Consider the following 65,517-nt stretch of genomic DNA (forward strand, 5'->3'; position numbering starts at 1 on the left):
AGGGTGGATACTGGTGCCCTGGGGCGGCATGTATAGATCAATGTATCATCTACAGGTGCAAACAGCCAGATCCAAAAAGGGGTGTTTTTCACTAAAGCAGCTGTGGCCCCTCCTCTCCCGGCTGCCAAATGAATACACTAAGGACTGGAAAGGGGAAGAGTGGGAGGAACCTGGGCAAAGATGGAAGGCAGGTTTCAGGACAGGGCTGAATGGACATAAGGAACCAGAGACCTCTGCAACCCCCCAAAACGGTGAAGGGGACTGTGGCTAGACTATACCTTAGCATCTCCTCTCCTTAGCCACCAAATGAAGTCTTACGTCACACTCCACAGGCTCACACCACCTGTGCCTGGCTGTGTGCTCCAGTAAAAGATAGCTGTGATAATCAAAAAAACTTCATTGCATTTAAAAGGGAGACCAGTGGAAGAAGGGCTAGGGAGGCACAGGGAACCAAAAGACAACTATGGTACCTAAGGAATACAGGATTCTGGTCCTGGAAGATCATTCCCAACTCCTACCTCGGAACCCTCCCAATGCAGCCACCAAAGGGCTCGATGATCTCCCCCAAGGTGGGGACAGCAACATTTCAAAAGGGTATCTAATGAAAGAAGGTAAGGAAGCAACTCAACACTCCCTGAACAAATGGCAAAGGGAGTAGGGACTGGGGGAAAGCTCTGTGATCCTGGAAAAGCCAAGGCTTAGGACCAAGTGGGGACCATATGACAGCACTGCCCCAGCAACCAAAAGTGCAGAAAACAGATCAGGATGGGTATTAATGGCTTCAGGTTTGAGTTGGCTCCAGAGCAGGAGGAGGCCTATAAAAATTCTTTTAATCCTTATACAAACTCTATAAAGAGTGGCAAACACACACCACAGAACGCTGTTTGTAGCTGAGTCCATCCTTGTGAAAACTGCCGCTGGCAGGCTTCAGGAAATCTCAGTCAGGTCTGGCCCCGGGTCAAGCAAGCCTCGGCATGGACCTGTCACCTCCTCACCACTGTGGAGTTTGCTATTCTTGTTTATCTTTTGTATCCAGAAGCCAAAGACAGTGACAACTACAGGATACTATGCAGTCAGGGGGCCCCTGGGTGCTGGCGGGGGTGGGGAGGAGGATCACAGGCTAAGTGTGGGCTCAACCTTGCTGAGGGAGAGGCAGGAGGCAGGGGATGACTAGGGCCAACCAAGCAAGGCACCCTGAGTTAACTCAGTTCTGATGGGCCTGCTAGCAGCTGGGTGAGAGGAAGCAGCTCCAATTCTGCAAGGTGTAGGGGTACCCCATCCACAAAGCCCTTCTCACAGGTCAGGCACTGTCCTCATTGTTTTGTCTTCCCTATACCATCTCCAATTACTCCTCAACCAAACACTATTCAGGGGCCCTTAAAAAGGCCCTTCAGAGAATGAGAAAGCAAGGCCCAAAACCAACAGCCAAGAAGCCATAGTATCTGTAAGAGGTGACATGGCAGGAGTCAGACTTGGGCTAAGAGGGTTGAGGGCTCTGCTGGTATCCACCCAGAGATATGTCTGCAGCCACACCCTGTCCAAGTGCCTGAGGCCTGGACCAGGATGGAGCCAGTGGGTCCCCAGTGGTCTGCATAGAAGGTCAGCTCTGCGAGAGTGGGTGGGGTCTAGGATCCCAGCCCTCGGGGAAGGAGCGGATGTGGTGTGGCCATACTCCACAGAGGATGTTGACAGGCCAGAGGAGTGCACAGAAGATTTCCGTGTGCAGAAACACAAAGGCAGGAGCCATGGCTACTCCTCACAGACAGGAGCCCAATGAAGGCAGTGAGGATGCCTTGCCCTGAGCCCACACTCCCCAGAAGGCCCCAGCTGAACCTCCCTGAAGCTGCCTGCTTGCTGGTGTGGCTAAGCTGAAACATTTGGAAACAGGAACTTCCCAAGAAACACAAGAAGGCAAGGGGCCACCATCTCCTGACCTGGAAGCCAGCCTAAAGGCCCTATGGGTAACAATGCCCAGCCCTAGCCTCTTGCCAGCTTGCTTCTCTATTTATCAGGTCTACACACAGAGCTTTCTCTGTGGCCCAAAGTCCAACAGCAAATAGGGTTGAGGAAGTGACCAGGTGACTCCCATCCCCATCATCTGGAAACAGGTCAAGGATAGACCAGGAAGTCATGTAGCTAGGACAGAGCCAGATAGGCCAGCCCTAAGGCCACCTGTGGATTCAGTCACGGCCTTCTGGCATCTCACCCTCCCACCAGCCTTAGGACCCTGACAAAGTCCTGAAGGTTTGCAAGCAGAATGGGGAAAGAGAAAACGGAGCAACTGAGGCAAGAGGCCGCCCCAAAGGGTGAGAAGTCAGAGTCCCCACACAACTATAGGACCTCAGCTGACCCCTCACCTCTCCTTTCCCTCATCGATTAACAAGACCAGAGCCACCCAGCTCAGTGCCTGGGTGGTCAAGAAATAAATGCTCCCTGGAGGGCTAGAGAGATGGCTTGGCAGTGAAGAGCACTGGCTGCTCTTCCAAAAGACCTGGGTTCAGTTCCCAGCACCCACATGGAGGTCCACAACTGTCCTTAACTCCAGTCCCAAGGGATCCAACATCCTCTTCTGGCCTCCACAGACACCAGGCACACACAAATCTTTTAAAAAAAAGTGTTCACAGGACAGAGCTGGGAGCTCTCGCTCACCAGCCTGCAGCCCATGCTGGCCAAAGCAGAAGAGCCTAGCCTCAAACACCATTTCCCCATTGTACGAGGACCCTGCCCAAGTTGGTCTCCCCTGTACCCATTCTCCCACTGGCCCTGGAACAGGCCACCAGTCCTGTGATGTCCCAAACTGTCCATCTCTCCAAGGCTCAGTTTATTGCCTGCAGCCATGGGAACATCACACCTGTCGGGCACTGAGGATAGACTCAACCAGTGGCCTCACTGGTCACAAGCATCCCACCCACTGTTGCCTCACCTGCTTCTGGGGTACAGATTCATAAAACATGGAATCCCACGATCTAGGATGAGGCACAGGGTGGAAGAGCCTCCAAGCTTCAGTCTACATATTGTCCCTCCCTAGAATAGCACCTATCTCTAGGGCTAGCTACAAAAAGCTTCCAGTTTTGAAGTACCATCCCTTCTAGAAAGTCCTCTCCCATCCCCCTGGCTACCTGCATCCCAACCTCTCTGTTCTAAAGGGCTGGTACAACTCTGAAACATAATAATGGCAAAGATGAGTTCATGCATCTCCCGCTTGTCCAGTCCAGAAGTTCCTGCCCAAGAAGCCGGAGACAGGGCAGAAGGCCCTTTCAGTCATCTCAGACTCCACTCAGGGACACAAGACCAGAGGAGCCTCCATCTCAGGCCAGTGGGATATTAACTAACAGCACCCCATCTGAGCAGAGCTGGGTTGCCTGTTGCAGCTGGGCACTGGTAGAAGGGGAAGGGGACAGGCAAGGAAGGTAGCTGTCCAACACAGCACAAATGTTGGTACCACAGGAGTAAGCAGCAATAAAGGGAGGGCATGCAGCATTCTGAGGCAGCCACACCTGCTCTGTGGCATACATCTCCCACAAAATCCTCCTAAGAGCTTTAGGGTTGGAGGACTGGCATCCTTTTTCAGGTAAGGAAACCAAGTTCAAAGGACCCCCAGAGCCAGCCTGGCTGCCACATCTAGGACACTTTACTGAGGGCATTAACTGACCTCGAGGACTAAGGTCATCAAGGAAGCATGAGAAAAACAGGTCAGCATTTTGTTCTTGTCCAGCACTTCCTGTTAGACAAGCTTGTCAAGGGCTTTTAGCACAAAATGAAGCATGTAGACCAGCAGCAAAGAGCAGAACAGAGATGAACCAGTGTAGGGTGAAGGGACCAAGAGCCCTTTGACCTGGCCTGGGGTGAGCAGGGGGGGGGGGATTGTTATGGGAGCAGGTCAAAAAGAAAGGGTAAGGCTGGGGAGGGGCTGCAAGGTACATACATGACCAGCAAGTGGGAAGCAACAGGAGGCAGCCAAGAGGCTTAGTTAGAGTACCAGGTACCAGAGAAAGAGGGACACCTGACACTAGGTGAGGAAAGTGCAAATGGGCTTGGAGCCCATTTCACTAGCTAAGTGAAGGAAACTGCTGGGAAGGTGTCTTAGCCAGGTTTCTACTACTGAAACAAAATGACCAAAACCAATCTGGGTAGAAAGGGTTTATTTGGCTTACAGCTTATATAACCATAGTCAATGGAAGCCAAGGCAGGAACCTGGAGGTAGGAACTGAAGCAAAGCTTACTGAGTTGATCCCCTTGGATTGCTCACCCTGCTTTCTTAAACACCCCAGGACCACCTGCCCAGGGATGGCATTGCCCACAGAGGGCTGCCTGGACCCATCCAACATCACATCAACCATTAATCAAGAAAAAAAATTCCCTAGAGACTTCCCTACAGGCCATCTGATGAAGGCATTTTCTCAATCGAGGTTCCTCTTCTCAGATGACTCCAGCTTGTGTCAAGTTGACAGAAAAACCAACCAGGACAGAGGGAATGACCTGAGGCTGACCCTAACACTCCCAGTTCCAGTTGCTTTTTTTTTCCCCTTGTTTTTTGTTTTTTTTGTTTTGTTTGTTTTGTTTTGTTGTTTTTTTGTTTTTTGGTTTTTTTTGGTTTTTCAAGACAGAATTTTTCTGTGTAGCCCTGGCTGTCCTGTATCCACCTGCCTCTGCCTCCCAAGTGCTGGGACTAAAGTCATACACCACTAACTGCCTGGTGGATGCTGGTCTTATAGGTCCCAGGCCTTGTCTTATACAACCACCCACAGCTGATATTTTCCCCCTAGGGATTGACCCTAGGACTCTGTGTATGTTACGAAAGTCCTCTACCACTGAGCTACATTCTTAGTCCCTATACTCTATAAGACAGAGTCTCAATGAGTTGCCAGGTGGGCCTTGAAATTGGTATCCTCCTGCCTCAGCAATTCAAGCAAGTGCCACCACCTACCCTGCTTTATACAACCTACAAGCTAAGGAAGGCAGGAGAGAGAGGGAGGGGCAGGAAAAAGAGGGAAGGACAGGAGAGAGAAGGAGGGAGAGACAGACAGAGACAGAGACAGAGAGACAGAGAATATACTGTGGTGTTGGGTCTGGCAAATGCCACCAAGTAACATCCTCAGCTCCTAAGAAAGGTTCTATTTTAATGGTTGAAAGGAACACCTTATGAAATTCAGAATCCTATCTCCATAAATGCATGGCACTGGAGCACAGCCTCACTCTCAGGTTAGAGAACAGGTACAGCTATAGCTTCCTGCTCCAAGAGCAGAGTTGGGGATGTGTTACATACAACAAAGGCCATCTGACCCACAATGCCTAAAATATTCCAATTTAACTTGACAGAAAAAAAAAAAAAACACTATTATCCTGCTCCAGGAGAAAGATGAGTGGCTTGCATGTGGGAGAAAAAGATATTTTCAAGGAATGTGGGGAGAGAAGGGGGAGCTCTACTGGGGAGACTATGACCTGCATCTGCCTAACACAAGGTCCTACCATGTCAGCCACCAGTCCCACCCAGCCTGTCACTCCACAGCCTTTGTTCTGAATTTGTGCTCCTGAACCCACATACATCCCAGACACAGAGACAAAAGGAATAGGTCAGGTGACAAATGCTTTATCATGAATGTCCTCAAAAGAGGGATTGGAAAGGACAGAGGGATGGCTCAGTGGTTAAGAGCAGTTGCTCTCACTCAGGCCAGGTGTAACTCCTGTTCTAGAAGATCAGACACCCTCTCTGGCCTCCATAGGCACCTGCACCCATGTGCATACACACACAGACACACAAACACACACATAAGTAAAAAATAAACTGAACAATTTTTCTGTTTGGTTTTGTTTTTGTTTTTCGAGACAGGGCTTCTCTGTGGCTTTGGAGGCTGTCCTGGAACTTGCTCTTGTAGATCAGGCTGGCCTCAAACTCACAGAGATCCACCTGCCTCTGCCTCCCGAGTGCTGGGATTAAAGGCGTATGTCACCCACCACTGCCCGATTCTGAACAATTTTTCAAAAGACATTATATTGCCAACTGCCCTCTGGAGACACCACAGCTTCTGAGAGAGTAAGAAGAGCTTTCAGGGTAGGGACATCTTGGGTCACGTAACCCTCAAAGCAAGAAAGAACTCCCTCCAGGGCTGGAGGGAACACTTTCCTTGTCAGGTCCCCAACAAGTAAGAGCACAGCCTAACAGCTCCCCTTTCCTAGCTTACTGAGTTTATGTCCTCAGGGACCAAAGCAGGGGCAGGCAGTTTTTCACAAAGGCCTCCTACCTGGCCCTCAGCTTCCTCTCAGCAGCACCCTGGCTACCAAGCAAACTAGGCTATTTTTATTAATGAATACACACTGCACAAACAATGCAGACCAGTGCTGAGTGTATCTGCCCTTCAGCAGATGCTGCTCAATGCTCAAGTGGTCCATTCTGTGGACATCAGACCCAGGCTTAGGGGCAATGTTGCCTGCAGTCCTGCACCTGCATATTCTCAACAAGTCCCCAACACTGCAGCTGCCCTGAGAATCACAATGCCATGCAGAAACACCAGCACCCAGAATCACATTCTCCCACTTTGTTCCCACTACCTGTGCCCCAAGGAGTCCTTCAGACACTCCACACACCTCACCCTCCCTGCGTGAAGCTGGTACTATACATACACATCTTTACCCATGACAAGATAGGGGTTCTACACCCCCCTAAGATCTGACTTTCACCCTCTCAGGGGTGTTCTGCTAAAACTGCATAACCTAAGTAAAATATAGTGTTACAGAATAGGCAAGATGGCTCAGGGAGCAAAGGTGCTTGCTATGCAAGTCTGGTAACCTGAGTCCAATCCTGGAATGCAACAGGTAAAGGTGGAGGGAAAGAACCTCTTACACCAATTGTCTCCATTCACATACTGTGGTATGCCTACCCACATACACATAAACACACATAATAATCATAAGCTTTTTCCCAGAAGTGATGACGCAAGCCTTTAATCCCAGCACTCAAGAGGCAGAGGCAGGTAGATCTCTATGACTTTGAGGCCAGTCTGGTCCACAGAGTGAGTTCCAAGACAGCTAGGACTATATATCAAGACTCTGCCTGCAAAAGAAAAGGGCAGAGTTGGAGAAAAAAAATTTTAATTAAACCTGGCGATGGTGGCACATGCTTTAAATCCCAGCACTCAGGAAGCAGAGGCAGGTGGATCTTTGTGAGTTCAAGGTCAGTCTGGTCTACAGAGTGAGTTCTAGGACAGCCAGGGATACACAGAGAAACCCTGTCTCAAAAAGAAAAAAAAACAAAATTTTAATTGTTAAATAATTTTTTATGACCACCAAGAATGTGTGTGTGAGTGAGTGTGTGTGTGTGTGTGTGTGTGTGTGTGTGTGTATTTTCATAAATCCAACTACCTGCAGAGGCCAGTAAAGGGTGTTGGATCCCCAGGAACTGGAATAAAAGTCCTTATGAGCCTTAGGTGCTGAAATTCAAACTCAGGTCCTCCACAAGAGCAGCAAGAGCTCTTCACCACAGAATCATCTCTCCAGTCCTGTGTAAATCTAGATATAACATTATTGGCAGCATTAACATACACAGAACACAAATACACATATAATGGGTACATATGGGGCTAGAGAGATGGCTCAGGGGTTAAGAGCACTGGCTGCTCTACCATAGCAGTTCGTTTCCCAGCACCCACACGGGCTCACAACTGTCTGCAATTCTAATGTCTGATACCCTCACATAGAAATACATGCAGGCAAAACACCAATGCTCATAAAATAAAAATAATTTAAAAAGAATTTGTGCATACACAGACGTGTACAGACCACACAGATGCTTTCACATGCATCTAACCAGGTAAGCACCCAGGAGTCCCGGGCACACCCTTCCTTATCTTGGCCTCTATATACCCCTCTCCTACCAAGGAACTACATCCACTAAAGCAGAGGCCAACTCCTGAGCTAGGACAAAGGAATACACAGATGAGCCTAGAACATCTTGTGCCAGCAAGTCAGCGATGCTCCCAGAATGACTGGGAATGTGCCAGAGATATACAGATGCCAACCTGGACCAGTTCCCACTGTCGCCTCAGACAATGTGAGCACCGAGGTAAATAATGGTTGTAGCAGATTAGAATAAAACAGGAAACATAACCCACTCTGGGTGGGAAGAGAAAAAGAAGTGGGGAGGAGAAAGGAAAAATGGAGAAGGGGAAGAGAGAGGAGAAATCAATATTTACCTTATCTCTTAACTCCTTAAGACCTAGATGCCCCCATAATCAAACAGTTAAACTCAACATCCCCAGTTAACAGGCAAGGCTCTGATCCAAGGGAAAGGGTGGCAGGTACATGGCCTGAGTCTAATTCTGAGGCATCAGCCAAACACAAATCCAAGAAGCCTGCACCCTGGCCATAAAGACCAATGAGCGAACGTCTGGGCTTGGGGCAGAGAGGTGCAGCTGAAGATCCCAGGTCACCTTTGCTGGAAAGGATACTTAACTGGAAAGGATACTTACACCTGAGTGGCTTGCCCATAGCCACTGCTTCGGATGCAGACAGTCGTGCTGTGGTGACAGAGTGCACACACACTTGTTGGAATACACTGGCCATTAGGGGCATAAAGTACCAAGTTCCTACTAACCCTCAGAGGTCCACAAGAAAGTGGCCTAAAGTATACAACCTGGCGGTGAGTCAAAGCCATTCTCAGACAGTAAAACTCCCTGGCTTTAAGCTGGAAAGATGGCACCTGCTGTTCTTCCAGAGGACCCAAGTTTGGTTCCCAGCACCCACATCAGGAACCTGTAACTCCAGCTCCAAGGGATTGAATACTCTCTTTTGACCTCCAGGAAATCTATACTCTTGTACACACACACACACACACACACACACACACACACACACACACACACACACACACAGGACCACAGATAAATCTGTTAAAACTCCTGGCTTCCTTGAGAATCAGCTTTCCTTTCTCTTCTTCCCCAAACCACTGTGTCTTCAATTTCAGCCTCTCCAACAGATTCTCCACACATACACTCAAGGAACTGGGTACCCACCCAATGGCTCATTTCTCAATCAGAAAACATTTTATCCATACCCACTGGCTGCCCTTGCTTGCCGAGACTTCATGAGAACACTGGCCAGCCTGGTCTCTTGTTTCTCCTATGACATGGAGCCAGGCAAAGGAATGATTCCTTGAATGAAAGTAAAATAAAAGAACTTTGTTCTAGTGCATGGGAAGCTAGGATGAAGGGGATGAGAAAGGGCGCAGCCCTGCCTGGAGAGGCTCACATCCTTGAGGACCCACAATCCCACTCAGATGGCAGCATCCTTCAAGATCTAAATCCCCCAGGATCTGAGTCCAGGTGAGCAGGCAGCAAGGGGTGTTTGAGGGAAAACAGGGTATGGAAAGTGCAACACTAGAGATATATACCTGAGCAGTGTTAGCCCAGAACAAGGCTCAGGACAGGAGAGAGCAATCAAAGGAAGTTTCCTGGAGGAGGAAGAGGCCCCTAAACTAGCTGGCATATAGAACCACGCTGGAGCTGGACGCTAGTGGCTCAAGCCTTTAATCCCACTTGGGAAGCAGAGACAGTCAGATCTCTGAGTTCACGGCCAGCCTGGTCTACAGAGCAAATTCCAGGACAGGCTCCAAAACTATAGAGAAACCTTGTCTCAAAAAAAAAAAAATAAAATAAAATAAAATAAAACAAAACAAAAAAGAACCAGAACCAGAACCAGAACCAGAACCAGACTGGTGGGCACAAAAGGAAAAATCATGGGGAAGAGGTGGGAGGGTCGGGGAGAGGTGGAGCTTAGAGGTCCCATGGAGACAAACCCTGGTAGTCCAGGTATTCAGAGTTCTATGCTAGGCCCCTGCAGCAGACAGACCATCGATGTCCTAATGGGTGAAGACCACCAGAATGCAATAAGTATGACAGAGGTAAATAAAAAGAGGCCTGTCTTTAAGAGGCCTCCCCAGAGCAAATATGTAGATTGTCAGCTGGCACAGGCACCCTTCTGAACTCATACTGTGGCCACTTCAACTCCACCAGATCCCTTCTTATGATCAATAACTAGTGACCATACCTAATTAGCTTATTTAACCCAAAGTGGCTTCCAGGCATTGGAGTAAAACAAAGTACATCTTTCCCATCCAAGAGGGCACAACAAAGTAGACAGCCAGTATCTCTCCATTGCCATCGGTACACAAGAGATACTTAATAAATGCCTATTGCTAGGCCTGGCATGGTGGTACATTCCTTTCATCTCAACTCTTAGGAGGTAGAAGCAGACCAGTCTCTGGGAGTTCCAGGTCAGTCTAATCTATCAGTCCAGATTGTAACAGACCCACTCTCAAAAACAAAACAAATGCCATTTGCTCCCCTAGATCCAACAGCCCCACTGAGATAAACTCAAAGTGAGAGGGGAACCCTGAGTCTTGAAGATTCACCAGGAAGCCATCTGACCTTCAAGGAATGGGGGACATCATAGGTCAATGAGCTGAACATGTTCTGGCACAGAACAAGCAGGGAGAAAGGAAATTCTCTCTGTCTTGCCAAATGGTCCTGCTGACACCCCCACAAAGGATGCAGATGTTCAGGGAAACCAGGCATGATCCTACTATCACCCTAGAAAGCCCAAAGGTCCTAGGGAAAGCCCAAAGAAATCAGGGAGGTTGCAGGTCAGCTGAAGGAAGTCTTGAAATCACCATTTCTTTAGGAAAACGTGCATACACAGCTAGTTAAGCCACTTAACTGTCTGGGTGACCTGGGGCATATCTGTGGACCTCTCTAAATTTTAACCATTGTCTACAGATCAGAGTGGGACACCACTCTACAGACTGTGCCTAGCCCAAGGCAGCCCAGGAAAGGTCAGCTGTGATTCCTTCTGTGCTTCAGCAACCACAAACCAAGATAACAGCTTCTCCCCACATTTTAGAAATGTGAGCTTCCCTTTAGCAAAGGGCAAGTACCCAGAGAGAAGTCTCTCCCTAGACCCTGTGCAACCAGCCCTAGCAACGACTCTTGTCTCTTTCCTTATGAATATACACATAGGACCATTAAGCTAAACTTGACCCAATACTGTGAAAGTTTAGAGAGCATCTGCAATGTAGAGACCATGGGCAGACCAGTCTACACAAGATGACAAGTGAGAAGAGAACATCAACCCTGAGTTGGTGTCAGTAAAGCCCAACAGTTGATGGCACCTAGAAATTTCCAACATAGGGGCTGAATGAACCCTGAGGCCTGCCCCAGCCAGCACCCTTCATCCCATCCAAGTCAAATCACAGGAACCAGCCACTCCCCTGTCAGGCACAGCCCCTCCCAATCTCCCTGCCAATCAGCCTCACTCTCTTTAACACTACCAGGCCCATCAGCAGAACCTGTCATATGCAAGCCAGCCTTAGTCTCCAGCAGTTCAGGGACAGCCCAGGGGGGAGAGGGGAGTCAAGACCCAGCTGTGTGCAGAAGTTGCCCCCCCTCCCTTTTCTTCCTCTAGGCATGAAAGAAGCTAAGAACTCCGCAGCCTCCCCGCGCCAACGTGGGGGAGGGGGACTCTCAAGTCTCTAGAGCAACCCTTGAAGCATGCCATTTGGGCACAGTCACTCAGACCTTTCAGGGCTCTAGCTGCAAGTGAGGCCCTAAGGGCTCCCTCTCTGACTCTCCAGGCTGTTAACAAGTAGGAGGACAATCCATCTCTTTCCATTCTGGGGCTCTCCTTTGTCAAACTGGAAATAGCTGGCCCCATCTCTTTGGAAAGACAGACACAACCAAAGGGCAGAGGCTTGGGAGGGTGGGGACGTGGAACCTGCCAGAATATTAGGTTCAGTGACTCTCACAGACTCCCACCCCGTTTCCCGAACTCCGGGTAGTGAATACCCAGCGTCCACTTGGAGTTGCGAAGTGGGCGGGTCGCACCTGGACAGTACTGGCTGAACCAGGCTGCCTGGCTCTTCCCTCTGCCTGCCAGGATCCCTTTAAAGAGCGATCGGGCGCGGAATCCGAGACCCCCGGTAGGCGGGCCAGATGCCTCGAATCTGCTTAACTCTCGGCCAAGTTCCCTTCAAGGGGCCAAGAAAAGCAGCTTCGGTCAGAGGAGCGGACATGTTCCTGCCCTGCCCTGCCCTGCGGCCACACGCGTGCCTCGGCCTCCACAAAGGCCACATTAGAGCGACGGCCGAAGTAGGGGCGGTGAGGAGGCGAAGGGGACTCCCTCCCAGAGGCCCTCCAGGAAGGCCCCAGGCAGTTCGCCCCGGGCTGGGGTCCCGGAGGAGGCTCAGGCCGGAGAGGGGGCGGCGCCCGGCTCTCCCGCTCCCTTTGGCCCGCACACCCCGCCCAGCCCAGCCCCTCCGCCTCGCCCTGGGCCAGCGCAGCCACCGCTCCAGCTCATCCTCCACCGGCTCCGGCTCCGGCTCCGGCCGCCAGGCGCGCACCTCGAGGATGCGGCCTCAGCGTGGCACGCACCAGGTTGGAAGGGACACTCGGGGACCCGGGCCTGGGCGAGAGACTGCAGTGCTGGGCGCCACGCCGAGGCTGGAGTCGCCCTCCACGAGGCAGCGCAGACCGGGGAGCCGGCGCACACAAACGGGACCCCGTGGCAGTGGTGGAGCGCCCTGGGCTTGGGAGACTTTGGCCAACTTCGCGCCTTCAGGGACCATCGCTCGCCAGAGCGAGAAACGGAGACAGGGACGTGTCCCCGTCTGTACTGGCCCTTGAGCCAGCCGCTCGGACTTGGGCGCCAGGGCCTCCTGTGGCAGCCCCCTCGGCGCTCCAGCCAGCTTGCCCCGCAGCTCACACTCCCGGACCCTCACCTGGGACATCTGCGGCCGGAAGTTGATGTCCTTCAGGTCTATGGAGCCGGGAGAGAGGTTGTGCAGCAGCTGGCATAGCAGGACTCCGTCGCGCAGCGCCTGCGCCAGGTCGAAGACCACCGCCGAGGGCCACACGACACGATGGTTGGGCGGCAAGACCTTGCAGTCGATGAGCCAGCGGCCGCATTGCCGCCACTGCTCCATGGCGCCCGCGGCGCCCGTGCGCTCGCCGCCGCAGCCGCTGGACCAGCTCTTTCAGGGCAGCGCTCTGGCCAAAGTGCGGTGACCACGGGGCATCCCGCCCGCCCGCGCGGGGCTAGGCGGCCGGGGCGGGGCTTCGCGCAGGCCGCCCCGGGTCCCCGCTGCGCGGCCGCGCGGCCCTCCTCTTCCTCCTCCTCCTCCTCCTCCTCCTCCTCGGGCTACTAGCGGGCAGCCGCTCCCGCCCACGTGCGGCCACCAGGCGCTCGCGGGGCAGCGCGCCGGGTAAACCCTTCACACACACAAGTCCGCTTGGGCTCCGGCCCGAGCTCCACGCCTCCTGCTGCCGCAGCGCTCCTCAATCCGCCCCTCCGGGCGCCGCATTCTGCGCTCGGGGCGCCCCGCGCCGGCCGCCGCTCCTGCCCCGCCCGAGACAAAGGCGCAGCGGGTCGCTCGCTCCGTGCGTCCGGCGCCTGAGCTGCCCGCGTCGCCGTCGCTTTGTTCGCCCGACCCGCGGGCTCCGCGATCCTCGCGGGGCGCTGGGACTCTGAGGCTCCGCAGCTCCCGGGCGCTGGGGGTGCGGGGGGCGCGGCCACGGCCGGGCGGGGCCGGGGGCGGAGCTGGAACCCTCGCCCGGCACCTCCCCCGCGACCCAAGCACCGCCTTCAACCCGCCCTCCCACTTCCTGCCCCGGGGCTGCCAGCGAAAGTTGAGGAGGGTGGGGCTGTAGCTCAGGCTCTGGGCGGGCGACTTTCCCTTAGGTGCACGCGCTGACCCAGGCCAGCGGTCTTTTCAGCAGAGTGTGAGGCCGCTGCACCTCGGTGGAGACTAGAAGGTGACCCATGTAATGCGGGGCACCCTTGCATGGCCCTCTGCAAAGACAGAACCCAGGCACGCCTATCCGGCTGGGCTACTCACTCACGCCCCTATGGCTCCATCAATCTGGTTAGTGGGCTCAGGTGTTTCAGAATCTCCTTCCAATCCTCTGTCCTTGCCAGGATGCGCAGGACACCCCGCCTCCCGAAGAGGGAGAGAGAGAAAAATCCTTCACTTACGGTCACGGGCAGCCCCGTAGATTCCCTGGTGAAAGGGACTGGAGGGATCGGATCGACAGTGTAGTGTCCTGAGTGACTGCAATTGAAATTACTTTGCTCTGGACTCATCTATCAGGAGCTGTGGGTTCTTAGTAAAGGGAACCCCACAAAGACAAGCCTTCTCTGAGACTGGTGTTATGGAAGGGAGCTGGGAGAAAGGGGAGTGACCAGTCCACAAGAACCTCCTGACTCGATCTTTTGTAGGCTCGGCATCGTAGTGTCAGCCCCTGCATCTCCCTCAGTTTACCTGGCCTGGGGCAGGATGAGAGGACCACCACCCCCCATCTTGATGCCTATCCCTAGAGGTCAAGAGAGAAGCCAGATGGAGCCAGGCTGAACAACAGGTAATCTGCAGCTCCTACTGAGGTACTAATTCACCTCTGAATAGTCTCAGCCTGCAGGGACAGGGTTAAGTCATCCAAAGCACCAGGCCACAGGCAGCCCTCCCTAAGAGTCATTCAATACCCTACCACCACAGGAATAAAAAAAAAAAAAAAAAAAAGAATGAAGGAAATAAAGGGCATTGCAAAGCTGAAAACAGAGCACCCTGCTATTCCTGCTCCACTCATACCTGGGTGTCTGCACTCAGGAAGCTCTTTTACAAAAAAGAGACCGCTGCCCTCCATGCCCTCAGCCTTCCTGCCTCATCAGGAAACTAACCATGACCAGACTAGGTCTGGGATATAGACTAATCTGACATCAGTCAGGCGTTCATCTGCTGCCCCCTGGTGGTCTTGAGGGCAGTGGCAGCTGACAGCCCAGATGCTCCAGGAGAGGGAACCAGAGATTGGAGTTAGCCTTTCAGTCTTCCAAGTCAGAAGATCTAGGCCTCCTAGCACAGGGGTCCTGCACCAATCGTGTATGGCTCTCTGCTACCCAACTCCTTATCTGGATAGTAGGGACAATCAATTGTCCTATATACTTGGTGGGGACCTTGGGAAACTGCAGAGAAATAATAGGAGGGATGAATGAAAAAACTGGGCGGAAAGTATTCCAGATGGCTGTTGTGCGTGTGTAGGTTGGATTGCATAGGCCCGAGCAAACATGCAGAGTGCTGATAAAGGGGATACTTTTACTTCAACATTCTTCCCCACCCATTCTGTCAGCCCCAACACTGTTTGCCAGGACAAACAGTCTGGACATGTCCAGGAAACTAGAGTACCTCCCTACTTAGGAGATGAGCTCCACTGAAAGCCACTTACACTGGATGCCAGTGACCATCTCTGAGGTGAACTGAGCCAATGAAACCCTGAGGTAGGGGCTACTAACCCTAATCACACACCTAGGATGTAGAAGGGGAGCCATGGACTGAGCCTGTGAGGGGTTACAGAGAAGGATGCACCTGGAAAGGGGCAGCAAGGCTTCTGGGAGTTGACAGTCCATGAAAGGCATGCTTTTGGAGGACAGAGGCTGACAGGAAGGCACAGGTGCAGAGACCTAAGGCCTGGGGCAGCAGAGCCTGGCCCAGAGTCCGTTCTAAATCACTGAATTAGACATCTCTTGTGTTCCCTGTCATCAGCTGGTCCGCTACAGCAGCATCCCTGATGGACCCCAGTGTTAATTCCGGCATGTCTGATCTGCCAGTCCGAGAACCCCATTCAGATTCTGAGCACTCCTGGCTCCACCATCACCAAGGTTCTTCCCCCTTAGGCTCCTCAACAGCCTGCTTCTACCTTCCCCTTCAGTCTGCTCTTCACAGCCGGCAAAGACCTAGCCAAGCCTAGACACAGCCCTGTCACTCTACCACCCCAAAGCAAGCCATTTGTGGAACTCAGCTCATAGCAGGTAACTTAGGCCTTGGATTCTTTGAAAGAACACTATTTGGCATGCATAAGGCTCCAGGCTTCCTCCCTAGCCCTTAAAGCAGCAGTTCTCTACCTGTGGGTCATAACCCCTTGGGTAGTCAAAAGACCCTTTCACAAGAGTCTCCTAAGACCATCAAAGAATACAGATATTTACATTACTATTCATAACAGCAAAATTACAGTTATAAAGTAGCAACAAAAATAATTTTATTGTTGGGTCACCACAACATGAGGAACTGTATTAAAAGGTGGCAGCATTAGGAAGGTTGGGAACCACTGCCTTAAAGGAAATGAAAAAATAAAGAATGACAGATTCTCCCCAAGCAAATCCCCTTTGGCACAGCTTCCTTCCCTGGCTGCATATTCTATGTCTCTCCTAGTTCTTTGCACTTGCAGTTTATCTGCCTAGAATTCTTCCATCAAGAGGAATATGACCAAGGTTCTGAGTAGTAGAGGAGGATTTGAACCAGGATCTCAACATGGAGTCCGTTTACTCCAGTGCTCCAAGCAGAACTGTTTGCATTTACTCTAGGCTGACCTTCAACACAAGAGAAATCGTGGAACTCAATCTGTCTCTACCCTCCCAGGATTCTGCAGTAGGTGCCCCTCATACAGTCAGACACTGCTTACTGGATAGTCCCAGGGTCAGTGTTTATCTAGAACACAAGTGCCTCTAAGCACACATTGCTTTGGATGACATCTGCCTCAGTGGAAGGAAGCTTCTACAGATATTGGAACATCCAAGGAACTGAACCTCTACAGCCAGTCCAGCCATAATTATCAGCCCATGCTTCTCCAACAAACACCCAGACACACCGCATGGTCTTTTCATCAAAAAGACCACCATCAAAGGACTCTTCCCTACCACCAAGTTTCTCATTCAAAGGAATACCAACATTGGCCTCCCCTTTTTCTACCACCCAATCTTCCATTCGCTTCCCACCAGCTCTGGACCCTCTTTTTACATCTCTTTTCTGGTCCTTGAACTCATCCACCCAGCCCTCTATCCAGTCACCCTTTAATCTGCTTATCCCTTCATTCCTGCACCCAGCCCTCCCATGTTCCTCTGCCCATCACTCTTTTTCTTTTTACTTTTTCGAGACAGGGTTTCTCTGTCTTGTAGCTTTGTAGAGCAGGATGGCCTCAAACTCAGAGATCCGCCTGCCTCTGCCTCCCAAGTGCTGGGATTAAAGGTGTGTGCCACCACGGCCTGGCTTCTGCCCATCACTTACATGGCTCAAGCCAGCCTCTCAGCTGTCCATCATTGTCTGCCCCACTCCCTCCATCTATCCACCCGTCACACCCATATCCCTACAACTAGACAATACTGACTCAGTGCTGGCTTTGTTCCTGGAGAAGGGGAAGTGAATGTTTTGACCGGGTGAGGGATTTATTCTCACATCCAACCCACATGAACACACATTTTGCAAATTCCATTTGGAGCTCCGTCAGGCAAATTCAGCTGTCACAATTTCCCAGGAAATTATAGGTGTAGGAAAAGACCATCTGGCCAGCCATGGAGACGGAGCATGCCTTGCTGGATGGTGGGTGTGGGCCTTCTGTATTTCCTTTGAAAAGGCCAAAAATGTAGACTATTACTGCTAGTTGCTTCAACTTCAAAATTAAGCCAAATGCCACAGTCTAGAGACTGACCCCTACACTGAGGTCTCTGAAACCTTGCTGTGACACCGCCACAGCTTGGACACCAGCCAGTGACTATGCAAAACATAAAGATGTTTCCCCAGGCCTGTCTTGAAGCTGTAGTTGAAGTAGCTCCTGGGAAGACCCTATGTATCAGGGCAGGTGAGCACAGCCTTAAGAAAGTGCAGAGTCCAGGACACAGGTCAGCTGTCCACATGAGACTGAGAGGCAGCACTGGGGGAAAGAGCGCTGCTTTCCACAGGAGCCCTCACCACAGAGCCACAAGACACCTGGATGCTAGGTAAATGGAGAGGGTCCAGTCACAGAAGGCCAAGCTTCATTTGGCTGCATGTGAATAATGGACGTGGCTTGGTGGGTGTTAGGGGGTGATGCTAGAGTCCCCACAGGACTAAGCATGTTCTCAGTCTCAGATGACCACACACTGGCTTCTAGAAGTGTTGGGTCTTAGTGAAAACAAGTTGGTACCCATAGTGTGAGGCACACAGACAGAGAAACCCTGACTGTGCTCTCCCACCCACTCTCATCAGAGCCTGAAACCCTCCTTCAACCCCAGAGGAGGCATTCCTCCCCTGGGCCCTTTCACCTCTCCTCCAGACATACCACCTGGAAGTCAGCATAGCCAAGGGAATGTGCCATCCACACCTGCTCCAACACCTCCCTAATAGGACACAACACAATTGTCCCAACCCTGAAGCATTTGTCACCCAAAAAGTGACCTTGTACCCCTTAACTGTAACCTCCAACAGCTCTGGCAGCCACTTTTTAATCTGCTTTGGATGTACCTACCAAGGACGCTTTGTATCATTGGAATCACACTACTCATGGCCTTTCGTACCTGGCTTTTTTCACCTTGAATATGCCTGAGGTTTGTTCATGTGACTCATGTTCTTTGCTCAGTAAGGTCTGTGTCCCTTTCTATGGCTGACCAGTAAGTAATTCATTGTGAGCAGAATCAGCCTTAATGAGACACTGTTTAATCCAGCATGTCTGAGATGTTATTTTGATACCTAATCAACATTAAAACTTACTAAAGAGCCCTTTTACATCCATTTCTTTTCTTCAAAATAAGAGGATGCCTCACATATACAGCACGTTTCCATCTAAACCCTAAGTTCTTTTCAGAAGCATTTGATCTAAATATATTTAGGCTCCATAAATCTCACAGTTGAAAAGATTTTCATGCTCAAGCTGTTTCAAATACATTTAGAAGTGTGCCAAAAATAGAATTTAGTATCAATTTCTAAATTAATTAAAATGAACAGAGAGTTGACTAGAGTCTGGGAAATGTCTCCTCAAGCCCAAATAGCCAGCCATCAGGCCTGACAGAACCTTTTACTTTTTGCCTTAAATGGAGGCCCTGTGATGTCCACCTGGCTTCGGCGCCACCTCTGCCCTGTTCTCCCAGCACCCAGCACCATGCCTGGCATGAGTGCATGGCTCCACTCACCCACCTACCCAGTCACTCATCACTCACATCCACCTGTCTATCTACTCACCCACCCATCTCCCCCACACATACCGACCTCACTGCTGCGCATCTACACACCCACCCGTCATCCATCACTACCCACCCACCCACCACTACCTACCCACCACTCACACACTGACTGTCCAGGCTGGGTTTTGTTTTTTGGGTTTTTTGTTGTTTTGTTGCCTTGACATAAGCTAGAGTTATCTGACAAGATGGAGCCTCAGTTGAGAAAATTTATCCACCAGATTAGCCTGTGCACAAGCGTGTGGGGCCATTTTCTTGATTAATGATTGATGTCTGCAAGGCCAACCTACAAGCGGGATGTGCCTCCCCTGGGCAGGTAGTTCTGGATTGTGTAAGAAAGCAGGCTGAGCAAGTTATGAGGAGCAAGTAACTCTGCCTACTAGCTGAATTCCTCCATGGTCTCTGCTTCAGTTCCTGTCTCCAGGTTCCTGCCCTGACATCCCTCAAGGATGGAGAATAACCTCAAAGTTGTAAACTGAAATAATCGACCCACACACACACACACACACACACACACACACACACGTTGATTTTGGCCATGGTATTTTACCATAGCAAGAGAAATCCTGACTAAGACCTTTCCATCTATCTACCTGTCTACCCACTCATCTGTCCATCCATCTACCCACTCACCCACTCATTCCTCCATCCATCTGCCTACCCATCCAGAAAATACTTCACTGTACCACACACACACACAAGACTTGAAGAAACACAGGATGATTGTCAAAGTCAAAGAGGAAGTATCAGATGTTCAGGGACAGAAGAATCTGTCCCTCCTGGCCTCTTGCATCCTGGATGGTCTCAGCAGGGCTCAATCCTGCAGATATCTTACACCTCCTCTTGCCTGGCCTCACCATCTGATGCAACATGACAACTACCCCTGCTGAGTGAATCTCACAGGGCCACCAGCTCAATTGGTTCTACCAGAGGCAGCAGCCAGGGCTGGCATAAGTTCCTTGGCTCCTGCCTAGGAAAGCATAAAGGTCCGACGACAGCTTCTGCTGGGCCAAGGGGCAGCGCTCTGGCAAAAGTGCTATCCCAGATCTCTTTATAGTAAGAATAAGAACTGAAGCTGGGCATTCTGACTCATGGCTTCCTTTAATCCCAGCACTTGGGACTGAGAGGCAGGCAGATCTCTGTGAGTTTAAAGTCAGCCTGGTCTACATGGTGAGTTATAGGCCAGAGACCGACTCTGTAAAAAATAATAAGTAAATAAACAAATAAATGCCTGATTCAGAACAAAAGAGGCCCAAAGGGATAGCCTAAGGCATGAACCCCTTAAGGGGACCCCTGAGGTTTACCCTTCTTAGCTTAAACTTGGGGTCACTCATGTGTGGGTCAGACTATGACTAGGGTTCCCCTATCCCTCTAAGCAATGATGGCAAACCATCGTTCTCCACCATAAGTGTCCTATCAGGGGCCAGGGTCCTTCATCCAGATGGAGGCAAGAAGGTAGGTGGGGTACTGGGGGTCTAGGAAGGAGGCAGCTATTTTTTGTCACTTTCCCAGCAACAGAGGCATGAAATGCCTATGTGCCAGGATGGAACCCTGAATGGAAGGGTAACATTAGAACAGTGGAGATGAATGACTGAGAGGTAGGTGCCACAGGAGAAAGGCAGAAATCCATCAGTGATTTGAGAGACAGGAAATACTGAGGGCTCCATTGTTGGGACCACAAAGGTTCTTGCTCCCACAGATCTCCAGAGAAACCAGGAATGTTAAGCATTCAGAATTGCCTTTCCACTTGGAAAGATGTAAAACCTGTTCTTCTACCCAGAAAGCTGGGGAATTGGAAGTGATTATCTGTTGGACCAGGCCATATAAAGTTCCTATAACTAGGAACCAGAGATGGCCAGTAATCCAAATGACCCTCACAGCCAGGGGCTCCCCAAGCTCACACCACCAGGACCGGTGGTGTGACTACTACTACTAGATACCTAGTAGTCTAAATAACCCTTACATTTATGTGTATCGTCAGAGCCCCCCCCCAAGTTCTCATAACCAGGACCATAGATGGCTAATAACCCAAATGACCTCTACAGTATCCGTATGATTGACACCAGGCCAGACCCTTCCTTAGGTCCTTAAGTTAGTACTTGAAGGTAGCCTATCTCCAGAACCCATCTTCTTGGAAGAATGACATGTACCCTGAGTCAAGTTTCAATGTAATGACACTTCCTTGTGCACCATGGGTTGTATTACATCAGGAAACATCTTTCCAAGTTGTACTGTGTTTTAAATATGCTGACAGTGAACTGCCTGGCATCAGACTCCCCAAAGTCTTAATCCAGGTTGATGAAGTGAATCTGAGTTTTAATGCTCACCTCTTTTCAGCTTACTTCTCTGCTGTGACCATTTGCAGTATCCCACTCCCTCCATGATTGTGAGTTCTCCAGCACTGCTTGTCTTATGGGCTAAGGTTGGGCACCTAGGGGAACACAGACATCCTAACCCCTGAGCTAGTAAAGCCATGGGTTGGGGATAGAGGTGAAAAGAAGGTTCATCACGTAAGAGAACTGGCCTCTCTTCCAGAGGACCCCAGTTAGATTCCCAGCACCTACATGATGGCTCACAACCATCTGTAACTCAAGTCCCAGAGGATCCTACACCTTTTTCTGGCCTCTGAGGGCACTAGGCATGCATGTGGCACACTAATATACATGCAGGCAAAACACCCATACACATTAAAAAAATTTTTTTTGTTTTGTTTTTGTTTTTCGAGACAGGGTTTCTCTGTGTAGCTTTGGAGCCTATCCTGGCACTCGCTCTGGAGAATGCTGGCCTCAAACTCACAGAGATCGGCCTGCCTCTGCCTCCGGAGTGCTGCGATTAAAGGCGTGCACCACCAATGCCCGGCAAAATATTTTTTTTAAATGTTGGGGCTAACAGTGTCAGCTTCTCCTCCCTGATAAAGTCTGGCACAGTCAGGCAAGGAGGCCTCCCAGAGGTCACCTCAAGCTGGCAGACAGCACCCGTGGGTAGTAAGTTGTGCCTAGGACAAATATTTAGGAATGCTAGTCTTTAACCTCTCTGAATGACCATTTTTAAAAAATCCCACTGGGACTGTGAGTGCTCAGCCACAAATGAGTCATCAACCTCCCTCACTCAAGGCTCAGGCAACAGCACACAGGAAAGAGTGGGCAAACAGCACGTAAGAGCTGGAAGAGAACTGTGAAATGTCTTCTAGACATGACACACTGTTGTTACACACACATCAACTCACAGCAGCTGTTGTTGCCTGCACAAGACCTGCATGAGATCAAGCCAATCAAAATTCCAGCATGATGGTGGTGCACGCCTTTGATCGCAGCATCAAGAGACAGAGGCCGGTGGATCTCTGTGAGTTCGAGGTCAGCCTGGCCTACAAGTGAGTTCCAGAACAGCCAGGGCTACAGAGAAACCCTATCTCAAAAAATAAGCAAGCAAACGAACAACAAACAAACACATTCCAGCATGGATGATGAACAGACTCCTGAGCTCCCTCTCCTAACTAAAACTCTATTGGCAACTGACGGCTTCTGGGAGACAGTCACTTTCCTTTGAGGATGAGGGCACTGGTAGGTTGTCCATTCCCCAATGGATAATCCCACATCTATATGCCTATGGTTAGCATTAATTAGAATCAGTGGGCTAGGGGGCTGGAGAGATGGCTCAGAACAAAAAATAAATAACAACAACAACAATAACAACAATAATAAAAGTACTGGTTGGATGGTCCCAGGGAAGAGTTGGAGGGAGGTAGTAGAGGGTTTGATAAGATAAAAAAAAAATTGTATACATGCATCCAAGTTTTGAAAACTTAATACAAAATATTACTTTGGGCTGTTGTAGATCAGCACTTGCCCTGTATACACAAAACACTAGGTTTGCCAGGCCTGGTGGTACAGGCCTAAAATTCCATCTGCTCAAGAAGCTGAGGCAGGAGGATTATAAATCAGGGCCTGCTTGGACTACATAGTGAGCTTTAAGCTAGCTAGTGATATACACGGAGAACTTTTTTAATGAGTGAAGAAATAAATAAATTCCATACTGTAGCCAAAACCACTGAATACTTTTTTAAATCACTCTGGGTTCCAACTCCTGGGTGACCATAGGGAACAATCTGATTAGTCAGTGTTTAATGTTGCCCTTTGACCTGTCCCCTAAGACAAGCTATATCCAGAGCTTTCAGACACACTTGTTCAGATAACCAATCCTAAATTCCCCCATTATTTTTTCTATACCAATTTCCGTGTTAGGTTTTTTAGAAGGATAAATGGAATGCCCCCCCCCTAAAGACATGTGCATATGAAATTCCTGAAGCCCAAGAATGGAATCTGATTGGGGAGGGGTTTTGGTGATGAGATCATTTTAAATTATCTTCATGGCCTCTCAATCTAGTGTTGTATCCTTAGAGACTTTGTCACACAGGGCAGAGAACTTGTGTAGTGACACAAAGAAGGAAAAAGGCCATGTGGTCACTGAGGCAGAGACAGGAGTGACTCAGTCACAAGCTAAGAATGGACAAAGACAGAGGGCAGTCACAAGGAGCTAAGAGATGTTACAGACACCTTTCCCCCAGAGCTGTGGAAGTAAGAATGACCTTGTCCACAATTTTTTTGGGAGGGTGGGGGAAGTTGGTTTTTTTGAGACAGGGTTTCTCTGTGTAGCCCTGGCTGTCCTGGAACTCCATCTGCAGTCCAGGCTGGCTTCAAACTCACAGAGAGCTGTCTGCTCTGCCTCCTGAGTGCTGGGATTAGAGGTGTGTGCCACTACCACCTGGCTTCAATTTTTTTTTTTTTTTTTGAGACAGAGTCTCATGTAGCCCAGGCCAGCCTCAGCCTCACTATGTAGCCAAAATGAGCTTGAACATCTGATTCTTCTGTGTCCACCTCTAAAACATGGGGATTACAGGCTGCACCACCACACCCAGTTTTATTTTATGAAGTGCTAGGGATCTAACCTAGGTTGTGTGCATGCTAGACAAACACCTTATTGGCTGAATTACATCCCCAGCTCCCATCCACAACAGAAGTTCAGGCATCTCACTTTCAGAACTGAGAGCAAATACAATTCTGTCAGTTCAGATTCCTAGGCATGGGCGGGGGGGGGGGGGGGGGGGTGTTTACTGCCACTGCCACTGCCATCATGGAAAGTCACAGAGCAGCTACTGAAGTTCCTGCTTCCATGGTCAGGAAGGACCATCAGTGACTGATCTCATCAATAGGCAGCATGAGATCCCAGGCATGGAAACAGGCAGGGACTCGAAGCACCAATGGCCAAGGGGCATAGATCAAAGAAAATCATCTGTAAATGCCGCCTAAAACGTGAAGCCAGGGTGAGTCATCCCACTCCTTCAGGGGCCTGCCCTCAGAGATCAGGTACTGTCACTTGATGCCCACTTCTACTTGCAATTTCCACACCGGCACCGTAGAAGTGAAGGCAGGCAGGAGAATCATTAAGAACTCGAGGAGGAACCAGGCGATGGTGGCACACGCCTTTAATCCCAGCACATGGGAGACAGAGGCAGGAAGTCCTCTGAATTTGAGGCCAGCCTGGTCTATAAAGTGAGTTCCAGGATAGCCAGGACTTGTTATACAGAGAAACCCTGTCTCAAAAAACAAACAAAGAATTAGTATTCGGCAAGTTGGTTCTGCTTTGGGGATATCCATATTCTTTTTTCCTTTCTTTCTCTATTTTGAGACAAGATCTTGCTGTGTATCCTTGGTTGGCCTGAAACACTACCTAGGCCAAGCGGGCCTCAAACTCAAGAAATCTGCCTGCCTCTGCCTCGCAAGTGCTGGCCACCACCATCCCACCCTACACCCTTCCCACCACCCTCCGATGTCAATATTCTTAACTGGCATTCGAGTAAACTGTGAAAATAACTTTATGAAGGAAAATGGTGGGCACGGGGTCAAAGTATATTGCTGGGGTCTAATTGGAAGAGTGCAGAGGTGAGTGCAGCGTGCATGATGAATTTTCCTGGGATTGTTAGGGCAATTCAAATAAGCAGTTTTTGGAGTGATGGAGTTTCATAGCTGCTTTTGAAATGATACATCCCACACAACAATGAATAAATTGAAAACAAATGCGCCCATCATTTGAGTGGGATGCTGCTAGTAACAGCAACAGGTCTGACAAAGTAACTGCATACAAGGAAATAAAACCGGTTGAGGACAAAGCTTCACTTGCCTAGCATGCCCAAGGCCATGGGTTCAATCTCCAGTCCACAAACACCCCAACCCAAACATAAAGAAAAGCCGCGACGACATGATCCAGGACTCGGAAGGTGCCTTAATGCTAATTCCTACTCCCTTCCTCAGCCACCTCCTCCAGGCCTTCTCACTGATCCCAGCAGCTCCTTCCCCTCCAGGCTCCGCCTCAAACCCCGCCCCCAAGTTCTCCTCCCCAGCTCCTAGGCTCCCGTGCTCCCCAACCCAACCACCCACTCCGCATCCTGACTACTCTGTGTGTCTTCCCTAGGCTCTTTTTCTCTTTTGGCTTCTCCTTTTGTCTTTATCAACCCCCTCCACCAACTCCCGCAACTCCCCTTCCTCCTCCGCTTTTTCAGGCTCCTCTTCTCAATCGTCGTCCTCTCCTCCCCAGCTCTTCCTTCCTCCAGCTCCTTCCCTGCTCCTCCTTTCTCTCACCCTGCCCCCTTCAGTTTCTCCCCATCTCCTAGTCTCCCCCAACCCCCTTTTCTCAGGATCCTCCTCTCTCTCCACAACTCTTATTCTGGGTTTTGCTCTTCTTGACATCTCCCGCCACTTTCTCCAGCTCCTCCCCTCCCCACCCCCTCTAGATCTCTTTCTCAACCTCTTCTCTCCGCACCACCACCCTCCTCCCAACACCTCTTTCGTTCCTCCTCCCAGCTCCTCCTCCCCCTCCAACGTTTCCCCTTCCCTTTCCAATCCCTCTCGGCCGCTCCGCCTCTCCCTCAGGGTCGTTGGCCCGCCCCTCCGAGTGATCGATGGGTCCTCGGCGCTCGGCTCGCCATGTCTGCGACGCTGCCATGGAGACGTAACCGCGGCCCCCTGGCCCCGCCCCGAACCTGGAGCACCTGCGTCATCCGGCCCACGCGTGTCCGCAAGTGCTGGACACGAAGGCTGCTCCGCTGGAGCGTCTGGACAAGGCCGAGCTAGCGATACTTTTGCCAGAAGCAGGGGTGTGGGGCGTAGGACCTGCATCCTTCCCTCCGCCCTGATGTTCTACTCCGTAGTTGAGGGAGGCTTCTCTCACCAGCGGAGACCCTGGTACCACTAACCAACCGTGGGTTATGAAGGGATCTGCGATTGCCCACACGCCTCACCCTTCCACCCAGCTCAGCTGGCCGCATCCGTGAGTAGCTTCACTGAACTCTAGCCCACCGAGGCTATTCCTGATGGCAAGGCCCATGTTGGGCCTGCTCCCGAAACCTGACAGCTTCTTCCCTTTGCAGTGTCACCCGTGGTAAGAGCGGAAGACTGAACCAGATCCCAATTGTGTTTTGAGTGGTGTGGACAGGTCAGCCCCTGCTGCAAACTGTGTACAATGCCCGTTCTCTCGGGATCCTGGAAACATCTCTTTGAGCTCAGGAGTGTCGCAAAGGCAGTGGACACCTGACAGGCCGCCCAGAGTGGTGTGGAATCTCTATCAACTTTATTGTGCAGTTTGGACCACAGCGCCAATCTGACCCACTTTCTGTCTGGAATGGCTCTCACATGGCTTCTGAACCGGGTCAAAAGTGTCTTGGCTTCCCATGCCCTCCTGAGATCTTGCCCATGAAAAGGTCTGAGTTGTCTACTTCCACTATTAAGTTGAACAAGGGCTCCTTAACCCAACAGCCGTCAAAGTTCTTGGCCAACTAGTTAACAGAGCATAGGCTGTTCCTGACCTAGGAGGAAAGCCAAGTGTGCAGGAGCCTGGGGCCTGGGGATGAGTGGTCGGGTCCCACTGGCAGAGAAGGCCCTGTCAGAACACTATGCCCGCCTTCGGTACAGGGACACTTCCTTACTCATTTGGCAACAGCAGCAGCAGAAGTTGGAGTCTGTACCACCCAGTACATACCTGAGCAGGAGCCGCAGCATGTGGTATTCCCAGTATGGAAATGAGGCCATCTTAGTCAGAGACAAAAACCAGCTTGGGGTCTCTAGGGACACCGGCCAGTCTAAGTTTTGCTCCATCATGTAATTCCAGGGAGAAAATCCTTGATGGCTGTAAAGACCAAGCTTTGGTATAAAAACTCAACACCCAAGAATACCACCCAGTCCTTTATCAGTGGCACAGCTGGTACCTAGATGCACCCACACACACACACACACACACACACACACTGCCCAGGCCCAAAGGGGAACCTGGTGATGTCCCCATCTCCTAGCCTGATATAGAATGGGTCAGGTCCAGGGTGAAGAGGGGACTCTTTTCCTGGAGGGTCCCAGATCTCTCAGTTCACTGCATTGACAAGCAAAAAGGAGACAGACTGTAGTGGCCAAACGACCTATTGCTACATTGCAGTAGCATCCACACTGGTCTTGTATATAGGTGTGGTGTGTCTTAAATACCTTAAGTAAAACCCTCCAATTTAAAGCCCCATCTAAGTTGCCTGAATTGATTCCGACCCTAATCATGTGTGGGAAAGAGCATTCGCCTGGTGGTGGCACATTGGAATCTCCTATCAGGCTGCAATGGTATTCTTTTAGGGTCTATCACATATTCCGTCTCAGTACACATGGTGTGGACAGCTGGATGTACTTGCCCCTGTGCAGTTAAAGGTCTGTGAGGCTATGCAGATTCCAGGATGTGTTTTGTTAAAGCTAAGCCTTCTAAATAAATGTTTTAAGACTCTTCCCTTTCTCATTTGTCTTGGAGTGTAAAACCTTACCTGGCTTTTTGAAATAACATTAACGGCTAATGATCAATAAGAGCCCCAATACAGAAATGTATAAGCATGGTCCCTCCCTCAAGACAGCCACTGTCAGAAGACATGCATGTCTTCTCACTCTGCACTGCGTGCTCAGTCTCAAACTGCACTAGTGGCATCACCCCACTGTACACCTTGCTCTGCCTACTCCTCACCAGGCAACTTAGCTAGCACAGAGATGGCACCTAGCTTATAATCAATGCAAAGAGCACATCTCACGAATGGCTGTGTTCACTGTACTGCGTATCTCTTTGCAGTTGTGCTAATTTGTACTAGAACCATCAGGACATTGTACATTCCTCAAAGACTTCATCCAGCCACAGACCTGGCTAGCTAGAGCCAAGGAACTTTGGCTCAGTCCCTGCAGCAGATCAAGGGCATGGGTTGGACTTCCTGTACATTGAGAGGGGAAGCTCATTGTACAGTAAGGGTTGGTTGGCCTGACCAGGAGGCCTAGCACTTGGAAACTGTTCCAAGTTCATTAGTTTCTGTCAAGCCTTTCAGTTCAACTCAAGTCCTGCAAGTAAGCTTCAAACTTATCTGGAATTTCTGACACCTGCTCACACCTCACCCTAACCCAAGACCTCATCAGATACAGCACTGACTTGGAGACAGGATTTCAGGTCACAGACTTGTGTTGGGATGGGTAAGCACTTGTGGGTTAGTTGTCTTCAGGGAGTCAGCAGGAGTGGCACACAGGCATCAGATCCCATGTAGGATACTGGAAAGCCACTAAGCTGCTTAGACTACAGGAAGATGCTATCTGTGCTTAGGACACCAGGCCAGTGCTGGAAGAGACTAGTCTGATGAGAAGAAGCAACAATGACAAAATAGTCTGTCCCATTCTGGATGGGGTAGACATGCCATTGGACCCAACATGAACTTCCTGCCTAGGATTGATGACTTGGCCATTTGGAAAACAACTTTTGGGTCCTTAGACCCTAAAGCCCAACTCCTCATTCATTCTTCAGTGTCTAAACCACTCCACAGCCTGTTCTTAGTGACTAGTATAGGGTTCTTTATGTATTCTCATCTACATTTCTGGGCTCACTACACTTGAAGGCCTGTGCCACAAATAACCTGGCAATAGACTGCAGCAGGGAGGAGCTAGAATGGACATTAGGTGAGACCACCTGAGGAACCCTTGGTCCTTGGGGAGGCAGTCAGTCCAAGTGAGAACTGCAAAGGACTCCTTATCCCTCAGCACCTGTTCTGCAAAAGGACTCCCACTCTTACTGTGTAGTAGGCTGGCCTTAAATAATTCACAGCAGCCAGGTGGTGGTGGCACACACCTTTAATCCCAGCACTTAGGAGGCAGAGGCAGGTGGACCTCTGTGAGATGGAGGTCAGCCTGGTCTACAGAACAGTTCCAAGACTGCCAGAGCTGTTACACAAAGAAACCCTAAACAAAACAAAACATTGACAAAAAAAAAAAAAAATCACAGCAGTTCTGCTGCCTCAGCCTACCAACAGATTATAAGTATGTGCTACCACACTTAGCTCAGAGTGTTTTTTAAAGCCCTTTTTGGATGTTCTGTGTATTTCTACCAAGAGCTATAAGACGTAAAGTATGAGGAGCTCACCATGTGCCCTCAGGAAGAGGCATTGCAGCAAAGAGCACTACACAGACATCGCCTTTTTCCCCCTTCTTTTTATTATGAAAACAAAACAAACACCCCAGGAGAAAGGTTCATGATTACCAGAGACACCAGAGTACTTCCTACCGTTTTAACTCTGTGGTGTTGAGGCCGGCATTGCAAAAAACAAGCTAAAACTACTTACAATGGACTCATCTTCAGTAAACTGACATTTACAGGGATATACTAGAAACGGCACTGAAAAGTTTAAGAAAAGTTACGGTAAACTTGCATGCACATCATACAGAAAAGAAACATTTTAAATATATATATATAAAAAAAGAAAAGCTTCTGGAAGTGTTATGCCAGTAGCAGGGACAGTGATAAACAAGATGACAAAGCTTTAACAGTGGGCTTGCATTTCCCAAATGACTGTAAAAGGTATGACAGCTGCAAAAGGACAAATCAAGAAAACCACAGAAGAAAATGTCTCCAATCTGTAAGCGAGCTAAGTTACACAGCCTGAGGAGGTCTGAACCCCCAAAGCCCAATCCTCAGCCTCTAAGACTCTGCCAAGTGACCACCCCACCCCTGCATCTGACCCCCAAGGAAGCCATAGACATCTGTCCTCCACCTCTGTACAGGACAATCTAAGTCCCTGTAGCCTGTGTAACTAGAAGAAGGGAATGGCAGTCACCCTGCAGCCTGGCATTGTGGGAATCAACACCCTCCAAAACTCTGGAGACAAAACAGTTTTAAGTCTGGACAGAAAGTTTGAAGAAAAAAAAAAAAAAAGTTAAAAGCACCAATGACAGAAGCTGCTCAGTAGGGACCACAGTCATGGAAATGCCAGACTCCATCCCGTGCAACCAGCTCTATACCTCTGCCCCGCTGCTGGGATGCCACTCCAGGACTGGACTCTGCTTGCCTAATAGCTCACAGAGGCACTCTATGCATGCCCAGGCACTGTGCCTTGCCTAGGCATGATGGCTAGGCTGTCATGGTAGGCCACCACTGAGACCCCATGTGAAGGCCTGTCAGTTTCCTCCTGTTTATTTCTTACAGTCACAGCTTAAATATTCTATTAAAGATCTGTTTAAAAAATACCTTTGAAAAACAAGGGTAACTTTAAAAAAATGGAACCTTAAAATCCACTTATATTTTTATTATAAACAAAACTGGCTTACAAGTTTAACAAACTGGCTGATAATTCACCAGGCGTCTAGACATGGCAGCCAGCCAGCCACTTCCCGAGCTTGATACCCCACTGCCTAGCCACACCCACAAGGGCTGCTAGGATCGACTTTAGAAATTTTAAACGTCTCCCTTGTAGGGATGTTGAGGATGAGTCCTTGGCTCTGCCAGATGCAATGGAAGAAATCACAGGGTCCCCCCACCACAAGAAAAACCACTCAACACAAGGCTCTGCACTTGGCGCTCTGAAGTGGGGGTCAGGACAGTCAGTTTTCTAGGCTAACTGGAAATTCTTGAACAGGGACCCCTGAATCATCAGGTTCACCTTCAGCCCTGTCAGGTCAGGAAGAGCCTCTGCAGGCTGCAGAGGAGGTACATACAGGCCTGGGAGACTGGCCCGTGTCCTCCTGGCTGAGGCCACAATGCTCAGAGCTAATCCAGGCTGACCCTGAATTCCAAAACCATTTGGCAGCCTCAAAAACAACAAACTGATGAGAACTTTCTGTTAAACTCTGTATATTATTACTTTTTACAATAGAAAATTAAATGTCAAGACCTTGGACTGATATACATCACTTTTCTCTCAGCTTACAAAGCGTGTGTTGAAGAACCGAGTTCCCTCCGTTGATGTTAGTGACACAGAACTGAACAAACATAAAATGAGGATGTGCCGCAGCCGAAGGGTGTCTATACTTGTAAAGTCCCCAAATTTCATTAAAAAAAAAAAAAAAGAAAGAAAGAAAGCCAACGAGCCCAGAGAGCCCAGATGTGATGAGCACCAGAGGGGCACGCCGCCACAGGACCAATCTTCTCACCATGGGTCATCTCCTTGTCGCCAGAGACCTGCATCTCCACTACGTCTCTTAATGCACTTATTTATGCGTTTTTCTTTTCTTTTTTTCCTTTTTTTTTTAAAAAAATGACCAATGATGTTAATAAATAAAGTATTTATATATACATAAAACTGGGGAGGTGGTTCAGAGTGTGAGGCGGCGGCAGCCAGGCAGCACTAGCAAAGTGGGGCACGCTGGGCTGGACTTCTGTAGTTCTGTAGAAAATGGATGAACTTACAAAAGGTTTTGTTTTGTTTTTTTTTTTGCCTTTGTTTTTTTTTTTTTTAATTTTTTGTTTTTATTCCCTTAAGTTGAGGTAAAAGTTTCGGTGCCCCGAAACCTGCACGCTGCACACACAGCCATAGGGTCAGAGAACTCAGCACCCCTCTTCCTCCACACCCAACCCAGAGGTGGGAGGCTCTGGCCTGCAGCTATGAGGACCCTCTGCTGGGGCCCAGCCTGGTTTCCGTGGGCTGACACATCTGTCCTCAGCCCCCGCAGAGAGAAGTAACCTGCTGGTTAGTGTTCTAACAGCTCTCAAACACAGAACCCATTCCAGAGCAACTGAAAAGCTTCCTTCACGTTACTAAGGGCGAGGCTGGGCCTGAAGAGGTATTGGGCAGAACCAGCCACGCCTCCCACTGTGTCTATGGTTATCAGGTTAGCATCCCAGGCCGCAGTCTCCAAACAACTAAACTGAGCTGCAAAGGCATTTCCTGCAGAGCTCGGCCCTCTCTTGGGTCTGGTGCACAAGCCAGGCTCTCTGCCCTACCGGAGCACAGCTGGAAGAGATCATAACACTGAAGTAAAAGAAAACCTGCACACCATGGAACGAAAGTATATTAACCATAGGAGGGGACACTGCAGTCGGCGTGTGCCACGTCCATTTGTCCAGCTGTTACAGTCCAATTTCACTCTGAGTCACTGCTGTCGGAGCTGGACCCACTGGAGCTGCTGCTTGCGGACTCAGAGGAGCTGCTACTGCTGAGCCTTGATGGGCCTCCCGAGGGTGCTGAGCTGGACTTCTCTGCAGGGACACAAGGGAGGCCCTTGCTGAGAAGTGTATGTTCGCGCCACCACCCTGTCACAGGTTATCTGTGACTTGAACCAGAGATACAATAAATATTTAAAGGATGCCCATAAAATAGCATTCAGTGGCCACATGGCCACACTAGGACACATGCCATGGACCCTCGCTGTCCCTAACTGACACCAGGAAGATGGGAACCACAAAACTATAGCATTCAATTGGTATGTAAGCTTAGGTGGAATACCAGCTGACCAACAGTCTGACTGTCCACTGCCTATATCCTGCTATTCTAGAGCATCTCTGAAAACAAAGGAAAAAGATCTCAGACTCCAGAAATAGGAAGAGACATGGGCTAAAGACAGAGCTTGCCCACTGTACCAATTTAACATGTTGGGTTTTAGAAAGTCAGAAATTCACTGCTTCCTTTAAGTTACTGATTGATGCTTAGGGGTGAGGAAGCACAGGGGCTGATCCCAGACCCTCAGTATCAAGGTCAGCACACACGCTGAGGTGCTGCATACACGCACACGCGCAAACACATACACACAGGGGGTGGCCCTGTAACCACCCTAAGGGCCAACCAAGGATGTCCCCACTCCCAGTAGTTACTTAAGTCCTTTAAGAAATGCCAGGAGATTGACCACACTCCCTGGCCCTTGTGACTGCTGTCCCCTGACAGCAGTCGGCCTGGATGGTTACCTTTCTTAGTGGGTTTCTTGCTGTTCAGTTGTCCGCTGACATCCTGTAGCCGCTTCTCCAGCTCCTTTTTCTTCTCCTGAGCTAGCTCCTCTTTCGATTTGGCTGCTTGCTTCTTCCCGCTTGTTGCTGTAGAGTGGCAGGTGAGCAGTGAGACATTCCCTACAGCTGTGCCAGGAGCCGGTACCCAACAGGGTGGCCAAAAAGCCCCAGCCCCACGCACTAGTGCATGCACCACCCCCTTGCAGCATCAGTGCATCTCTGGTGCGGAGTTGTTATCGGATCCCTGTGTAGCAGGAAACACTGGGTTGACCTGGAACCACCACTGGCACATCTACTGAGTCCTCCTTCATCTCTACACCTCACCAGAGTCCGGAGCCTGGGCTATGACTTGTCCTCTGTTCTCACAGGAAGGGCACAGACCCTCTGTGTCAGTCCTCCTTCAGTACAGCTATTCTCTCCTGCCTGAGCCATAGAGACTGACGTTGTCTGGAAGAGTTCAGCCTTCACCATCAGACTCCTGTATCATTATCACCCATAAGTCAGTCTGTTCCAGAGTAAATGAGGACCAAACACAAGTGAGAAGCCACACATAGGTTGGCATGAGCCTAGACAGCAAGGGGCTGCCTTGGGACTTCCCTTCCCCCCAGCCCCTAGCACCTGCACACCCTGGCAGTGACTGGTTCCTGTCTGGTGAAACCATCAAATTCAGGGTGCACTTTACCTAGGGTCAGAGTCCATCCTGTGGAGAGTCTGGACACTTGATCAGTCAAGGAAGTGGTACTCTTCCCTGCAGCCAAAGCCCCAGATGGAGCTTTAGACAGGGGACCTGAATGAATAGGCTAGGCCAATCCCGGGTCCTAATTTTTCACTACAGGCCAGTTAAGGCCCTATAGGCATCTTCATCATCAGAGAATAGGGAAGAGGATATGGGGCAGGCATGCACTGGTTGAGTTCAGGTGTCCAGGGAGCCTATGAGCCTCTGGTGGGCAAGTAGGCTTAGACAGCAAGGCAGCTGTGAGCCACTGCCCACTCTCAGGGGCTACAGAGGCTATGAGCAGCATGCTCTACCGGCAAACTTACACAATGGTTTCCTCTGCTTTTTCTGTAAACAAGACTTGACATATCTCTCCAGTTCCCGTAGTGTGGTTGGCTTCAGAGTCTCAAAGTCAATTTCAATCTCATCTGGATTTGAGTCCCTGAGCGAGGGCTCCCGGGACTGGATGATGTGCACCACACGGCCTAGCTTCTCGCCAGGCAGCCGGTTGATGTCCAGGCTGAGTTGACGTTTTTCATCATAGCTCATGGGCAGGCCTTCCTCCTCTTCCTCTGAGTCATAGGATGCAGATGTCTGCTTGCCACCCTTCTTTAGCTGTCTGAGGCAGAAGACAGGGAGCCATGTGACACTGAGTCTCAGTTACCTGTCCCACCACCTAGGCCTCTTCTCCACTACAGAGTGCTCGCTTCCCTAAGGATGTACCCAAGGAACAAGACCTGGGCAAACTGTGTGTGAGGACGTCTAGACTGCCTGCCACGGACAGGTGAGACCATGCTTCAGGGTCACCACAGGTATTTCCTGGCCTAGGGTCCAGTCAGGAACTACCTCTCAAACCCAACAGATCAAAAACAGATCTCCATTCAGATAACATGGAATGTATCAGGAAGAGAAACAAACAAACAAACAACAAACAGGGACAGAGAGAGTGATGACATAGTAGATGAAATCCAAGTGTGTCAGTTATTACAATAAGTGCAAGTGGCTAATGTGCCAGCTAAAAGAAAGATGATCAGATGAGAAGCAAGACCCTTTAGTGTCAGTTAAAGGGAAAAAGATGGGAAGACACACCAAACAAACCTTAACAGGCAAAATGGTCGTAAATTCAAGGCCAGTGTGGACTACCCTGGGAGAGCCTGTCTCTGAAGGGGTGGGAAAGCCATATATGGCTATACTATGTTCTTACAAAGAGGGCTTCAGGGGTTGGTGGGATGGTTTAGTGGCTCAAGGCCTGATAACCCAAGTTCAACCCCCAGCATACAAACATAACGGGATGGGAGAAGGCCCTCGTGTAATTCTGTCCTCTGACCTCCACAGGTATACTGTGGGGCATGCACGCGCACACACACACACACACACACACGCACGCACGCACGCACGCACGCACGCACGCACGCACGCACGCACACTCACTTACTCACATACTCACAAATACATGTAGTTTTCAAATTACTTATTGAGACAGGTTCTCATTATGTAGCTCCGGCTGTCCTGGAACATACTCACGAGGCAAAAGCAGGCAGATCTCTGAGTTCAAGGCCAGCCTGGTCTACAGAATGAGTTCCAGGACAGCCAAGCCTACACACAGAAAAAAAAAGAAGAGAAAACAAAACAAAACAAAACAAAACAAAAGTCCCTAATTACTCTGTAATATTATAGCCCACCATTTCAGGGACCAGCATTAACATGGATACCGAATCCAGACAAAGACAGTATGAGTAAAACTGATTTCTGCATTCCCTTGAGGAGACAGAGAAGAAAAAGAGAGCCCAAGGCAGGTGGAACAGAGACTGCCCTGCATGGCCTCTGGGCTGCACACACTCTTTTCTCAAATCCAGGCACTAAAGCCTTCCCAACTCAGTCACAAGCAGATGTCAATGCTTCTCTGCTGCCGCCAGCCCTCCAAGGCAGTGTCCTTGCTTCCCTGACTACTATCCAAGGACTTGTCCTCCACAATGGCCAGAAACTTCAGCAGTCTCTGCCTCCCTCCCTCTGAGGATGCCTGAGGGTACCCTGACAACAGTCCACACCTACTGTCGCCCCAGTGGTCCCCGAGCCCCCCACTACAGCAGTATCAATTCCATCCTAATCCCCCAAAGGTACATGTCTGCTAGCTTTGCCTGAGGCTTTGTACCTAGCTTCTACTGCCTACCTGCCCACCTGCTCACAGCAGTCTCTGCTCCTACCTAGAAAGAATCCCTTCTCCTGTTCTTTCCTACCTCAACCCCTTGCCTAGCAGTTGCTCCAGAAATTAGAACACTTGGTTCCACAGTAAGGCCCCTTGGCCCATATCAAGAAAATGTCCCATAGGGTGTTGGTGGCGCACGCCTTTAATCCCAGCACTCGAGAGACAGAGGCAGGCGGATCTCTGTGATTTCGAGGCCAGCCTGGTCTCCAGAGCGAGTGCCAGGAAAGGCTCCAACGCTACACAGAGAAACCCTGTCTCGGAAAAAAAAAAAAAAAAAAAAGTCCCAAACACCAGAATAAAAGACACCTCCTCTGACAGTGCAAAGGCTCTAACGTCCAGCATCAGAGCCAGACAGACCAGACCAGTAAGGATGATCTCCACCATAGGCCCCAGATGCACCCAGTGCCACCAAAGTCCCCACCCAGTTCCTATGTAGCCAAAGTGCAATGTCCCAGATCTGGCAGTCCTTGAGACCTGAGGTGGTCTGAGGGCCTGGCAGGTGGCCACCCACCTGCTGGCTGTGGTTGTGCTATTGGCCTTCTTGGTGGGAGCTTTCTTCTGCTGGGCCTGCTTGACTGGTGGGGTGGCCTTGGCCTTCTTCTCCTCCTCAGACTTGGCCTTGTGCTTCTCCTTCTCTTTGTCCTTGTCCTTGTCTTTCTTCTTCTTCTCCTTTTCCTTCTTCTCCTTCTTCTTCTTTGGTTTGTTCACTGGGGCCTGAGACAAGGCGGCCAGCTGTTCATGCACGGCCTTCAGCTGGAAAAGAGCAGGCAGCTAAGAGAGAACTCTGGGTAGGCCTGTACCCCTGTGGCTGCCTCAGCTATGTGGGATAAGCCAGGGGCATCTGGGCCCCACTCTGCCTTTGGAAGCCAGAGAGATGTAGGGAAGCACTTCAGAGCCCACTCTGCCCCTCTCTCTGCCTGCCGGTGAGTCACTTCACCTCCTGAACCTGTTCCCTCACCCACCTCCCAGGGTGGCTGCCTATAGGCTGGGCTTGGGGCAGGAGGAACTTGATAACAGCAGCTAATACTTTCATTGTTAATGCTTATCTTTCAGATGACAGGACTAGAGTGTGAGCACCTGCACAGAGGAGACATTCAACAGCTGATCCTGGAAGGTTCCGCAGCCAGTCTGCGGGATCAAAGTGAGACAATGGCAGCAGCTCATCCTCCTGGCGCCCACCAGCAGCCAGCAAGACAGATGCTGCATTTATGTCTCAGGGAGGAAGACTGTGACCCACCTTGTATAGGTAAGCAGGTAGACTATGTGGCTCCTGGGTATCTTGGGAAAAGCTACATAGCCAACAGAGGAAGGGATCATGCACTGGGAAGGACTCATCGGTCCTAAAAGGCCACACCTCATGGCCAATTCCCTTTTCCATGTCCTCATCGTCTCAGAATCTGACATGTAGCTCCATCTGGTGATACTCTACTTTCCTGGCCCTGCCTCCCCCTGGAGCCACCTGATCATTCATACTACTTTGCCTTGGTGGCTGCATTCTGATTTAATGGGGCTGGCTGCCCCACCCTGGGAAAATAGTTCATATTGTTGGGCTGATCCTCAAAACAAGTCACGTTACTCTACAAATCAGGGAGACTGAGGCAGAAGAGGGCATGGGAGGCACAGATCTGAGCCAGGCTCCAAAGGGTTCTTGGAGCCTGTAGCATACCCACTGAAGCCACTGCTTAAAAGGCATTACTGTGGCCTGTGTATGACTTCCAGGTCTTTCTGCAGGGTTCCACCCCACCAGGTGTCCAACAATGTCTCAGACACATAAGTGCTTTCAACCACCTGTGGGCTCTTGGGTGTCAGGCTCCAGCCTCAGACCAGGAAGGTGCTGTGAGCAACCCCACCAGAGACCCCTCTAACAGCACTACAGACAAGGATAGCAGCAGCTGGAGGAAGAGACAAGTGATAGTAAGAGGACAGCTTAGGCAACCAGGCCTGGTGGTCTATACCCAGTAGGAAGCAGCATAGAGGTGGTTGTCCTCACCTGCTCTTGCAGCTCTGCCAGCCGAGTAGCTCGCTCCTCCTCTGAGTCTGAGCTGCCAGAGTCTGAAGAGCTCTCTTCACTACTACGACTGCTCTCAGCACCTTTGCTCACTATAGGGGCCGTGGGAGCAGGCAGTGCAGGTGCCTCCATAGGCTCATCAGGCATCTTGGCAAACCTCATCTCAAACACATCCTGGGGAAAAAGAGGGACAGATGAACACTTATCCACCCACAAGACAGCCCCCTCGAGGGTTTAAGATGCCTGTGAGCTACACCACACCATACAGGGCACACGCTCTATAAAGGGATAAGCTCGACATCTTCCTTTGTCCCCTTCTATCCCCAGGCAATTCCCAAGTGCAGGCCTAGAATGAGGGAATGAGGACAGCCAATCATAGACCTAGCTTTCTGGGGCCTGGTATGCAGCTCCCCTGGCTAAATCTGCAAGTCTGTGTAGAAGGCAAGGACAGCCCTGCAGCCCTGGGTACCAGGCTCCCCAGGAATGCCCCTCTGTTAACAAGAAACTTCTCTTCAGTTCTCAACTCCAACGGAGACCCTAGCCATAGGGAGCTGGCTCCTATATCACCTGACCTGATCCCCCCTTCTTCCTGGGGTTTTACTGCAGTGATACACCTAACACCAGTGAGTGTCAAAATGGGCAAAGCCAAATTTGGAAAACTCCTCACAGCTCCTACAGGACCAGGCACTTGGAAAACCCTCTTGATGAAGATCACTCTATTTTGGGGCAGAAAAGGATAAGGGAGCCATGTGGAAATAAGGGGCATTCCCTTTGTCTGCCTCATATACTGGGTCTACCCAGACACGCATGACAGTGTATGCTCGTGCACACCCATCATACTGGAGCCCAGCCTCTGAAAGTGCCTACTGTGAGTGTGCTCTTAGACTCCTCCCTTAGATCCTCAAACTAAGAAGTCAGAGGTCTGGGAGGCTACTGCTGACAAGTCATTATGGTGTGGGGCTCTAGCCCCCAGTGCTTAGTTCATAAAATTAGCAGTGGTGACTAGATAGCACTGATAACAAAGCTTCCCCAGCCTGTGGCTGGGTAGTCACACAATCACCTTCGACAGGACAGCTTAGCTTTCAGTAGTAGCACAGTGCTCTTTGACATTATATGACAATGCCTCTCAGCAGTAGACAGGTCCTAAGGCTGCCTCTGCATATAAAGAGACCTCTGAAACTCCTGTGCCCTGTTCCCCATCAGTGCCTGTTCAGAAGGAGCAGAGCACAGCCAGCACTGGAGAGACCTCATACCTCACAGGGGCTCATTTTCAAAGGAAAGTGAGAAACATTAGGAGGGCCTCCAAGCAGGGGTGGGAGGGAGGCTTTGCTCATCAATCCTCACAACTCAAGATGGCTGTCAGGGACGTCAGCACATGTCTGAGCAAGGAACTAAGAAATCCTCATTGAACATTCTGGGTCCTAAAGCCAGGTATCGTGGTACACCTGTAATACCACAACTCAGGAGACTGAAGCAGGAGGATGGCTATGTATTCAAAGCCAACCCTAAGCTACAGAACCAGACTCTGTTTTAAAGATTTTTAAAATTTTTATTTTATGTGTTTTTTGCCTGCATGTATGTATATGAACCACATGTATGCAGTGCTCACAGAGGCCAGAAGAGAGCTGTGGATCTCCTGCAACTGGAGTTATAGATGGTTGTAAGCCACCATGCAGGTGCTAGAAATCAAACTCAGGTCCTATGCAAGAGTAACACGCGCTCTCATTGGCTTAAGCCATTTCTCCAGCCCCTCAGACTCAGTTAAAAACAACAACAACAAAACAAACCAAGAACCAAAAGTAAAACAAAACCCCCAAACCAAAATCACAATGTTAAGGTACTAGAAAAATTATCCATAATTTTTATCTCCAAAAGGAAAGTGTTTTGGTAACTTCTTCCAAGCAAATAATCATCAACAGCAGAGAAATCTTGTTGTTCTATGCAGCACCTGGTCCTTTGGCAGTACGCCACATGTATATACAAGTGTTTCACATCCTGGTGAAACCCCATGGACTGCTCACACTTGCACGGAAGGCTATGCCAGAACACTCTGATATCCCCATAAGACAGTATGTAGTTTTTCTCCTACACACAGTCACTGTCATTCACTGTAATACCACCCAGCCCTGCTCTAACACCTTGGCAGAGTGGACACCCACCAGACCCACTAGGATACACTAGCCCCAGATGGACAGGTTCACCTGCAGTGATACCCTGCAGGGCAGCTAGCCATGGGCTCCCGAAGCCAGAAGCCACTGCCTGCTTCCCACCTTCCCATTCTAGCCTGAAGCATCCAAAATCAGAGGCTAGCCTATTCACCATGTGTCCTGGAATCTGCTCAAGGCCTAGCAGGATCTCACTACCACACAGGCAAAACAGGCTATGGAAATAAGGTTCCTCAGAGGCCTGTCTGCTGGAGATGCTTCACTCAGACTGTATCTAACGGCTTCAATACCCATAGCATAATTCAGCTGTTAACCACACTTACACCCAGCCCTGGGTTACCTGTAGCTTTCTGGCCATGGCCACCACTTCATGGTCTGGAGGGTTGTACTTATAACAATTCGAGAACATTAACCGGATATCAGCTGCGAAGCCCTGTGCATCTGGGTACTCACGGCTGTCCATTTTCCTCTGTAAGAAGCAACAAGTGTGAGCAGACAGCACTAGCTAGACCATGTAGGGGATAGATTTAGATCCTCAGAACATCCTCTGGCAACCAAGCCAATTGCCAGTCAGGACATGTGGCAATTAGCTTGGATTGGAGTCCTCAGAGGAGGGAGCCCTGGGGGAAGGGGTATGAAGTGTTTCCTTGAAGCACCTGAGCTCCAAGGAAAGAGCCACTGGATAGGAGAAGCACTGGGAGATAAACCAACCCCACAGCCAACCCCATCTTCATCTAGAGTTTTCAGTTCCATGTAGCAGATATCACAGAAGGTTCTGGGGTTGGGGACTTTTTTGGAGTTTCAGGTAAAGACTCAGTTTACAGAGGGAGACTTTGCTTTTCTTGTGAGATATCCAGGAGCTGTTACTAACTTGCCTCTTAGGAGATGCCTTACATCTTGGGCCAGAGGCAGTTCTGAGTTTGTGCAGGGGTGGAGGACTGCAGGGCTCTGTGGAGCTGATGCTGACCAATCACAGAGACCTGGCCACCCCATGACAAAGCCCCTCAGACTCCACTGAAGTCTAGCCCAAGGAGTTGTAGCAAATGCAGGCACACAAAGCTAGTGGGGCAAATTGGTGGGGAGTAGGTGTGCATACTTTAAGCTGCTTATGAGAGTGTGTGGTTCCTGTCTTGTGTGGAGATCAGAAATCAGTGACCTAGGGGCTAAGCACCCACTGCAACCTCTGATTGGACATGGATTCCTATACAGTAGAGGGATCTTAGTAACAGGCTTGGCCCTTGTGCCCAATAACAACCATGCTCTAAGGAGATGGCTGCCTGGAGAAAGCCTCCTGGAGCTGGTATGACACATGCCAGTACAATTTCCTCCTTAAGCTTTATTATTATTAAACTGTTAACACAGTGGATACTGGAGGGATGGTTCAGTGGGGTTAAGGGTACTTGTTACTCTTGCAGAGGAGCTGGGTTCAGTTCCCATCACCCACATAGTAATGCACAGTCATCTATAACTCTAATTCCAGGGAACTCAACACCAACTAATTTCTGTGGCACCTGACACGCACATGGTGCACATACACATATGCAGGCAAACACACACGCAAAATAAACCTGAACAAACAAAAATGAAATCTACAGCATAGTAAGGCATTTCTCCCTTTACCACATAGTATTTAGAAATTGAGGCCGGTCGGGCGATGGTGGCGCACGCCTTTAATCCCAGCACTCGGGAGGCAGAGGCAGACAGATTTCTGTGAGTTCGAGATCAGCCTGGTCTACAAGAGCTAGTTCCAGGACAGCCTCCAAAGCCACAGAGAAACCCTGTCTCAAAAAACAAACAAACAAAAAAACAAAAAAAAAAAAAAATAGAAAAAAAAAAGAAAGAAAAGAAAAGAAAAAAAAGAAATCGAGGCTGCCTTATACTCTTCTATTAAAGTCTTTTCACTGGGTATGTCAGATGGGCTCAGCCACTGATTCACCTGGGTAAGCACCTAGCCTCTCTGTAAGCCTGAGCAAAGCACATGGTGACTTCTCAGTGAATTGAACTCCCAAAGCTGCCTCATCTTGGATCCAAAAACAAGTAAGAAGCCGACCAAATGGAATTAGCCTGTCGCAGTGCATCCAAAACAGTGGAACCCCTCGTAAAATTCCAGAACCCCACACAGTGGCACAGTAGTGACCAGGCAGATTACAACAAGGCTTCCAGCAGCTTCAGGGACACATGGCTCCCAGGGCCTGCTTCCTCACCCCTGCCCAGCTGGAAGGCCAGTTGCTTGCTTCATTTTTACTCAAATGAGCACCAGGCATAATGTTGTTTAGGTGGCCAGGCCTGCCTGCCCCTGATATAACTATCGAGGACAAAAAAAGCTTCTATTGGGAGATTCTTCCTCGGGTATGATGAGGTACGACAGCTGACACCACTGCCTTGGCAAAGCTGTCTGGATGAAACAAGCAACTGTCCCACCATCTGGCTTAGAGAAGGGAGCTGCCTACCTCAAGCGGTGAAGGGAGTCCTGAGAGCTACCACAGAGATTCCCTCTAGGGAGGGCAGAGGAACCAAGCCCAGCTCTGGGTCTGTCATCATATCCCAGGCTCCTTCTCCTGCAAAAGCTCAAGTCCGCTTTCTTACCTGCCAGGCCCTGATCTGGCTGGACACAGCAAAAACCAGAATGAGACCCTGACTCTGGGGAACCCTTGCACAGCAATGGCACAGCTGAGCTTGTGTTCTCAGTTCTTTGTCCATCTCTACTTCCCTGCCTGGGTGGGGGCAGGGCTCAAAGGTAGCCAAGGTCCACCCATGCTGGCCACCAGACTCCCACCTTTGCTGCGAGGTGCCTACACATCAGGGGTTTTGAGACAGGGCTTTTCTATGTAGCCCTGGATGCCCTGGAACTTGCTATGTACACCAGGCTGGTTTCAAACTTACAGAGATCTACCTGCCTCTGCATCAGCCTCAGAAGCAGACACCATTAAGAGCTCCTTTATCTGGTGATACAGAATTGGAGGACAAAGGAAGAATGGAACCACTGATCTATGTTTCACCAGAATAAATGACAATGGAGGTGCAGACTCAGGGACCAACAGGCCTTCTTCCCTGAGCAGGCCAGGGTATGAGCAGGCCCAGTTCTCAAAAGGCAAGATATATCAGCAGAACAGGCTCTGGAGGAGGTCAGAGTGGGCTAAGCCAGGCAGAGCCACCAGGGCCACAGAGAGCCTACTGACTCTGGGTACCACCCTGTCCTCCACATCACCCCCACTTACTTTGACTGTGCTGAGGTCCATGGGGTGCTTGATGATGTCATGGTAGTCATGCAGCTCCAGTGCCTCAGCATCCACTGGCTTGTAGAAGGGCCATGCATAGGCTGCATGCTTCTTGGACAGCATCTCCCGGAGGATGCTGTCACAGTGCCGCAGGTGCTCTGACAGCTTCCCCTTTTTACCGGCATGCTGTGGGACCTCACCATCTTCCAGGTCCTTCTTGGGAGGTTTGATGGGGCGGCCCCCACTCTCCCGTCGGGCTACTACCTTGGCCTGCTTGGGTTCTGAAAGTGGCGGGGGAGACTCGCTCCGGCTGGCAGTGATGGCCGATGTCGTAGGTGTGGTCGTGTCTGCTTTCCGCTTCACGCCCTTTTTCTGTAACAACAAAGTAACAGTGAACTCCAGAAACAAGGAAGTGTACAGGGAGATGTGTCTCACAGCTGCCACACCTCTGGAGTGCAGACTGCCTGCCAGGCGCCAAGCTAGCGACCACATGCAGGGTCTCATTTCCTCCTCAGCTGTCCCCACAGTACAGAAGACACCGAGGCTCAGAGGGGCCAGGCCCACAGTCCAAGGTCACACAGCTGGCCATGGTGAGGCTGGGACTCTCTCCCTTAGCCCTGAGGACTCAGCCATCCAGGTGGGTGAGCGTGCCACTGACCTGAGCAGCATGAGGTACTGCAGGGAATTCATCCAACCTCTAATAAGCACCACAGACTGGTGCCAGAGACCAGGACTCCCTGCTTCAAAGACCAAGAGGAAAGTGCCAGACCAGGCCCTGAGCAGGTGCTTCAAGGACAGACACAAATCGAGCAGAAGGAAGGGAGGCAGGAGGAGCATTCCAGGCTGGATGGGTGGGGCAGCCTGACCAGGAGACATGAAGCAGCCACAGCAGTTAGAGGCCAAGAGACTCCGAAGGGCTGTAGGCACAGACAGACCAGAACTTTATCTGGAAGGCACAGGCAGTGCAGAGGGCTGCTAAGCCCAGAAGGTGCCACAGTCTCCCATGGGTGCACCTGGAGCTGGCTGCTAATAGCAGACACGCATGTAGCCTCTGCCAAGGGACCTGAGGGGGAAAGGGGTCTCTGCCACAGCCTGAAGAGCCCAACCAAGAGGTATCACCAACTGAGTTGGGATCAGGGTTTGGTATATATTGAGACCCGCTCAGTGGATTTCTCTCAGCTTGCTTAGGTGGGCAGAGAAGCCAACAGGAGCCACAAACTCACAGGCCAGGTGATGGCAACACAACCTGCCATTGACAGCCTCCTAGTTACTTTCCCAGCCAAGCTGCCACCCTCAGGCTGACAGGGACACAAACTGGCCATCCAAAAACATTGATGGGCACCTACAGGATGGCAAGCACCAAGCGCGAGCTGCAGAGGACCTGGGATGGGAGGGCAGACTCGCTGTGGCAAACAGCCTGGCCAGGCGCCACCGGGAAGTGCAGGCAGTGAAGGCCACAGGGAAGGGAAGGCAATGGAGGTGGCATTTTACCTTGGGAGAGCCATTTAACCCCTGAGCGCCCGTTTCCTCATCTGTAAGAGGGGGGGACTACTGCCTGCCCCAGAGGGTCACTGTGAGGATCAAATTGAAGAAGATAACACACATGAGTGCCTGTTATGGGCCCTACCTAAAGCAGGAGACTCAACAGGCCTTGCCAACCCCACACCTCACAGAAAGCCCCCACTCCATCTAGACCCAAGTAGGGCCCAGCCAGGGCAGGACAGTGTCACTGTGGAAAGGCCCAGCAAACAAGGGATAGCTGTGCAGGCCCTTACAAATCCAGGCTGCTGCCACTGGCCACCACTCCCCTAGGGATGACCAGAGATGACCTGACCCCTCTACCCTTACTACTCGCCCCACACCTTCCATACCTTCCCCAATAGCTTGTAAAGGCCAGGGCTACCAGGCTGGAGAAGTTGGGGTTCAAGTCCAGCCCGGCCAGCACCAGCCATGTGACCTCTACCCCTGAGCCTCGGTCTTCTTGTCTGTGCAGAAAACCTTTCCAAACAGCTGCACCTACAAAGGCAGCAGAGGTCCCACCTGCCCCAGTGCTGCTGCCCCTGTTTCAGGAACGCTATGGGGCTTGGACCCCCAGCCAACCTCACCAGATAGCCATGCAGGCCTCAGGGAAGCTCACCTTGACTACAGGCGGTGTGGGAGGGACCACAGGGACAATGGGTGTCGCAGGAGGAGGCGGTGCGGCAGCTGGGGGGACGGGAACCGATGTGACGTTTGCAGTGATGGTTGGTACAGGGGTGGCAGCAATGACGGGTGTCTGGGATACAGTGGGGGGTATGTTCTGGAAGGGGGTTGCTGGGGAGACCGAGGATACGGCTGCCACTTGTTGTGTACCTTCAAAGCAAGGATAGGGAGCTCAACTCAGTGGACTCTATTTTCAGAAAGCATCTAAGAAGACCATGTCGTCCAGCCACAGATAGCACTAGGGCCTTCTGGGACAGACCAAGATACCCTTGCTAGAAGAGTCTCTCGTCTGACCTTGGGGCAGGGGTTGGCCCTGCTGCCTGGACAGTGTTTACTCAATGACTGGAAGAAAAAACCAGAGTAAGCCTCATAGCCAGTTGAGGGTGGGGAAACCCACTCACTCAGAGCTCACAGCTAACCAACTGACAACCCAGGACTCGGCCTTTCTCACACCTAGCTTCATTTCAGCCACTCCATGCCCAGTCAGCCATTCTGTCTGACACATCTCTAGTCAATACCCATTCTCAGACCTGGTTGGACCCCAGGTTGGCCCTATGGTTCTGGATAATGATCACCTTGACTCTCTCCAGCCGAGAGACAAACTCCTCTGAACCAGACAGCAAGCAAGGCAAAGATAACGCTAAGATCAATACAAACAGGAGTAAAACGTGGGAGGTCAGCCAGACACGTGACAGCCGATACAGCAATACCTCCCTGCCCCAAACAGATCTGCCACCTGCCAAGCTCATCACACCTGTCCTACTGGCAGGCAAGGGACACAACTCAGAGGGTCCAAAGGACTCACACCCACCCCCTCCACTTATAGTTTCAGCAGAAAATGACTGCACTCCCTGCCTGTCTCCTTTTCCTTTTACCTGCATTCTGGGCTCCTGCAGCTGGCTTCCGGCCTTTGCCCTTTGGAGCAGGGGGCAATAGTTCAACTTCCTCCTGGGGCATCTGGGCCACTTTCTGCAGAAAGATTTTCTCTAGGGCCTGGGCCATTAGCACTATGTCATCTGTGGGCTGAAGACAGAGAACCCAGGTCACTTGCCATAAAGGGAGCTGTGTACTTGCAAAAGACACTGTAGGTTGTAGTTCAAGAAAGCATTAAATTTTGTTACGAGACTTGGTGTGGAGGAAGGGCAAGAGTAATATTTTTCAACATGGAATACCCCAGAAGAATAGTAACAAAGAAAAAGCATACAACAGCCTTCACCAAGCAGAGCAAAGGAGCTACCACAGCTCGGCTCCCACACCTTCCCTTTCTCACGTTGTTAAAGACCAAATCCCCAAGCAAGGTCCCCTGTGACTCTGGCCATCTGCTCCTACACTGGCCACTCTTCAGGGTTCCCAAGTCAAGTGCTCTGTATGACACTTTGGGTGGCTGCTCATTGGGTCATAGCCTACTTGACTACCTCCTCTTGATGGAAGGCTGGGCCCCCAGGTCTGCACCCTGAACTTTCTAAAGGTGGGGCTCCTAGGCCTCAGGATAAAGCCCATGAGCTGTATCAGTGAGTTTCCACTGACCCCCAGCATGGCACAGGGACTAACTGATCACAAAAGTGCCGGACTCACAGGGCACCTGTGAACCAACGACATGCCAGGGACCTGGGCCTCCCAGTACCAAGCTTGCTCCCTCAAGCAGCTTTAGGGCTCATGTTTTGTGTCTTACCTTGTTATAAATATAACAGTTTGTAAACATGGTGTTGAAGTCCTGCATACACTCACTGGCACTCCAATAATAATTATTTTCTAATCTCTTCTTGATAGTCCCCATGTCCATTGGGTTTTTTATTATTTTATGATAATCCTAGGAAAAAGATGTTCAGAGGTGTTAATCAAATAGTCAATGTTATTCTCATATTTCCCAAGCACAGCAAAGTCCTCCTAAGTCAACTGGTTCCCGGGGCCAGGGCCAGATGCCTAAGAGCAGGTGGGGCATGTGGTCTGAGGAAGACTCTTGGCCATCCCAAATTCTTGCCAAACTTGTCCTCATGGGTTTCTCCAGCCAGGGGCAGAGCCCAAGATTCCACATTCACACAGAGCCAAAATCCCTCTGACTTTAAAATTGCAGGTGTCCAGGGACTAAGCTGTGCAAAGAACCAAATGAATAAAGTGCCTGTCCAGGGCTTCTTGTTGCAACTCTTCAGGTATCTCTATTTGTATCCAGATAAAATCTGAGTGTGCACTGAAGGGACCATCACCTGGAAAATGGGCATACCTGGCATCTGACTGTGAGTAACCATGATGAGTGGGCAGAGGCACAACTCCTAGTGCATGGGATAAAGACTTGTGTGGCCCTCTGCCTGCCCCAGGCCCCATCATCCTCTAACCCAGTGGTTCCCAACCTTCCTAATGCTGTGACCCTTTAATACAGTTCCTCATGCTGTGGGGACCTCCAACCAGAAAACTATTTTTGCTGTTATTTCATAATTTTGCTACTTTTATGAACTGTAATGTAAAATCTGTTTTCCGATGGTCTTAGGCAACCCCTGTGAAAGGTTCACTAGACCCCCAAAGGGTTACAACCCACAAGTTGAGAAGCACTGCTCTAGCCTGTTCCTTTTATTTTTTTCACCATGGAGGCCATAGGTTCTCCCCATTTCTTGTACCCAGAGCAGTCACCCTGCTAGACCAATGGCCTCCTGAGGTACTGCTATATCTCAGACACCATCTTTGGGCAGGATTTCCACTCACAGGCAGGTTCAGCTTGATTGCATCCACAGGCTGGTAGAACGGCCAAGCGAATTGATGTTTCCAGAGTGTCTTCACCACCACGTTCTGCATGTACTGCAGTTGGTTAGTCTTTCGGCCAGGCTTGCTGGGGTTGGAGACTTCGGGTGGGGGAGGGTTCACAGGGCCCGGGGCTGCCGGGATCCCCGTGGGGGCAGCCGCTGTAGTAGTGGACATCCTCTGGCAGCTTGTTCACTTGCTGTCACAGTAGCAGCTCAGAGAGGCGCTCCTCGTGGAGGCTTGGCATCCCATTTCTGGGCCCAATCAGGCACCTGCAGAAACAAGCAGAGAAGTTATCACTCTGAGGGCCTCCACTTCGGCAAGGACACAACCTTCCCTACCACCTGGATGTGTGGCCGTGGCAGTCCTCAGAGCCACCCCGGCCGCTGCTCTTCTACCTGGGAAAAATACAAATGTGAGTCACTGGCTCCCAGAAAGGGGGTGTGGAAAGTACAAAGGGCCTAGCCCCTTTCAGCTCACAGCTCCACTGAGTGGTTGGGATGGCTCAATTCTACTGGACCCTCAACTACTTGGCTATGGCAATTATGTTAAACAATTCAGACTCAGAGAACTACAACATGGACCCAACAGCTTAGCTGAGAGATGAGCAACAACTGAAGTTTGCAGACCTAAACCTAGCACAGGGAACTGGGGCCCTGAACAGAGCATGGCATGAGATTCTAATGTAACCAGGAGAACCAGCTGGGGTTTGTGATGGTGGCCAGCTGTGACATGCCTGACCCTCATCCAATCAGAACAGTGAAAGAGGGTGATCACAACCTGAGGTCCAAGCTGGGCAGTGGTGGCGCACACCTTTAATCCCAGCACTTGGGAGGCAGAGGCAGGCGGATCTCTTTGAGTTCGAGATCAGCCTGGTCTCAAAGAGCTAGTTCCAGGGCAGCCTCCAAAGCCACAGAGAAACCCTGTCTGGAAACATCTCCCTGCCTCCCCCCCCCAAAAAAAGCCTGAGGTCCCACCTGTGTGCTCAGTTCCTGAACAAGACACATTCTGCGACTTCCAAGTCTCCTATTCTAGCTGTCAGGAATGCTGGCCACATTGAGGGCTCAGTTGTTCACAACAGTTCTTCAAATCCTGGAAAGGCCAGGGTGATGTGCAACACTGGTAGCATACAGGATGTCCCCACTCTACAGAACCCCTGCTATAACTCTCCTAGGGTACCTCCACCCTATGCTGTCCCCTGTGTTGCATGGCACAGCACCAATAAAGGAGCAGCACCATGCAGCAGAAACTCAACAGTAAGGATACTATAAAGCAGAAGTAGTGAATAGTAAGACTACTGTGTACTATGTGGCAAGAACACTCTAAGAGTATGGTGTGTGTGTGTGCCAAACAGGAGGAGCTGTGCAGGAATATACACAGATCCCTCAATATTCAAACCTCTCTGTTAGGAGTGGTGGAAATCCTGAGCAAACACATGCTGTTGACATGGGCACAACCACAGCCACGGAGGAATGGCAAAGCCCTACCTACTCCCTGGGGTAAGACCCAGAAAGGAAGAGCAAAGCCTTCTTCTGGTCCATGTGTGCAGAACATATCCACCATAACATCCCCTCCCAGATATGTAAGGTCTGAAGTCACTCTCTTACAGCAACAACTCCTACCAAGATTAGCTAAACTTGTCTCCTTGACCCACCTGCATACCACAAACCCTGCCTCCTCGTTTATCTGCATGTAATAACGCTGCCCCTTTGTTGAGCTGTGTGCAATAACCGGCCTCCCGTACCAACAGTATGTGTCAAAACGTGTTCAACTTCCAGAGTGCTGCAGTTTCTCCATCAAAAAGCCCAGTCCACCCGACTTTCAGCTATTTCTTCATATTTGCCTGTCTTTTCTTCATTCCTTTGATGCCCTATCAGGTCTGTCCCTAGGACACTTGATAGGACTCGGCAGCTTTCCCTGGAGGAAGCTGGGCAGCACCATGTGTGCACATGGACCCACATCCACTGGTAAAGGCCTAGCCAAGGCTCCATGCTGCATGTGGAGCCTGGTGCCTCATTTGTGAACCTGGTGTCTTTCGGCCTTCCCTCTGTTTATGCTTATCACATTGGAAGGGTTCAAGGCAATACCCAGAGGTGAGGTGTCCAGCCAATTCCAAGACTTACAGGTGGACCAGTGAGGCTCAGAGTGCTCTGGCTGGTCGACATCCTGCTGGTCCTTTCAAGTCTCACCACAGAGGTTGGTAAATGCTGCAATCTGGAAGCTCTTCTGGAGAAGCCTGGCTGCTAAGCATTTGGTAACATCTACTCTCAGCAAGTTCCTTCCACCCCAGCTCAAGGTGGAAAAGGTCTCAAACCTACATCAGACGTGTCACCTGCCAAGCAGCTCTTACTGCCCACTAACTGCACACAGAAGTACATCTGAGCATCTGGGGTGCTATCTGTGTTTGCACTGAGGCTCTCCGGGCATCATCCTGAGCACCCACAGCCTCAGGGAATAGACCAGTGGCCAAGCAGCCCCTCCAACCTGGGCCAACAGCCATGAACCTTGTCCTTTCCCTGTAGACCAAAGGCTACCTAGGCACAAGCCCAGGCTATCCACCCACCAGAAACTCAGTTCCTACCTCCACACCATTTCTCAATGGGATCCTCAGACAGTCCTGCCCTATACAAAGAAGGTGATCCTGCTAGCATATTGGATCAATCACTTATAGGTTCAAAACCCTGCTCCTGATTCCACACTAACCAGCAGAGCTGAGGTGACAGGGCCCTGGAATGTGTAGCTGCTGTAGTCACATTAGCCTTCATTATCCTTCAGGACCTGGGGCTCACATCCTCCCAAGGCCTTCTCGGAACTTACTGAAATCCAAACAGCATGGGGCTATAGAGCGGATGTTGAGGTAGCAACCCAGGGTTACAACTCATCCTTGCTACCTGCCAGCCTCATAGTGTTCCCTTTCATCTCCCATGTGGCTGTGAGCCTGAAGTTAAGCACTCAGGGCTCGGGGAGCACAAGCTGGCTAGTGGAAGAGTGGAAGCTGACTCTCATAGTGTACGGGATTCCCAGGAACTAAGGCTGGTCCTGCTACTGTGTGGGTCCAGAAAGCTAGGACAAGAGACTGAATCTGATCTGGGAGATCCAGGACACTGAAAGGGACCTGAGGCTGCAGACTAAAGTACAGGAAGGCCTCCTCTGAGGAAGGCAGATGATCATAACCCTTTCCATACCCCGGTACCGGGAACTACCTGCCGAAATGTACTAATGCCTGGGATGGAGAGAAGTAGGGTGACAGCAGGTTAAGTCGTGAGGAGGGTGAGAAATCTAAGCTGCCTAGTCCCCAGGACCACCAGAGAGAGGGGCTGAGAGGTAGGATCCCAACCAGTGGGCACCTAAGCAACCTAGTTGTGGTAGTTTAGAAGTAATTAGCCCCTAACAAGCTTATAGGGAGTGGCACTATTAAGAGGTATGGCTTTGTTGGAGTAGCTATGGCCTTGTTTGGAAGAAGTGTGTCACTGTGGTGGTGTGCTTTGAGGTCTCTTTTGCTCAAGCTTCCCTCAGTGTGACACAGACCACTCCCTGTTGCCTTCGAGCCAACATGGAGCAGCTCATTCACCAACACCATGTCTACCTGCACACTGCCATGCTCCCTGCCATGATGATAAATAGACTAAATCTCTGAAACTTTAAGTGAGCCACTCCAATTAAAAGTTTTCCTTTATAAGAGTTGCTGTGGCTATGGTGTCTCTTCACAGCAATAGAAACCCTAAGACAACGGAACAGTACCATCTCTCTAGACTTTCAGATGTCCACATATTTCCCTTCAAAGCACACTTAATATGGCAAGTCTGGACAGCAGGGGCCACTATAAGCCTAGCCTGACCTTCACTCATCAATGCCTAGCAACCTTCAATCAGAGAGCAGTGCTAAGTGAACCGGACACCGTCACACAGGAGATGCTATGTCAGTGCCAGAACCTGTGAAGGAAAGAGAGCCATGGGCTTCCTTGAAAGCCATCTCCCATTGGAGAAGCAGCTTTCTGACCCACAGTGAGCCCACGCTGCTTACTGGAGCAAAGGCTTAGGAGGGAAGTGAGGCTTCCAGAAAGTACAACTGAGACAAACCATTAGGTGGTGCTGCAGGCAGAGTCAGGGACACACCAGAGCACACAAATATGCAAACTCCTATTAATACAAGGAGCATGGGCTGCAGTGCAACCCTAAGCCCAGCCTCTAAGGTATCTCCAGGTGATATGGAGGAGAGTCATGGCAACCAGAAATGCCAGCAGACAGGCCATGTCTGGGGCCCTCTATCTCACTGATGGATATATCCCTGCAATGCTCACAAGCCTACCGATTGGAGGTGCCACACCTTTCCTTGTTTTTTATTCTGGCTCAAGACAAGAGTCTCATTCTGCAACTCACACTGGTCTGGAACTCACTATGTAGCTCAGATTGGTTGGCCCTACCTATGATGTTCCTCTCACTGGGTCACATGTTTAAACTGCCAACTTTTCAGATTTCAGAAGGCCAAACCAGTGGCCACAACAACCTATAGGGGTGGGGTGGGGGAGTCTCTCCTATGCAGATCCCTATCCTCAGGCCTAAGAGAACACTCCATCCAGCATCAGCATCACCTTCTTCAGAGATCAAATGGCCAAGAGCCAGCTGGTAAGTGTTTTTGAATAAAGACAGTGACCCTGCAGCAGGAAAGTTGGGGTACCCAGGGCTGACTTCTCTACGGAGTCCTGGATCCCCTCACTTGGGCCTCCAGGACAATACAAACTCCATTCTATAATTCAGGAGCCAGGCTTGGGGTACAGTATGGCACTCAGGACTGAAACACAGGAACTTACTCGCTGGAAACCCTTGCTGGAGAGGGAACAGAGGCCACTGACCTCAATCCTGACTTAGGATTTGATCATCTTTGGGAAGCAGTGCTAATTCTTTGGGGGTGATTGTGAATTTCAAAATCTCCTTATCTTTTAGGGGTTTGCACTGCATATTCCATGAATGAAAAATGTATGGAGCTTGATGGCATATTGGGAGAAGCATAAGACAAATGGCAGTCTGGACAAATCAGACAGCTTAGGACTGTCACGAGACAGGACACCCCATCTCCATTCTTGTCCTAATCTACAAATTTGTACCATAAGCAAAAGAAGATGCATCCTCCTCCTTGGTCCCTAGCCACATCCTTCAAGAAGCTGAGGCAGGGGCCAATGGCCTCAGGTAGAATGGCTAGAATGGAACTAAAGTGAAGTGCCAAAGATGCTTCAGGGCTTCACACATTTCTAACCCACAAAATATCCCTGAAAAACACCTGCCTCCAGCAGAGGCACAGGAGTGGCTCCAGCTGCTTTGGGATTGCTCTTTCTGGTACAGATGGTCCTGCACATTTGGTACCCACAGAGCTGGAATCCTACCTTCCAGGTGCCAGTTCTAAGGGATGCACACATAGGATGGCAAGACCTCACACAAGAAAGGAGCTGGTGGACCTTGGCATTGACTACACAGCTCCACTGACTGCCAATGAATGCCAGACAACTCTTCACTGCAGACTACCCCCAGGGGGGCACCCTTCTGTCTGCTTCCCATTCAGCTCAGCTGCTGATCATAAGCCAGGACACAGCAGCCCCAAACCCTCTAAGGACTGGTCACAGACGTTTCCACACACTATTGATATTACACATAGCAACCACTTCAAGTCAGGCATGACAGAGATGGAGCCAGTACCTCGTGAGGAAAAGGAGGTCCACCTCCCCAGGCCTGCCACTGAGCAAAGCCTGACTTCTCTACAGAGCCCTGGAGTCCCCCTCACTTGGGCCTCCAGGATAGCACAGGACTCCCACAATGGGCAATACCTCAGGCCAAGTGTGGGTGAAAGTCCATCTCAGGAGGCATCAGCCTCAAGAGGATGTGAAACCACCTAGTGTGGAAACTCAGACAAACCACAAAGGCCCACAAACACCAGAGAAAGCCTGGAGCAAGACTCTAGTGAGACCCTGACTGCTGCAGAGGGGCCACCCAGAGAGGGTGGGACCAACTCATATCCTATACTAAGGACAGCCCCCTTGCCACAGCAAGGAAAGGCAAGAAAGGCCTATAAAGCCTCAACTCCCTATTGATTCCCGACACCCTCCCGCCCACCTGCCAAAACCATTCAGGATATAGGGAAGGAAGGCCTTAATCCTGTAGATTTTCTAGCCTCACTATATGGTCTTAGGCAGGCCACCCCCCTGCCTTCCCCTGGGTCCAAGAATGAAAGGAAAAATCAGCCGTTTAAGTCCAAAGGACAAATCAGCAAAGGTGAGAGGCCCTGGAGAGACACAGAGGGGTAGGGACCTTCAATTTTATTACCATGAAAAACACCCAGTAAGCTAAATGCAACCTCACATCATCCTCCTATCAACTCTCAAGCTATTTGGATCAGATCCCCCGCACCCACCCCCCTCACACACACACACACACACACACCAGGTCAGCACTACTAGACAGCAGGGACATGAGGGCCAGTATCCCCTGCAGCCTAGTGTTCAGGCTTGGCAAAGGTCAGCTCCACAGCTACTCACACACAGAACCTTGTCAGGCTTTGGGAGAATATCTAGCCTGGGGAGCCTTTCTTGGGACCCAGGGAAGAAGCCTCTACTCTGAGATTCAAGGCAAGCTGAGAGGGCTCTCTATCTGGGAAGGCTGCCCTGGCCATGTGTGGGGGAGAGCCAGGAAGGGGCAGAGCCAGTCCAGCTTCCAGGGACTCCAGGTCTGAGCTGCAGAAAGGCAGGGGCCATCCTAGGGACATCTGAGATTTGCATAAAGTGGTCCAGGGAGGAGGCAGCACAAGCATAGATGCTGAAGGGGTTGAGGTGTAGGGCCTCAGCTGACCACAGACCACTGCTCTGCCAACCACAAGATGCCTTAAAGAGGCTGTCTCACTCAAGAGACAGAGGCAGAGGCAAATTCCAGGACAGCCAGGGCTATGCAGAGTCCCTCTCCATTCCCATCCCCAAGAGGCTGCCTCCTCTGATAAGCAGCCTCACTTCTACACATTTAGGTCATCATATCTCCACACCTTAGTCTCATTTTCCTCGAGTCACCATAGTTCTGAAGGACCCTATACTGATGGGTCCTTCCTTTCACTGGGTTTCTGTAACCCTGCAACACTAGTAGTCCAAGTAGTCCAAGCCCCAGGTCCTTGCTGCTAGCTTCAATACATTGGTGGGCATCCAGGGGCTCCACTTCTCAGGTAGGTAAGTAGCTACTCAGAGGTGGAGAACAGAGGCCCAGTATATGGCCCAGGCAGGAGGAGTCAAAGCCAGGCTCCAACAGGGCCATCTACCCAGACTCACCACTATCCCCACAGAACTCTTAACAATGGTGCAGGCTGCTGCCTTCATGCTGGCATACCAGTTGGGTGCCCTGGGAGTGGCCAACCCTAGGGTTGGCCCTCCAAGCCTGGAGAAACGGATCTGTTAGGGCAGGGCCAGCTTCTGTGACAGACAGAGCCAAATGCTCATTGCTGTTGGGGCCTAGGGAGGAACATGGCTGGGGGGCCTCACAGGAGTTTATATGGGGCCTCCCTGTCCACTTGCAACTCTCCTAAGCAGCACTGCCTGTCCTTTACTGTTAGGGAGTCCCAGCCAGCACCCCAAGCTCACACTGGTCATATCACACCTGCTTCTAACAGCTGCCTGGCTCTGTCTGGCAGGGGACTCACTCTGATAGGCCAAGCCCCACCCCATGAAGGGTCAGCTCTGTTGAACCCATAGCTGTCCGATGGAAGGGCACACAAGGCTCAGTGACTGCAGCTGTCACCAGCCACCACACCTCTGACTTCCAACAGTTGCCCATGGCCCCAAGCCCCTCACGCTTCCCAAGTTTGGGTTTTTCTTAGGCCTTTGTGCCTTATATCACAGAAGTCTGCCCAAGGAAACTAAGCTGTTCTTCCTCTGCAGACTGTGGCCTCCAGAAGGGTCCCTGAAACACCCTACAAGAGCCACCCCACACAAGACCAGCTGTGAGGCACTGAGAGACACCTACATTCTGCAGAGGGAAGGTGGATCACTAGCCTTGTACTTACGGGGGTCCCAGCACCTTTGCAGGGAGCCCCCGCCCAACCCCAGTGGCCCCATGTGCACTAACTAAGGCTCAGAGAGCCTGAAACTACATTGAACAGAACACTTAGCAGAACAAAGCTGGGCAGGAGGCCCACCTGGCACCTGGATCTGCTGGGTCACAGAAGACATACTCTCCTGTTGGGCTGAATAACAAGCGACCAACTCAAGGCCTGATTTACAGATGGGTCAACTAAAATCCACAAGGATTGTCACCTTGTCTTTTTTCACCTCTCTGAACACCCCAAAGCAAGACCAGGGGCCAGGATGGGAGGTCAATCCAACTACTCACAGCCCAGCAGCTCAACTACCTTATCTTCTCATCTACTCACCCAACAGAGGTGTCAGCCAAGAGAAAGACACCATATCACCAGCCCGTACTCCCAAGTCCCTCACCTCCAACCAGTGGCCCTGAAGAACTAGTTCCATCAGACCACATGGGAAGGAAGGCTGAGAAAGGTGGTGGCCTGGGAGACCACAAGGCCAAGAACCACAGAATTGGGTGAGTCAAGAGGGCCAGGAGATCGGGGTACCATCTTGCCCTTTCCTCAGACCATTCAAGACAGGCTCCAGGCCCACCTAGATTAGACTGGGACAGAGATAAGAATGCGGAGCACCAAAGGGCACATGCTTCCTGAGTCCAGTTCTCCACATCTGCCCTGGTTCCAGGGAGATGGGTCAGCTCTCCAAGACTCTTTGGTGAGTAGCCCAGGGCCAAGTAGTAACCCACCTTACCTTTAGTCTAACAGGCCACACTGCCCAAGGGAGAACACTACCTGCAGGGCTCATTCAACTTCCCCTCTTTCTGCCATGTGTTAAAGGGCATAGCAGAGACACAGCAAGCCCAATGACAGCAGCTACTGCAACTGCACCCACGCAGGCATTCACACAATGCTCATGAGAAACTGAGGCCATCCTGTCCCTGTGACGCAAATGTCTCCTCCACCTCAGACTCCAGGTCCCATAAGGCCTCTACAGATCACAGTGTCTGGGTATGTTTTCTGGAAATGTCCAGACATGGGTGAGGAAGCCCAACTTCTAAGGCCACTGGAAGTTGGCCAGGGACCCTTGCACACCACTGTACCCACATGACACTTTTGAAACCCCTCCACCTCCAGCCCCCAACACCTAATGAGCCCTTCTGTGGAACCATGAGGGAGCCTGATGGGGGGAGGGCCTTCCCCAAACTGTATGTCCAGTTCAAGGTCATCAGGCCATAGAGACTCTGAGAAATCAGAGCCAACAGTGCTGGCCTGCCAGAGCCAAAGCCTGAGACACAGACAGACAGACAGACAGACAGACAGACAGACAGACAGACAGACAGACACACACACACACACACACACACACACACACACCTACCTACCTAGGATCTTTATCAACCAACAGGTCTACAAAGAGACTTCCAAATTGTGAGCACTCAAAATGGGACACCTACCCTGCAAAGAGCCCACCAACAGTTAAGATGACTGGGTGTCCCAGAGAGCAGCAATTACCACAAATAACCAAAGGGAACCACATCGGCAAAACTTACTGCAAACAGCAGTCCCCAGGTGAGTCTACAGCGCATGGGTGCAGAGCTAGCTTCATCAGGACCTTGTAAGGTTCAAGGCTGCCCCACGGAAAGGAGAACTGCTTTCTGTTACAACTTCATATTACAGTCTGAAGCAGGAAAGGGTCCCCACTGGATCCATCCAATAGTTAGTTCTTGTGGCTCTTCCTTTTGAGATCTGGGCATTCCAGCACTTATTTCAACAGTAGGCAGAACATCCCACTTGTGGCCTTGGGCCACACTCCCCCGGGGGAAGGCTCGGCCACAGTAAACCAGGAAGTGGACAAGGTAACCCTGGGAGGCCCGGGGGCACAGCTCCAGGTTTGTAGGAGCCTGGGCAGAAAGAAGCAAGCCAAGCTGTGCCTTCCCTTTCAACACTCCCCCACTTTCACTTTCTATGGGTCTAAGGGAGGGAGCCTTTACAAGCTCCATCCCTTATTCAAAGCTCACTTCCGAGGCAGGATACTGCACTGTGGAAAGAAAGCAGTTATTCTACTTTGTAAAAATAAACCTGGCACCTTCTTAAAAAACAAACAAAAAACCTGGCACACCCCCTGGTCATCCACCCTGCAACAGCTCTTCAATGCCTCTTTCCTGGGTTTCCTGGACATAGGGCTAGGACTGGATCCACAGATTCCTAGTGCCTTGCTCAAGAACTAGGCCCAGAGCTTACCAGCAGGGTCAAAAAGAAATAATTACTCCTGCCTCCTGAGCTGTCAAGCCTGTACCTCACCTCTCCTCATCTATAGCCAACAGACAGAACAAACAGCAAACAGGCCTTTATTTGCAAAATGATGGGGCCACCAAAAAAGGTCACGGAGCCTGGGGCTGGTCCTTGCAGTAGTCCTTTCCTGGACCCTGGAAAGCTTGTGAGAAACTCTTCAAGGAGAATAGCAGAGATCTCAGCTCTCTTCAGGGACATCCCCATGAACCCACAGCGAACGAATTATCTCCACTCTAAGTACTAAGAAAGTGCAAAACAACCCGGGGGGGGGGGCAACCAGCTTGTCCTCACTGGGAGTAAAGGGGGGCAGGAGCTCAGCTCTAGCAATTCCTTCACTTACTTTTTCTTCTTGCACCCAGCCCCATGTTAGCCACTTAACACACGAATGAACACAGACACAAATGTCTACTACAGTTATGAAGTTTAAGGTACAGAGGAAAACAACAGCTGTGCACTCATTTCAGGCAGAGAGCTCTAGACCAAAATTGCAAAGGGCAGGGTCTTAGGATTGAGCCATAAATCGGGAACTCACAAAAGGGTATGCTCCCCACACACACACACACCTGGCTCCAGTGAGTCCCCCTCCGTGCCCCTTACCCCAAGGGCAAAGAAGGCTGTTCAAAGCTTCCACGTCAACCCTGCCCCCGGGGCAGCAAATAACTGGTGACGAGAACTTCCCCAAGCCGCCAGGTTGTTTTTTTTTTCCCCCGAGAACCCTCAAGAACCTCATACGAGAGGCTTTGGGGTGCGCATTCCTAGCCCAACTGGCTTGCGGGATATACTCGAAGTGGGAAAAAGACGTGCACCCCACCCCTCCCACCTCGATTCAACTCGAGCTCGCCCGGATTAAGTACTCTCTCCGGCTGATTTCAAAATGCGAACTGGGTTTCCTCCTGGCCTGGCTGCAATAATCAGTAACTCGCGAGAGCGCAAAGTCGTTCCCGGGCCATAACTCTGCAAAGGCGGCCGCCGCCCCCCAAGCCACGCTGCCGCTAACCCCCTGGCAAGGCTCACGCAGAGCCCAGGCCCAGCCTGGCCTGCCCCGAGACGATCCGCCCAGGCCGGCGCCAGCAAAGTGGCGCCAGAGCGCACAGTCGCGACCCTGGGCACACCGCGCGCACCTTCCCGCGCCGCGTCCTCCGGGCAGTCCCCTTCGGAAGATGGCGGGCAGAGGAAAAGGGGAAAGAAAAAAAAAAATCCCTTCCGTGAGGGAGGGCTGGCGCGGAGAGCGAGAGCCGTGCCAAGTCCAGGCTGGGCGCCCCGACCAAGGCGACGCCTCCCGAGCCAGGCGGCAAGACGCGGCGCAGAGCGGAGGGGACCGGAGCCCGCGCCGCCGCCGCGACCTCGGGCGGGCGGCCGCCGTGCTTTGTTGCATCGCGGCCGCGCACAAAGGCGGCGGAGGCGGCGGCCCGGGGCTCGGGGTTTCGGGATGCGCGGGAGGCCTGCGCCATGCTCTCGGGGCTGCGCTTTCTCAGCCAGTCCTGCCGCCGCCGCCGCCCCGCGCACACAAGGAAGCAAGAGAAAGGCGTACTTGGCCTAGGCGGCTCCAGCGCCGTCGCCTCCCGGCCCGCGCGGCCGGCTCCTCTTTGGATCGCCGGCCCCGGCAGCATAATAGACGCGCCGGAGCTGTACAGGGCTCATGCGCTGCGCCGCGGCGCCTGGCGGGAGTCGTAGTCCGCGCCCGGGCTCGCGCCAGGGCCGCCCAGGGGAGGCCAAGGCGCACGGACTACATGTCCCGGCCCCGCCGGCGCCGCGCCGCGCCCCGCCCCGCGCGCCCCCGGCCGTCCGCCCCGCCGACCCGGCCGCTAGCGGGCCCGGCCCGGGGGGGCGCGTGGGGGCGGGGCTGGAAGACTGCCCGCCAGGACCCCGGGCCACGCCGGAACCCCGGGCTGCCCGCGCGCTCTCTCTCCTACGTTCTCTGATACACGCAGGGACAAGAGCTGGTGGGCGGATTTCCAGAAGCTCAGGAAAGCGTGGGAAAGGCGGGAAAACAGTTGGCACCCTGGGGTAACTACCTGGACACCCAGAGGCCTCCCTCAAACCCGGGACGCGCACACGCGGGGCGGCGCGCACCACCTCCGAGCCCGTGTTTGTAAACAAACCGCGTGCCTAATTAGCTTGGCGGGGGCGCGCGCAGGGCGGGCCCTGCCGGGGAGGAGCCGCGATCAATCCCGCCCCGACGCCCAGGGGCGCGATGAAGATTTAGGAACCCAGAAGAGAACTGGCAGCTAGGGCTGGAGGAGCGCCAGTTCTTCAAAGCTAACGACCAGTAAGGGATGCCCCAGGCTGTGCCAGCAGTCTTTCCCTCCCCTGAGCCTCAATGTGTCCCCATCTGCTTGTGGAAAGACACTAACGAGATATGTCTCTGGCCCCTTTCCTGCATTTTAAAAGAGTTAGTTCGCGGTCACAGTTCAGATCTTGTTTTCAGTGAAGATTACCCCGTTCCCCATTTTTATCCAGCTCTAACTTAAGATGAGTGAGAGTTAGACCCCTACAAAAACGTCACAAACAAAACAAGTTTTTCATCAGTGCCTGCTGAATCTGCCAATGCAGAGTTCCAGTTCCTGGTGTGGGCTGGACCCATTCCAGGCTCCTGGTGTCACTGGGTTTATTTCTGGTTGAGCAGGCACTTTGCTGCATGCAGGAAATGCGCAGGTGGTTATGATATTAAATGCCAGAGCGCCCCCCCCCAACACACACACACACACGCGCGCGCGCGCGCGCGCGCGCACGCGCACACAGTGAAGATGTGACTCAAGGCAAAGTGACTTATTCTAGGTCTCAGAGCTCATACACAGGAGGTTCCAATCCCAAAGTACAAGACCTTGGAAAGAGATGTGAGGACAAGCCAGAATCTCTCATTAGGGTTCCTGTTATCTCTTCTGCCTATAGCATGGGTGCCTCTCACACCCAGGGTCAAGGTGGCCACTACAAGAAAGTTCTGCTTTTTAGATTGCAGACTGGACACAGGGCAGGATAGTGTTAGACTGTCCTTAGACTTAGTTAAAAGTCCTTAGACTGTTGAACCCTGGCCAGGCTCTCCAGCCCAAAGCTATGTATGACTAGGACCCTGCAGAACCATAGCCACCTTAGAGGCTCCATTCCCATCCCTGCCATCTGAGTCTCACCCTTCTGGACACATTGAGCACTATGGCTACCAGAACAGGTGACTTGACACTTAACTTTTTGTTTAACTGTGTGTGTGTGTGTGTGTGTGTGTGTGTGTGTGTGTGTGTGTGTGTGTAAGCATGCATATGTCACAGAGCACATAGAGAAATTAGAGAATGACTTGTGAGACCCATGTGAGTCCTGGAGATTGAACTGGGATCATCATGCTTGGAGGCAAGTGCCTCAGCTTGCTGAGCCATCTCTCACCAGCCTAGTGACTCACTACTTAAAAACAGCCCTTGGGGCTGGAGAGGTGGCTCAGTAGTGAAGAGAACCTATTGCTCTTGCAGAGGACAGAGTTAGGTTCCCAGCACCCACATGTTAGTTCCTAGCTCCATGGTATCTAAGACCCTCTTCAGACCTCCATGGGTACCAGTTATGTATGTGATATTCTTGCATAAACACAGGTAAAACACTCACATAAAATGAAATAAGTCTTTTAAAGACCCCCACCACACACTAATCAAGCTCTCTCCACCACCACCAAAATCTGCCACCAGGCTTGACCTTGTAGGGCAAGAAGAGCATTGTGCACTGGAACCAGCCAGGCTGTGTGAAACTTCCTGCCATGTCCATCTTGTCCTCTCACCTCTCACTGAGATACTCCTAGGAATACACAAGAACATGGGCCTCTCCAGGGCCTAGTCTCTCACAGCACTATACTCATGTCCAAGTGTCCCACAGAGCTTAATGGAGTACCTCTCCTGGGCCCGGCTAGATCTATAAGAGATTAATCTGTGTGGGGATAGAACAGGAGCTCATCTTAGCGTCACAGCCCTGGGCTGGCCATTCCCAGGGCCAGGGCTGGTGCCCCTCCCTGGAGCCCCGTGAGCATGGGGGAAGGGTTCTGGATTCCCTGGCTGTCCCCACCCCCAGCATCCCACCACCAACTAAGTTGAGCCTTAAGTGAAACCTCCTAATCTCACTGGCATGCTTCCTCCTCTGTCAAAGATATAAAAATAGGCCTGACTTTCCAGCTTCTACAGGGTTGGGGTGGGGCAAAGCAGGCCGGAAGGCACACTGGACCTCTGCCTCCCTTTCCTTCACTGTCACATCTCTCTACCTCCTGGTCTCACTCCATGTACCCTTTGTGTATCCTCTCTTTAACCTCTAAGGCCTTCAACAGCCCATGAAACCTACTGGGTATTCTGAATTGCTAAGGAATTAATATTCGTTTCTGTACTCCAGCACCCACCTGCACCTCCACCTTAGCCACCCCTGCTCATTCCACACTCCTTGGGTCCCACAGGGCTTCAAAGCCAGGGGCTAGCTGCTGCCTCCTACTTCACTCAGCCTCCCCTACAGTACAAGAGGAGCAGAGAGCTCCTTACAGCCTGGTAATTTCTGGGCAGCTGGAGATATGCCAGGCGCTATGTGAATCTTGGAGCAGTTTGGGTTTTGTTTTTTGTCTTTAAGACTTACTTTCTGTGTCTGAGTGGTGCATGTCTGGTGCCCAGGGAAGTCCACACCAGGAACTGGTAAGAGAGCACCTGATGCCTTGGAACTGAAGTTACATGTAGTTGTGAACCACCATGTACATCTTCAAGAGCAACAGGTGCTCTGAACTGCTAAGCCTTCTCTCCAGGCCCTGTTGGAGCAATTTTCTGAGATGGTGATCACTGTGTCCATGTGACAGAGGAAGCAAATGGACAGTGAGGTGATATTGCCCTCCTCAGCCACAGTGTGGGTGTCCATTTCATCTGCAAAATACACTTGCAGTCTGACCTTGAGGAGATAAACTCACCAGAAGAAAACAAATGCTTCTTTCACAAAAGGGAGCCCAGAGGGAATGGGGCTAGGAACAGAACTATCATTTTCCCCTTTCCCTGTCCCCAAAATAGAAAGCCATTTAAGCCATTTGCACAAACCAAATAGTAAGTTCCTTTAAAAACACAGAATCAATCAAGGCCAGCCTGGTCTACAGAGTGAGTTCCAGGACAGCCAGGGCTACACAGAAAAACCTTGTCTTAAAAAACAAATCCAAATAACTAGATAGATAAAGTAAAGAAATAAATAAAAATAAAGAGAGAAAAAGAGGGTCGCCAATGGGACAGATCTGGTAGAGCACTTGCCTAGTATGTGCAAGGGTATAGGGTCAACCCCTGCACACCACACTTGTTCACAAACAGTAGGCAGATGTCTAGAACAACCTGCAGGCTCCAGTGAACAGAGAGGATGAGCAACATGGCAGCTTCATAGTGTGGTTGCAAGATGGTAAGGAGGATGTGGGGCAGCAGGCCGGGGGGGGGGGGGGGGGGGGGGGGGGGGAGGCGGGGTTAACCCCACCTCAGCCTCAGATTCACAGTGTGCAACACCTGCCTCATGGGACAGCAGTGAGACTAAAGGAGGCTGCAGTCATTCATTGCAGAGGCCTTGATGAAGTGCAGGGGACCAGGAATGCCATGAGTACTGTGGTTACCCAGTAACAAGACAGAGCTTCAGCTGTCATTCAGTTGGCATGCCAGGGACACATAAGTAACCAAGACTTCAGGGTGCTCAATGCAAGGGAGAAAAATCACAAGGGATCCAAGAGCCCCGACTGCTGTGTTCAAGACCACAAGACATGGGCCAAAGCACTGTGTAATTTCAATTAACTTTCCTTCTTGACTATTGGTATTTTCCTGTCTCACCCCACCTCCCTGTGGTACAAAAAAAAAGTATTTGTGTAGTTTTGATTTGACTGAGTTTTGATTTAAGACATAATCTCCATGAGGAGCTTTAGAGATAATGGCTCAGCTGGCAAAGCACTGATTTGCAAGTGTGAAGACTTGAGTTCAGATGCCTAGAACCCACATAAAGTGGACACTGCAGATCACACATCAATATTTCCAGAGGTCCTATGGTGAGATGGATGGCAGAGACAGGCTTCCTTGGAAGCCAGGAAGTCAAGAACCAACGGTAGATGTTGCCTGCATTCACATCTACACATGAACACACACACACACACACACACACACACACACACACACACACACACACGAGATTAAACAATCAGGAGCTAGAGAGATGGCTCAGCAGTTAAGAACACACACTGAGTGGTGGCACATGCCTTTAATCCCAATACTCCAGAGGCAGAGGAAGGCCGGACAGCCAGATCTATTAACACAGAGAAACCCTGTCTCAACGCCCCCCCCCAAAAAAAGAGCAGAGGACCAGAGTTCAGTTCCTACTACATAGGACCAGCAGCTCCAGGGGATTCAACATTCTATTCTGGCATCTGTAGGCACTACACTCAATGTGCAAATACACACACACATATGCATATATGTACACATAATTAAAAATAAAATAAAAATAATTATCATCATAAGACAACAGAGAGAGTGCTGGCCTGAGCAGTGTCCCAGATCCCGAGTCTCCTAGACTCTAGCTTCAATTCAAGGTGCCTCATGCCATTCCTGGTGCTCTGTGTTTTGAGATTGTGACACTAGCCTATCTTGACTCTGTTATCCACAGGAAAGCTTTCTGCATGGTACCCTGGAACA

At 50.9% G+C, this 65,517-nt stretch overlaps 3 protein-coding genes across 4 annotated transcripts in view; 1 reads left to right on the forward strand and 2 right to left on the reverse strand.

The window, feature by feature from the left end:
• The window catches only part of Vav2 (vav guanine nucleotide exchange factor 2), a 170,355-nt gene extending 157,354 nt beyond the window's left edge, over positions 1–13,001 (reverse strand). The window contains exon 1 of the mRNA XM_027423023.2: positions 12,767–13,001. Within this exon, the coding sequence (XP_027278824.1) occupies positions 12,767–12,970 (204 nt within the window). The 5' untranslated portion in view covers positions 12,971–13,001. The remainder of the gene's footprint in view (positions 1–12,766) is intronic.
• A 13,918-nt stretch (positions 13,002–26,919) lies between these two features.
• Positions 26,920–27,221, forward strand: Brd3os (BRD3 opposite strand). Its single transcript, XM_035446240.1, has one exon. The coding sequence runs from the start codon at positions 26,920–26,922 to the stop codon at positions 27,172–27,174; it is 255 nt and encodes an 84-aa protein (XP_035302131.1). The 3' UTR covers positions 27,175–27,221.
• Positions 27,222–29,537: 2,316 nt separating this feature from the next.
• Brd3 (bromodomain containing 3) lies at positions 29,538–60,550 on the reverse strand. 2 transcript variants are annotated; one of them, XM_027423026.2, is made up of 13 exons: positions 60,396–60,550; positions 48,488–48,795; positions 47,463–47,600; positions 46,666–46,813; positions 45,726–45,940; positions 43,589–43,960; positions 40,711–40,839; positions 38,188–38,379; positions 37,275–37,325; positions 36,709–36,950; positions 34,318–34,610; positions 33,238–33,363; positions 29,538–32,535 (listed from the first exon to the last, which is right to left on the reverse strand). In XM_027423026.2, exons 2-13 carry the CDS (start codon positions 48,698–48,700, stop codon positions 32,420–32,422), a joined length of 2,235 nt encoding a protein of 744 aa, XP_027278827.1. In that variant the 5' UTR covers positions 48,701–48,795; positions 60,396–60,550; the 3' UTR covers positions 29,538–32,419. The 2 variants fall into 2 exon arrangements, with proteins under 2 accessions (XP_027278827.1, XP_027278829.1); XM_027423028.2 differs by lacking the exon at positions 37,275–37,325.
• Between the last annotated feature and the right edge of the window lie 4,967 nt (positions 60,551–65,517).

This window comes from Cricetulus griseus, chromosome 6 (assembly GCF_003668045.3).
Source record: "Cricetulus griseus strain 17A/GY chromosome 6, alternate assembly CriGri-PICRH-1.0, whole genome shotgun sequence".
Taxonomy (NCBI): domain Eukaryota; kingdom Metazoa; phylum Chordata; class Mammalia; order Rodentia; family Cricetidae; genus Cricetulus; species Cricetulus griseus.

What these genes read in the sequence shown, in the direction of transcription:
- Brd3os (XM_035446240.1), top strand. Translation starts at nt 26,920, where the DNA reads ATGAGTGGTCGGGTCCCACTGGCAGAGAAGGCCCTGTCAGAACACTAT.
- Brd3 (XM_027423026.2), bottom strand. Translation starts at nt 48,700, where the DNA reads ATGTCCACTACTACAGCGGCTGCCCCCACGGGGATCCCGGCAGCCCCG. An exon ending in CAATCAAGCTGAACCTGCCT is followed by an intron (nt 47,601 to 48,487) that starts GTGAGTGGAAAT and finishes TCTTTTTCCTAG; the next exon opens with GATTATCATAAAATAATAAA. An exon ending in AAAGCAGAGGAAACCATTGT is followed by an intron (nt 33,364 to 34,317) that starts GTAAGTTTGCCG and finishes GCCACTCTACAG; the next exon opens with CAACAAGCGGGAAGAAGCAA.